The 72,089-nt window shown below is 42.2% G+C and overlaps 1 long non-coding RNA gene across 1 annotated transcript; it reads right to left on the bottom strand.

Annotated features, from left to right (window-relative positions):
- Nucleotides 1–35,783: 35,783 nt before the first annotated feature.
- On the bottom strand, nt 35,784–39,040 carry LOC132249898 (uncharacterized). Its single transcript, XR_009461370.1, has 3 exons — nt 38,787–39,040; nt 38,113–38,151; nt 35,784–36,463 (listed from the first exon to the last, which is right to left on the bottom strand). It is a non-coding gene; the product is annotated as an uncharacterized LOC132249898 (long non-coding RNA).
- Nucleotides 39,041–72,089: the final 33,049 nt, after the last annotated feature.

The following is a 72,089-nucleotide window of genomic DNA, read 5'->3' as shown; positions in this document are numbered from 1 at the left end:
TTTATAAGTTTTAATCTTAACTCTGAGCTTTACTATGTTTAGTGTGGACTATTTACAATGCTTCAGCATTTTACCAGACTTATTAACATTCACTCTCAAATTTCAGTCCATTTTGCTGCAACTTTTTGTTTAGGAATAGTTTATATGTGCATACAGATCAGAAAGTTTCCATGTGTGACAGCACAGATTTCCCTACATAATTCACTTTTACAAAGGTTCTTTTTGCCCTTTCCTTGTCTGTTCAGGCAGGCAGGCTGCTGGCAGCCTCAGCTGAACTGTTCTCTACCTGGCCACCTTCCTGTGTAAACTTCTCTCTTGTGTATACAATTTCCATTATTAGGAATTTATATTTTGTTTTACTTTTAAGCCAGCACAAAGTTGATTGGACACTGTGGTCATATTCTTCAGTTTTTCCACAACAATAAAACAGCTTTGTAGACCTTAGAGCCTTCCATATTATCCAAAGTTTGTTGTATTTTCTGGTGAAACATTCAGGTGTCAAACAAATCTGAGGAGATGGTATAGCCAAGGGTGGTGTTGAATATGCACAAATACATATGCCATCTTTTTTCTAAAGGTAGCTGCCAGAACATCAAATGCTGAAAAATGTTTATCATCATCTGTCTTTCCAAACTCCCACACCTTCTCCTTAGAGATACTTGAAATGTTCTTTTTTTACATACATATTTACTTCTTTAGTCCTCTACATAAGCAAAGGATTTTTTTCCACCTTACAATGAGTCTACTCACTCTGCTAGTTCTTCTACTCACTCTTTGATTCCTACAACCATAACTTAATGCAGCTTTTCTCTTAGCCTTAGAGGGGAATTTGCATTGGGGTTTGAATTTTGGGCTGCTGGACTTGTTTGGTTCTACTCTATACTCTGAGAGCTTCCCAATACCCAGAAAACAGTCTGCAAGAATTTCTCCATTGTTATGGTACCCTCCTCCTCCCAAGGAGTAGATCTTCTTAATAAGAACAAGGGCCTGACATGTTTTTAACCGAGTAACGGGTAATTTCACCCCACCCCCTGCCCCAGACACTATTACAAATTTTCTTTTCCAATGTGTTATTTACCCATACATTCAGTTCACATATTCCCTTAGGCGGGGATAAACTCACAGTGTAATCCCACTCATTTTTACTCATTTATTGTTTACTGCCTGTGGCTTTTCTTTCAGTGCTAATATTGCTGCTTCTGGTACCACATTGGCTGGTACACCTGTGTCCCACTTAAAATTGATAAATGTTCTGCTTGCTTTCAGGATGAAAGTCCATTCATCTTCTGCTACATTGTTGTTCCTGTGAAGAATTCCTTTAAGTTAATGGTGTTGTTGTCATCCTTTTTGCCCATGCTGTGCTCATTCAAGGAGTACCTGCAAGTGATGTAATCCATTGCATTTTTTGCATTTGTTTCCAATTACAAGGAATTGTCTTAGTTTGTTGTGTTTGCCATAAACTTTGCACTATGGTCTGGACTTGCTGATTTCTTTTGCCTGCCAATTGTAATTGGTTTTCAAATATTTGAAAGGCTGGCATAAAGAAGAGGAAGAATAACTATTCTCTCTTGCTGCAGATGGTAAGATACAAAGTTAAATTGCAACAACATATATTTAGATTAGATCTCATTAGAAATGTCCTTACTGCTAGAACAGTAAGGCAGTGGGATAGACTGCCTTGTAAATTTCCTTCTTCAGAGGCTCACAAGAGAGGCTCAATAAGAATTTAGCAGAGATGATTTGGGAAGAGCATTTCTTCATTCATGCACCACTTTCCACCATTGACCCTTGAGTTCCTTCTAGACCAATGATTCTGTGGCTGCCAAGGTCTGTCAGTTGGTTTCTCTGGGTCCCTAAGAGTTTCTCTTTGAATGTTTTGTTCAAAGCGGGAGTCATGATCTGGGATTCAGATTGCACTCCATGATTGCAAAATTAGTTCTTCAACCTGAGATAATGAAAAAATATGTCTGTTCTTGCCTTCTGTGTGCACTCTGTTTAAGAGCCCTACATATCATTTTTACTTCCAGGATCCAGACTTCCAGGAGAGGAAAATAACTTAGGCTAGGTATGTATATTGGAGTGGGTCCCTAGTTGGATTTAATGTGTATATGAAGCCATTGAGTAAGACTGTGCAGAGATTTGGAATGAAGTACCATCAGTATGGTGATGACAGCCAGCTTGATCTCTCCTTCTCTTCTGACCCAGGCCTTACCATCTCAATCCTTTCCTGGTGCCTGGATGCAGGAAAAACAACTGAAATGGAATCCAAATAAGACAGAATAATGATAGTGGAAAGACCACTTGACTTGAATTGGGATACATATAATTGATGGGATCAACCTCCTCTTGCCACTCAGGTTCACAACCTAAGAGTGCTCCTACATCCTCTGCTATACCTGGATCTTAAGGGGGAAGCAGCAGCTGGGAATGCCTTGCACCAGCTCCATCTGGTAAGAAGGCTGAGATGCTTTTTTCAGATTCAGATCTGACTACCATTGTCCATGCCTTTGTAACCTCAAAGCTAAATTAGTGCAATATGTTCTATGTTCAGCTATTCCTGAAGACTGCCTAGAAGTTGCACTTGATGCACAATGCAGCAACCTGTCTTCTGATAGGGGTTGGTTGGTAGGAGCACATAACTCCCATGTCCAAAGTCTGCACTGGCTTCCAGTGCATTTCAGAGCAAAATTCAAGGTACCCTAAACAGACTGGGCCCTACATACCTAAAGGCTACCTTCTCCCTTATCATGAACCCTAAGGACAGCTGAGAGCAACCTTATACCATTATGATCAATGAAGCAAGTCCACTTGGTGAAAACATGTTGAGCTGCCTGTACACAAGCCCAGAGGCTGCTCTGAAGCACTGTAATTATAGCCCATTGGAGCAGACTCAGTTAAGTCTGCTGGAGCATAGTAATTACCATGCTCCAGCCAGCCTCTGTTTCCCATGTATCAGTGCCCCTGCACTCCAAGATGGCAACAGGGGCACTTTATCTAAAGCTCCTTCATTATTTTGTTATCTTGTTCATTATCCCATTTTATAAGTTTTCCTGTTCTCTTATTGTAAATGAACCTGAGCCTTTGTTAGGAAGGGCAGAATATAAATTTAAAAAGTAAATAAAGCCCGAATAAAGTCTTCTCATCACAGGGGCTGCACTTGGAATCTGACCATTTCTAAATAGTTTAGATACATGGCTTCTCCCAAGATTTCCAGTCAGTGGCTCTATACTTAGTCCATTAACCATCTTGGAAGCCAGAACAATCAGTTTGACTACCTGTACACTCATACAGAACTCAGGCATCATCAGGCTGTTGCCTAAGGAGGCAAAACATTACTTATTTGATTATTAAATATAATTCTTAGTGAAGCATAAGATTTAGGTTAAATAAGGGTTAGGCTGCATCTAAAAATAAAAATAGAGGACAAAGGCAAGAATATTTTAATTATGCATAAATGCAAGCTAATGGGAATACAGAATTGATACAGGGAGTGCTTGATAAATAAGTAGAAGTCCAAAAGACTTCAGAACATAGAATTGATACAGAACATGGTGTCTTGAATATAACGTTTTCATAAAATGTAATTGGAAAATGTAACCATAGAGCATTTGTTGTTGTTGTTGTTAACATTAATTTAGGCTTTTAGGCTTCTAAGGAGAAGTGTGGTGTGTATTAGCAGGTTTAATATGAGATTCCAGGTAGCTTTATTATACTATTTGCATTATTTAAATGTGTTGTTTTGAAAATGAGGTCCTTGATCTAAGTGCATCCTAACACTCAGTTAACATCCATTCTTATCACCTCCTGAACTACCTGAATAGCCATAACCATAAGGTGATGTGTTGCTTTTATAGTCTGCTATGCTATGCTTTTCCCACACTGTATAAAAAATTAACATTATGTTTAGGTGATATAATAAAGATTTTATAAGAATTCTGTAGATGTCAACATCATTGCACTTAGATTCATCAATATTATTTTTATTTGATGCCAATTTGGACGTCAAATTTAGTAAAGTAACAATAGTACAAAGATTTTAATCTTAAAAGGTAAACTCATTTAACTGGTAACAAAAAAAGATCTTTGAGTCTGTGGGGCCAGCTCATAAGATTTCCTTTCGATCTCCCCCTATGCTAAACTTTTTTTATTTGATTAAACTAGTGAGGGCATGTCTCTTCCCTCCAGTTTCATTGCTGAAGAATGGCTATCTTCAGGTCAAATAGTCAAGAACCTATGGATGGTCCAAAGTCCCTAAAATGTCATTTGTTTGTCTCTCATCAGAAAGAAAGGCCCACAGACTTGGGTCTTAGTAGACACACAAAATGATTCTCTTTAAAAATATCCAAGAAAGCTTCAGAGTCTTCTTCTTGGATCATATGTGACCCTTCTGGAATCAGATTTAATCTCAGCTATTTCAAATAAAATTGTTCCAACTGTCAAACACTAAAATCTTCACTGAGTGTTGGGTGGTTTTCAAATCCAGGAACAGCTGTTTGGTGGTGGTTTGTGTTTCCTTTTGCCACTCCTGTTCTGCAGGTCATAATTTGGCCTGCTCCTTCTGTACCTGGAACAACTGAATCAGGTTGCCATCCCCTGTCACTGGCCCCTTTTGGCCCAGAGCAAATCTGCTGTACCTACCCCCACCCACCAGCACCCCAGATCCCTGCTCTACCACGCCTGCAGCTCCCACTATCCCAGGATAGCAGGCTGAGAAAAGAAATCTGCCTGCCCAATCACCTCTGCTGCCACTGCGGCCACACTCTGGGCTGGACTGGCTCCAGGCTGGTGGGAGACAGTAGCAGGAGACAGCAGCCTAATCCAGCGGAGTTGAACGGGAAGCATGCCCAATCTGGGCCAGTGAGGGATGGTGGCCTTATCCAGGGGAGTGGGGAAGGGTGGAATAGATTGGGCAGTACATTACTGTATAACCTAGAGTGGCCACATGTTAATGTAATACAAGCTGGGTAACACAGATCACAGATAAACCTTGCCTGAAGTAACATAACTTTAAGACACATAAAGAGTGCTTAAACTTGGTTTTAGATGTAAATGTGTGAACAATCCTAGGGTTAAGACCTCCTTAGACTACCTAAAATTAATGTGTAACAAAGTCCAAAGATGTGCCACAGCTAATTCAGATCCCACAACTAGCACCATGTGTTCCAAGGCTGCCTTCATCAACTGGTGTTATCTTGTGACTGTGAAGGATGGAGGTTGGGATACAGCCAGCTTCAGTTTCTTCTTTTCTCCACTCACTGTGTTCTCTATCTGGTGAACCATGTATGAGGCCAACCCTCTTCCTGGCTCACTAGTAGCTTCCCCTCTCAGGATAGCAAAAATCCTGGTACCATATCTAAGGGCCAACAGTCTCAAACTTTTTGGAGTTCAAATGCTGAGCTTTAGTAAATCATCCACTAGGCGATAAAGGAAACCTGGCCGACCTTCTGAATTCTACTGATGAAACTGGTTCCCCACAATGCCTTACTGCTTCCTCAGGCTGTGTATCACATCCCTTGTTGGAAAGTTTCTCTGTTTACATCCTGTTCTGTTCTTGCTGAGAGACTTGATTAACTTCCATGAAGTTTGCTGCTGAAGGGGAAATTCTTTCTCCTGCTCTGAGCCACTTCCTCTCTGACCAGAAGACTTTTAATCACACCAGTTGTTTCATGTCCTACAATCAGCCCCACCAGGCAGGGGATTAATCACTCTATAAATCTTTTAATGATTGCTATAAAGTAGGGTATATATGACTGGCTGAAATCAAGCACAAACAATTTCAACAAAAAGAAATGTGTGGAGAAAATGACATATGAATAAAGGCAGTCGAAAGAGAATTGTTTCTCAGTGTAACTATACCATAGTTTCTGTTAGAAGTACTCAACACCACTGCCACCAAAGTTAATGTCAACATTAGTGCTGCCAAGTCTCACAATTCTAATATTATAAAAGCCTTAGTCTGTCTGTGCGTCTGTCCATAACACTTTACTGCACTCTGTTCGGTTGTTTCCGAATGCTCCAAGAGTGTTCCAGGCAGCAGAGTGCTGCCATTATGTCTTGAACAGAGGGAACGGGGGGCTAGGCTGTGGAGAAGGCAGTAGTGGCATGGGGGGGGAGGGGTTGGGGATATTACAGCAGGGGTGGGGGAGTGGCCCGAGACCCAAACTGCCAGGGGGGATGGGGTCAGGCCTGAAGTAACATGGGGGAAAAGGGCTGGACCCAGATTGGTGGTGGGGTGGGGCAAACAGGCCTAGCCCCAGCCCAGCACTGCACTGGTGGGAGGAAGGATGTGGGGGAACAAGCCTGGCCCTGCTGTGGTGGTGGGGTAGAGGGGAGCTGGCCCAGGCCTGGCCCTGAAGCAGTGAGGGTGGGAAGACATGCAGGCTTGGCCCCAAAGCAGCAGTGAGGGCCAGACATGGGCCTTTGTCCCTGCCCTAGCAGGTAGAGGGGATGGGGGGCAGGCCACAGACCTGATGGAGCAGAGAGTGAGGCCAGCAGTCCTGGACCCAGCCCCCTGCTGCTCCCTGCCGGCCATGAATATGAAGCAGATGGAGGGGGGAGGGCAAAGCCAGTGCCACTTGCCATGCCCCCCGCCCCCCCGTTTGCACAGGCAGTGGCAATAGAGAGGACAGAGATGGGGGCATGTCGACCCCAGTCCCAGTCCAGAAGCAGTGGGGGGGGGGTGTGGAAAAGGGGAGCAGGCCCAGCCCGGAAGGCAGGGGGGGCAACGCAGGCCTCTGTCCTCAGCTGCTCCCCTCCCCGCCTGTCATTCCTGACAGACAATTGGCTAGTTTTATCATAAATCTCATGACATTTGATGCTGTTCTCAGGGTCCCGAGTCCTGAAATCCTGTGGATAAAAGATACTTTCCACTTGAATTTAAAAAAATATTTCCAGCCCTCATAGTTGCAGTAAAAAGCTTAAAAGTATGTAACAAGTTCAGAGATAAAAAAAAGGGCTGTCTTAAAAACCAGAAGGCAAATAAAATAACTCAAATGTATTCAGGTATCATGATTTTTAAATTACTCTCAGGTTGGAGTAGTATTGAACCTAGTTTGAAAGCTATAATAATTAGACATGAATGAAAATATGCACCACAAAATTAAAATCCCTTGAAATGTTCCTGCATTTTAATTTCAATGGGTTTCTGTCAATGTCATAAAATCTGTGCAAATATGTAATAAAAATGTCATCATACTCAATAAGTAGTGAAAATTTTAAAAGTATGTTTAAATGTGTCTATAATCTACCCACAAAAATAAAAAGAAATGTCTAGTATTGTCTATTTCACTTTTTAAAACTTTGCATCAAGGGTATATACTGACTTTGCTGAATTACTGAAGGTAGTTGCAAATGATGCATGAAATGAAAAATCTTTCTCCACCTATTGCACAGAGAAGCTACTGACAATGCTTTGCAATCACTGCTAAGGTGCACTGGTTTCTATGATATTAGGAATAACTATTTACAGACAAAAATGATAGGTTTAAGGGGCAGGCATAAGAGTTGCTAATTTTAGTATGTCTTTTATTCATCTACTTGTCCCCTTCAGCAAAACAAAAAAAGGGGAAAAAAAACCTAATTAAGGGCCAAATTTCATTACTTAACTTGCACCAGGATTCTATTGGTAGAACTTGGTCCTAAGCCAAAAAAGATATAGACACCACAAACATACTTCTAGAAATCAGTTTCTTTAGCTTCATTCAGATTTATGACTCTGTGTGTGCTTTTTAATATTTATTAAGGACAAGCTTATGACTATACAAGATTCACCCAGAAGCCACAACAAAGTACTATATACATATAAATGAGAAAAGGAGTAATGTACAATTAAACCCCCCCCACCAAGAATGAAAACACAATTAAAAAAGACAGTTAATAAATCATATATAGAAGAGGAGAACATTCTTCAAAATGTATTATGCAGATACAAAGCCTTTGCCCTTACACAAACAGAAGAAAGTTGGAAGGGGGAGGGAAAAGGAAACACAAAATGGTGAGGAGAACTTTAAGACAGTCTCTGAATAAAAGGTGGTTTGGAAGCTGCACCACTGTAATACTACCACCAGAGCTTGGGACAGAAATTACACATAAACTGGTATAAATTATCAGAAACCGGTTGAAAACTGTAACACAACAGAAGTTCAGTACACACAAACCACTGTCAAAATGGCCAAAATGTATTTAAGATAAATATAGATGGATGTAGTGTCAGACTTAACTGATTTAGGTGAAATCAGTATACTGAACTTCTGTCCAATATCCCCTCCAGATTCAAGTTAACTCACAGTACCCCAGCATCCTAAGAGGTTTTGCACCTCCCACACAAAGTCTTTCTCATAGGGTGGGCAGGTTAGCTTGGGCCAAGCTGTCTGCTCCAGCTGAGCAGGGACATGTGCGCTGGCAGCCCCCAGCTTATACTCTGAGCCAGAGTAGCCACGTGGCTGCATTTCTAGAATCAAAAATGAATGTCTGCTCACTTGCTTATTAGTCCAATCTACACAGCTTAGACTAACCTGTGGAGATTGAACTGATACAGGCTTGGGTTTTTTGACTGTCTGTATGTAGCCCAGGAGTCATTGTGTTTCTAGGGAACTCATTGCACAGGACACTTAGCATGCTTTTTATTTAGATTGTAGTAAGCATTACTATGAGTTAAGACATGTTCTGAGCAGTCACACAGTAATGCTTACTACACTCTGGACAGGGCTGGAGCTGGCTGTGCAGTCAACAAACAGTTCCAGCCCCTGCACCACACCAGAGCCAGTGAGGACAGCATGTATCATCTCTGTGGAGCAGTCCTCCAATATCTGAACATGTATTACTTAATACCATCTGGAGATACTCCTCCTGTGAAAAATACTAACTTTGCTACAATATGAAGGCACTTAGCAAGTTCTATTGCTCAAATGTGCAAACATGTAGGCATAATATGCATCTGTCTTCTTCCCAGGTAGTGGTCATTTATTACTGGTCTTTCTCAGCAATAAATTCCTGCCATCCTGAGTCTCCCAATGCTAATTGGGAGCAAGAAGAGGGCAACAGGCAATATAGGGCCCCTCTAAGACACAAACGATAATCTTGTGGCCATGTCAGACAAGAAAGCTGATATTTTTAACAGTTTCTTTGCCTCTATTTTCTTGAACAGGGACCGGGACATCCCACCTACCAGAGGTAGGGACAATCTTGGGGATAGCTCTTTCAAGCCTTCAGTCAGTGCAGATGTAGTTACGGATCTTCTGGAAGGGCTAGACATTTTTAAATCTGCAGGTCCAGATGCCCTCCACCCAAGAGTGTTGAGGAAGCTGGCAGGGGTCATTGCGAAGCCCTTGGCCCGGCTGTATGAGCATTTGTGGTCATCTGGCCAGGTGCTGAGGGATTGGAAACTGGCTAATGCGGTTCCAATTTTCAAGAAGGGGAGGAAGGAGGACCCAAGTAACTATAGGCCTGTAAGCCTCACCTCGGTGCTCGGGAAGATCTTGGAGAGAATCATCAAGGAGCACATCTGTGGGGGGCCTGCAAGGAAGATCATGCTCAGGTGCAATCAGCATGGGTTCATCAAAGGCAGGTCCTGCCTGACCAACCTGATTGCCTTTTATGACCAAGTAACTAAATCCTTGGATGATGGTGTCGCTGTGGATGTAGTCTTTCTAGACTTTAAGAAGGCCTTTGACACTGTCTTTCACCCCATCCTCATCAATAAATTAAGCAAGTGCAGCATTGATGCCTCCACAGTTGGATGGGTAAAAAATTGGCTGATGGGGTGCACCCAGAGAGTAGTGTTGGACGGGTTGTACTCAACCTGGTGAGATGTGAGCAGTGGGGTGCCCCAGGGCTCGGTCCTTGGGCCCGCACTGTTTAACATCTTCATCAGCGATTTGGATGAGGGGGTGGAAAGCACGCTGTCCAAATTTGCTGATGACACTAAGATGTGGAGCGAGGTGGACACAGTTGAAGGGAGAGAGAGGCTGCAACTAGATTTAGGCAGACTACAAAAGTGGGCAGATGAGAATAGGATGGGGTTCAAAGTAGACAAATGCAGGGTGCTGCTCCTTGGGAGAAGGAATCCACAGCATACATACAGGCTGGGGAGTTCCCTTCTTGAAAGCACAGAGGCAGAAAGGGATCTTGGAGTCATTTCTGACTCCAAGATGAACATGAGTCGCCAATGCCAGACCGCAGCCAGCAAGGCCAGCCATACCTTGTCATGCATCCAAAGGTGCATCTCAAGCCAGTCCAGAGAGGTGATATTCCCCCTCTATGCGACTTTGGTCAGGCCACAGTTGGAGTACTGCGTCCAGTACCGGGCGTTGCACTTCAACAGGGATGTGGCCAGCCTGGAGAGGGTTCAGAGGAAGGCCACCCATTTGGTGAGAGGGCAGCAGGACAGGCCCTACGAGGAGAGACTGAAGGACCTGAACCTGTTCAGCCTCAGCAAGAGGAGGTTGAGCAGGGACCTGGTGCCTGCCTACAAGCTCATCAGGGGGGATCAACAGCAAATAGGCAGAGCCCTTTTCTCCCCAGCACCACTTGGGGTGACAAGGAACAACGGTAATAAGCTGATGGAGAATAGGTTTAGGTTGGAGATCAGAAGGCAATATTTTATAGTTAGGGTGGCCAAAATCTGGAACCAACTTCCCAGGGAAGTGGTCTTCACCCCTACCTTGGGCAAATTCAAGAGGAGGTTGGATGATCACCTGTTTGGGGTCTTGTAAACCCAGCATACATTCCTGCTTGTGGCAGGGGGTCAGGCTATATGATCTGTCCAGGTCCCTCCTTACCCTAGCTACTATGAAACTAAACTACATTGGCAAGTGGTGGTGAATTGCTCAAGCCAAGTCTTTACCCATTCCTGGAGCTCTATTTGCCTTTCCTTCCTTGTCTAGGGAAGGAGATACTGGTTAACAAGTTCAGACCCATGTTCAGGTAGACTATACAAGGGAGTAAGATGCTACTTTATTATTTGCTTGTGTGACCATGTAGTCCGAGTAACATTCCATCCCATAATAAGCCAAAGGAATGGTGAATGAAAAAAAATATACAAAAAGAAGACATTTAGGTGAAGATGGGTTTCAGGGGAGACCTTCTCACCACAAACTCCAACCAGATATCCTCATATGCCACCTCAATTTCTTCAAAATGAGAAAGAACATAAAAGATGTCTGTGCCTATGGTGGTTGATCTCATCCCAGTCTCTCTTCAATCCCATTCCCAGTAAAGACCCACATATTTCATCAAATATGCACCCCACCCCCCCCCCCCGGCAAAAAAGTACATCCCTTTCTTAAGAACACTAGTACATTTTTTTTTCAAAATAAATATACAAGGGAAAAATATCCAAACTTCTGAATTTCATGTATTTCTGAATAATGGGTATGCCTCTGTTTTGAATAGATTAAATTTATTCTAGGAAAGTATCCCCCTCAGAGACCCCCTCACCCCCAAACATTACATTTGCTTGATGTAATTTGAAAATCTTCTGAAAAGATGTTTTCAGAGAATAAGCACTAATGTCAGGGTTTGGAGTTTAATTGTGGCTATGTTGCACAGCTGCACTGACAGATTAGTGCTAACACCAGTCTGTTCAGAATTTATACCCTCATCTAGGTTTTCAGGAAAATTAAATTTAAGGAAGTTGTGTTTATCAACTTCCTGGCTTACTGTCAACAGAGAATGCTGCTTTCTTTTTTAACTCTGAGGTGCCAATTATGGTTTTCTCAGACTTCAATATAAATGAAAAGTATTTGGCAGTTGCCAACAGCTTTGCAAAGTATGATAATGCTTTTATGCAGCTTTGAGGTTCTCTGAGCATGAGTCTGTGATTTTAGAGCTTATGACTATTTTATATAAGCCTTGTGTGGACTGGAAGATATGACCTGCAGTGGTCGCTGCCAAAGAAACCTATTTCATAGATGAGCATTTTGTTTGGAGAATATAGAACAAACAGTTTCTGAAATTTGCAATGGCAGTGTATATCTGAAATACCAACCATGTCTGAAAATGGAGCATGAAAAGGTTGATCCTTAATGCTTTTTTGACTATCATGTTAACAAAAAAAAGATGAACAATAAGCTGGGATGCACTTGTCAATTTCTTTCTTGTTTTGTAAACTTCGGAAGACTTTAATGTTGGTTAAATCATGCGAGTAGCATGGCTTTATCCCTGCATACTGACAATAATGATCAGTGGACTGGGGGTTCTACCAAGAAAATAAAAGACTCAGCTTTCAACAGAGACAAATCATAATTTTTGCCCTCTAGAATAGAATTAAAGAGCAGTATTTCATGGTTGATGTTTTATTTATTATTTTAAATTGCATAGGTGTGACTATGAACTGATATGAAATTGCGCACATCATTCACACAGTTGCACTTTGGCTCTAACCCCTGCTTCAGAAACCACACAAGAGCTGGAAACACACATAGAATAGAGATTCCAAAGGCTTACGTAACAGAAGGAAGGAAGGAACCCTGACAAAGGCCCCAGAAGTGTTATTTCACGGAGGAAAAAAGCTGGCCTCCTCATTTTGGTTTATGAATATGTATGTTGGCTCTCACTGAGGCCTGGCTGGGGCTAGCTTTGGCTCTCTGCAGGGTGCTGGACTGGGGCTGGGGCTGGGTAGGTTCTGTGCACCCTGCCTTGGTATAGTGGCTGGGTCACAGGCTCCCTGGAGGCTATCATTCAGAAGCCCCCACTAAATTACTGCCTGTGGCTGTTGCTCTCTTACCTGACCCTACTTATGCCACTGGACTGAGAGAAGTTTTAGGTTATCTTAAGTCTGCTACTGATGAATTAGAGCCCAACTGTTTGTTTCTTCCAACAGTAGGAACTGGGTTTATATTTTCATTTCATAGTCAATTTTAAATCTTTAGGGTTTGTCTTGAAAATCCATGAAATTCCCATCCACCTCTCAGTTCTGTGGAAATATATTATTACAAGGAAAGCTCTGAATTTTTTTTCTGTTTCTGTTGTACAAGTACCTTCTATTTTAAAATTAATCTTATTTGTAAATGCTCTGTCTCCTTCATGGCAGTCTCCCAAAATAATACAATGCTCACACTTCCAAGAGACACAGGCATATCTGGGTTCTACATGTGATGGTGATGGGATTACTTACGATGTTCATGTCCTCCTTCCTCTTGATTCTATTTTTTCAGTGCCTGCATTCAGTGGCTACCCTCCTGAGAGTACTCAAATGCTGCATACAGACATTTGGGAAGGTTAGGCAGAGGTTAGATGATATGAAAAATGGCACCCGATCTTAGTTTTCCCAGATGTAGACCTTACGCTAGTTAGGTAGACCTGTCTCTGAACTGTACAGAAGGTCAGGACACTTAGATCAGTTCAAAAATGGCCTACCCAATCTAAGTTAAGTGTACCACTGAGGTAATCGAAATTAGCTGAGGTCTGGTGAGACTGATCTGTTCCCAACACAGCTCTAGGGCTGGGAAAGTCCAGCCTCTGGCCCCAACCCCCAGGCAGAGCCTTTCCTATGGCCTCCCTGGCACCAGGCTATTTTTATCCCCCCAACCCCTCCCCTTCACCCCCAGATAGACAGCCTCAGGCAACCAAGTCCCCCATCCCTCAAGCCGCTCCCAGTGCTGGCTGTCTCAGAGTTCAACAATGCCGGGAACTGAAAAAGTAAGTCAGGGTTGGGGGAAGAGCAGGAGGGATGGGGGATAGGTTTGCCAGGGGTTGTTGTTTGTCTGGGGTGAGGACTCCCTGGTCCTAGTGTGGAAGAAGAAAACCCCAGGCCTTAATTTCTGTTTAAGAAGTGCATTGTGGGATTTTCCATAACGCTGAGTAGGCCTATGAGGTCAAAAGGTCAAACCACAGTCTATGCCCTCTTGCAGCTTTCTGGTTCAAACTAGTTCTCTGTTTGGCTTGTTATATCTTACGTCATGTGACCTGAATCGAAACATATAAAAACCTTGCTTTAACTGTCTGTACAGTTAGGCTTAGTGTCCCCCCCTGCAGCTGCTTGTATAATAAAGAGTCTCTGACAACTTCAAAACCAAACAATAAAGTGAAGCTTGTTTCTTCCACACTAGGGGGTAGAAGACCCATTCCCCCAAACTGCCACACAGACCACACAAGCCCCTCTGATCCCATCAAGCCCTCCCAGAGACCAGCAAGCCCCCCACAGACCCTGGCTGCTCCTCTGACCCTCCAGTCCCCCTGCAGACTCTGCTTGTTCCCCCAATCTCCCAGCGGATCTCCCTATCTCCTCCCAGAGCCTAATTTCTCTTCCGATCCCCCCAACTCCTCCCCACCCCACCCCCCACCGGCTACCCTCCTTATCCTGACTTACCTTAGATTGGGTGGATATTTTTTTCATGATCTAACCTCCCTGGATATCTGTATGCAGTCAAAGAAGAGTAGCCTCCAGAGATACCTAAAACACCTACTGTGTAACAAATACAGTGCTTAATTTCCCCCAAAACCTTAACCACACACAGAATATGAGGATGAACAATTATTTCTCACAAACAAGAGGAATGAGAGCTTATTTGGATTCCCAAAGATGGTTATGTAAAGCATTCTTGTTCCCCACCCAAACTGCGACATATATGCTTTTTCAAAATTGGTTCACTTCAATGAGATCATTTGCAAGCCAAGTTGTAGAAGTATCATCAGAACAGCTAAAAGAAATATGTTCCTTAGGCATCCATCAGAAGGAAAGGAAATTTGTCTATAACAGAGCTAACTACTGCTTGGGGTTTGACCCTGTATCTGTTAGTCATTACTGTCCATTTTTGATTTGATGGAAGCAGTCTGCTACAAAATGTGTCTCCATTTTGCTACATTTCTCCATTCTATCATAGTGTCACTATTATGTATTGTAGAACTTGGATCCCCTCTTGTTTTTGTACCTGACTCACTGGCGATGACAGGGTAGGTCCCTGTATGAGTGCCACCCACGTGTTCTGGTAGCTGTTCCTCTCACCTGCCACAACATGATTGTTCTTCTTGGGAGACAGTTCCTGGCAGGTGACTCTCTGATGACTCTCTGGATCTCACACCCTGATTTCTTCGTGGGGCTCCAACCTTCCCTATACCCCACCCTTACCACATCCAGGGCCTGAATGGATATTAGTATCTTGAGGTCTAGGCCACAGATTATACCTTCTCATCTTGCAGTCAAACAGTCTTTGGTACAAGTCCACACCAGTGGCCAACTCCTTGGAGGCCGTCTCATGCCTTGAATCAGAATCAATATTAACCATCTCAGTCTTGAGATAATAGCTCCAGCTCCTTGCTGCTTTCCCATAGTATTACTGGGGCACCCTCTGGCAGGTTGCCACCCCATGCTGCCTTGACCCCATGTGACCTGTCTGCGATTTTCCAGGCAGCTCCTGCCAACACTCCAGACATTCATCTCGGTGTCCTTGGCTTGATTCCCTTTGAGTGTGGCCCCTCTGCTGCCATCATTCTGTGCTGCCATGCCACAGCCACTCTTTTGTGCAGCTCACGTCCGGTCTTCTGCCCCACCTCTGGGATCCCTCCGCTTCGTGCCTCCACTATGGAACACTGCCCTCTCTCAAAGGCCTCTGCTCTGTGCACCACTCTCCCCCATGGCTTGGCGGTGTCCCACAGCCCCACCTCTGGGACCTCTCCACCAGGTGTCTCTGCTGTGGAACTCTGCCCTGCCTGAGGGGCTTTCCCATCACTTGTCACTGCCACAGTACTCTCTCCCTTCCCCAGGGTCTGTTTGCCACAGTTCTCTCTCCAGCATGGCCCTCTTCCCCCATTCTGCCTTGCCACCCAGGGTTCTCTACTTTCTGCCACTCCACAGCCCACCTTTTCATGGCCCTGCTCCCCCCAGCAGGCCCCGCCCCTTCTCCCTGCCAATCTGCAAGGTCACACTGCTCCAGAGCGGCATGCTGGAGCCTCCTGTGCCAGACCCAGCTCACCGCTGGTGTTCACCACCTCTCCTAAGGTGAATGATGGGGGGAACCATGGTGGACCGTCTCTTTCCCCTTCACATATAGTTATGGCCAATTTTCCTTTAGCATTTATGGAATAGAAGAACACTGCTGTACCTCAAACTTTCCCATCTGACTGGCTGCACAATTGTTCTTCTCTGGCCTTTGATTATGTTTTGTGCCTCCCACTTTTCATCTCTGGTTTCTTGTCATAGAATTGGTATTTACTGAGAGTTTATCTTCATTTTATATTTCAGTTATGTGTTATAATCTGCTAGTGTGATAGTACTATGCAAGGATCACTGGAGTCAAGCTGATTTCTGATAAAGCTTTGTTCTTCCAAGAGACTAATGTAGTAGTGGTGTTTTCAGTGCTGTTTTAGCATCTTGACTATTTTAGCATGTTTGTTTGCTCAACTGATAAGACCATTGCTGAGCCCAGAAAGGGATGATAATATGGTAGTGGATCAGATTCATGAGTCAGATAAATGCTTCAGGAAGGATCTGTTGTGCCTCAGATACAAAGCAAGGGATTACAAGATCTGTAAACATGTGCAAGTGAGTTTGTACCTCTATTCCCCAATTGAAAAATGAGGATATTACTTCACCAAGGTATTTATATTAATTCATGCTGAAAAAAGTTTGAATTTCATAGAAGGAAGGGACTCCATAAGCACACAGTATCATTAAAATTGATTTCAAGTGGATTTTTAAATCTCACAAACAGGTTGAAGAGCTAATTATATTAATGATAGCTGCTAGTGGGTAAGTGGTTAACTGAAGTTACTACTAGTAGCCATTGTTAGGAAAGAAGAAATTGTGCACTCCACACCTAATGACAATTAATTGATTGAATTATGCCTGGCAGCAATCCAAATATAGGATGATCTGCCCAAATATGGTACCAAGAACAAATTTAAATCCTTTGCACTATTTTAGCCATAACCCTCACTACATGTTTAACTGTAAATGTGTGACTAGTAGAGCTAGACAAAAAATGTGTTTTCAATTTGGTGGTTGAATCAAAGCAAAAAAAACCAAACTTGGTTCAGATTGAGCAGAAACAAATATAGAGGGATTTCAACACAATTAAAAAATCTATTTTGATCACTTTAAAATGTTTCTTTTCATTTATAAACAACAGACATTACAATTTTAAAGTATAAAACATTTTAGCATTTCTGAAATGAAATATTTCATATTGTTATGTCAAAATGAAAGTTTTTGACATTTCAAAAATCTTCCCTCCATATTTTTCAGTCCAAATTCATTTTTGTTAAAATTTGCTCTTCATTATTGTTATTCTGATAATTATCATCCATCCTTAACTAAAGGATTGGTGGCACAATAAACCAGATATTTCTGCAAATGACTGTTCAGCGTCAATCTTGTTGCATGATTGATCCCTAATTGCATTCTCTTATATCCTTAATTTCACTCTCTTCTTGATCTCCTCCTCCTTCTCCTTTCCATGCATCCTTAAACAATTGTCTTCTCTAGGCAGTCCTTTTTTTTCTAACCACATATCCAAAGAATTTAATTTCCTTCTACTAATTGTGTTGATAAGGTTTCTTGTCACACAAATCTTCTGCAATACACAGTCATTAGGTTTTTTATTTTGCCTTGTTTTGTTTTGTTGGTTTTTGATGCCCATAGAATTCTCAATATTTTTATATAACTGCATTTCAAATGCTTCTAGCATCTGAACTCTCTTTTTTCCTAAAGCACATATAATTGCTGACCCTTCTATTCCTCCAGATCGTTGATATATTTAACATGATTTTTTTTCTATGCCTAATTTCCTTTGAATGCAGGTTACCCTTACTTTATGTGGGTTCTGTATGTACAAATTCATTCTTATGAGATGACCCTTTTTATACCAAAAATTCATTATACGTGAGGTAAATTCACTCTTATGCAATCAGTATGGTGGAAGCCCGTAGTCACCTGCTTTGTGTGGTGCATTGTGGGAGTGAAACACACCAAAATATAGTCCCCTCTGTGGAGCTGTGCTCCTCACTCATAGTCTGTGAGACTTGTTTCTGTAGTTGCCATCCCCATTATGATAGTACCCTGTGCTTGCGTGTACTGTCTGCTGTTGATGAATAACAAACTTGCCTTGTAAAAGTGGTAGAAATTCGGGCTGTGCAAAGCTTTAGGTGCTGATTCAATTCAGAGGAAATTCAGCCTGATTCAACGGCTGAATCTCCAAATCCGAATCGAATCAGAATCAGAAGACCAATAAAAAGGTCTGAATCAATTCAAAGCTCTCCAAATCAATTCAGAAAAGATTTGGGGAGCTTTGGAGATTTGGGTAGTCCCTGCTCGCCGCCACAGGGAGCTGGACCTGGACTCCATGCCGGTAAGTACGGGCACGGGGGCTGGAGAAGGGGGCAGGGAACCCTGGGGGGACCCCCAACAGGCCCCATCCCCTGCCTCCTCCCCCAACCCCTCTGAGTACCCTCTGACCCCTGCCTACTCTCCCAGCCCTCCCCCGCAATGGCTGCCCCGCCTGGCCCCAGCTCCTGGTTCTTTAAAAAAACCCAAAAAATCCCCACTCACAAGCTGCTGCCAGGCGGGGGTGCAATTTCCACTGCCCCTACACTGTGTGTGGGGGCTCTTCCACAAGCCCCCATCCCCCACACACTCTGCCAGTGCCCCCCCCCATGCCTGCCCCACCTGGCCCCAGAATCCTGGCTCTTTAAAAAAATAAAAAAGCCCCACACTCACCAGCTGCTGCAGTGGCCTTAGGGCTTCTGGGGGCATGTGCAGGATTAAGTAAGGGAAACCTGTATTCTTACATTATCTCAGTGGGGGCCAAACTTTTGGGCATTAACCCCACACCCTCCCCAAGTGTCACTCTGTTCACTTTCCCCTGCCAAATCAGCAGCTCTGCTTTCTTCTCCCTGCCCTGTGCTCTCTGCCTTATCTTGGTGTTGTGGTTTCTTCTTCTTGCCCTGTGTTTCATGCCCAATCTACTTCTCTATTTTCTGGTCCCTGCTCTATCTGCTACTCTGCTGGTTGCCCCCTCTCCACTCTGCTATATGCCACATACAGAGGTTGCCTGTGCCACTTGTGGCACTCATACAGCAGGTTGGCCACCCCTGAATTATCTGATTTAATGACTGATCCATAATACAAAAACTCTTAGTGCTGCTTAACCTTTTCCATGACAACTCTTATGTTTTGTTCTTCTTTTTTATGTTTTTCATAAAGAATATATGGCTTTTTGCCTTTCAGATACTGAGAGTCTATACTCTATTTTCCTTCTGCATGAAACCTACTTCCTGAAGTTCCCAAGGCAATCAAAGCTATATTGTCAAATCATGTATTCACCTGCTGCCATGTTAAGACCTCCTCTAAAACCTTCCAAGTTTAAAGAAATTTATTGGAGGGACAAATAACAACAAGCATACAGTATAGATGTAGTTTTTTTTCACAGTGTTGTAGTATGTGTAATAAGAGTTCTACATGCCTTTTCTAGGTTTCCTCTATTGTGAGTCTGAATGACTACCTGGATAGGAAGGCTTGCCTATTGAAACATGTCTTCTCAAGACTTATGTTTCTCTTTTTAACTTCTTGCTCTTTGCTATCTGCTGTGAAAAAAGAAATAAGTTGTGTTTGTGATAAGTTAGTAAGCAGTCTCACTGGAGAAATCTGATTTCCTCTGGTGAGTTCAATAAGCATAACTACATAAGAAAAAGTAAGAATAGGGGTGCATGTTTCTCTTGGGGTTGATGGCATTTCAAAACAGGGAGGGAAAAGTGTGCTTTCAGGCAATATACAGCAGTAGGAAGATCATACTATATCTGATTCAAAACAGGGCAGACAGTGCTTTCTCTGCATATCCCATGAAACCTCAACTGACATATTTGCTAAGTGCCGAAGTAGAACATTTTCTGATTTCATCTTATGTGCAAACTTTTCCACAGCTGCACTCATCCTCTGCCAAAAATGTATTCTTCATTCACTTCTTTTGTTCTTTTCAATAGAAAATGCGATAATCAACATAATTTTATTTTGCATTCTATTCAAGCTTGAAATGCACTGATTTTTATGTAGGTACCTGGCCATATACTTTAAACAATCATCTTTCTCTGATGAGCAATTTACAGAATTAAAGTTGCTTTAGTTACCTTGGTTAAAAAGATAAATAAATAATATGATCACTTCAAAGATACAAATCTCAACATACCTAGATGTTGAGAAAGGAATATGGTAGATTTGACTCTTCTTGCTTTGGATGGATGACACTGGTTTCATCTACATACACGCTTTACTGCGGAGTTGACAAATTAGCTCCTGAGTAAAGCATCACAGTCTACCCATGTGCACATATTAAGATGCAGTAAATTAATTAAATCTGCTATAGGATAGTATTGCCCAGGACAAGTACTACCCTACAACAGAGTAATTATGTGCACTCAAATGTCCATGTATACTGTGACGGGGATTGGCTGAAGCACAAGGGTGCTACAGTACACAGCTGCCTGCCTCCTAATTGCACACTGTAGTACCCTTGTGCCCCAGTAAGCCCCTCTGCCTCCTAACGACACTACCCAGAGCCCAGGGCTCATCCCCCAGGCCACCTGCCAGGCCAGGGGTGCTCTGCCTCAGCTCAAATTGCTGCAGTCCCGAGCACATGTGAAGATGATGCACCCTGGAAGCAGCTGACTGCATGAACTGCACAGGAGTTTATTCAAATGCATTAATAGCATGTGTAGATATGCTCACAGAGTGTAAAATTAAACCTGCACCTTCCACTTCCTGTATTTGAAACCATTTGTCATTTCTTTGAAATCTATGCTCATAATTCACAAGAAACATGTGATTCATTCCAGCACTAGATCTCTTTTGGATCACTTTTTCAGAAACATACCGTTTTCTTTATGCACAATGAACTTTACATTTTTCATGAATCCACTATATAGAGATCACAATATCCATCAGTTATAAAAAACCAGAAGCGAGAGGAATGTGTGAGATTCACTCATTTTGGTGCACCCTGTGAATTTTACAAATATGACTTGTTCTGCCTTCACAGTATCATTGTTATTCATGACAAAATAAATATTAATAAATGAAATAAATAGACCACATTGTAAAACTTGTATTCAAATGATCAAAAATGCTATGGCTCAACTTCACATGTGGAAATAAAAAGAAAAGGATGTTGAATTTTTAATCAGAATTGTGTTTGGTCTGCATTTTGAAATGTGTTTTGTTATGCCTTTTATATACAAAGATTAAGTCATGTATCAGTCAGATGATTTTTGTATCAGATTAAGCAAAAAAAAAAAAAAGAGCCCCAAGAAAACAGAAACCAAAAGAAATGCTGGATTCTTCTTTTCATACCAGTGTAACCCCTTTAATTTTGATGGAGTTACTTCAAAGAATTCAGATTATCACCACTGTAAGTGAGAGCAGAATCAGGTACAAGGTCTTCATAGAGAGATAGAGGAAGGACTGTGTGATTCACTCAATTAAATTTTTCATCTTGAACTTAGTCCACAGAGGGAATTACCTCTCAGGTCCATGTTAATATAGTCAGAAGCTACCATGAAATTTGACTGTATATATTGTTCTATCTTGAAGATTAAGATGATACAAGTGCCGATAAAGTCAACAAATAAATGGAGTCTCTAGAAAGCTATTAAACAAATGCATAAAAAATGAAATGTGCATCAGAAAGTGATAGCGAATCCCATAGGGCAGGGATCGGCAACACATGGCCCATGGGCTGAATCTGGCCTGCAAAGTTACTGGATCCAACTCAGAGAGACATAGACTTTGCCTGTGCCCATGCCCAGGGCTGGGGAGCTGGAAGCTGTGTCCAGCTTCTCTGTACACCCCCTTCCTCCCCAAGCCTACAGCATGGGCACAGCTTCTAGCCAGTGGGGAGCCACCCCAGGGCCAGGCTAGCGTAGGACAAGGGCAGGGAAAAGCAGAAGCAACATGAAAGCAGGTTTCAGTTTCCTGGCTCTGGCTCAGCTTCCCTCCAGTTGGCAGCTGCACTGGCAACACAGCTGGGGAATGGGAGGCTGGGAGAAGCAGTGATGGAGCAGGCACAGCTCCCAGCTGCATGGCTCTGGTGTGGGTACAGAGAAAGCCCCTTTCCCCTGACACTGGTCCACCACCAAAGCCACCCAGGCTGTGTTGGACTGGAGCCAGGTTGTTCAGGCCTGTGGCTTGAAAAGTTTGCTGGCTCCTATCCTAGGAACACTTTGAGGTTTCCATAAAATTAAGATAAACTTTTCCTATCCAGCTTTTTGGACCCTTTAAGTACAAATTGGTTAATTCAGGAAATGTGCCTCTGTCCCAGTTGTTTGGATCAAAACTTCCCCAGAGGGGTGTTTGGACTGAGAATTTGGTTTAGATTCCTCTTTAAATAAAATTTCCAATAATTTATTCTGGCACTTCTTATAATTACTTTATTATGAATATTTAAATATTTAGAAGTATTTACTGAGATGCTTGTGTGTGGATGAACTGGTTCAATTATTGTGTAAGATTATTAAATAGAAGAAACTTTCTTATTAAGAGATAATTGTGATGTCCTTTTAAAAATGAATATTTGATCTTTGCAACAGGCTTTGCTCATAGAATATTCAAATTGTTTCTGGATTAGAGAGATGTGTCAAGTCAATTTACATTCCAAATACATATGGGTAGCTGCCTCAACTAATCTGATATCTGCACAGTAATTGCCCTTAATGATGTGAAGAAAAAATCTCAGGACTATAACTTGACCAGGATTTCTGTCAACCAATGCTTTAAGTGCTATAAATGTCCTTAAATTTAATCATTCGCTTTGCCAAAAAAAAAAAAAAGAAAAACACTCTAGTCACCCAACAAAGGTGAAGAACAACTACACATAAGAAAGAGAAGTGAACTAAACAAAATCCTCATCCAGTTATTCAGTTTCAAAAGAATAGCCTGAAAATACATAAACTGTTTCCATGGTGAACACACATTACAAAGAAAATTAAGAAATTTAAACCTCTAAATGTATTAGAAAAGAACCTCTACACGAAACTATTGCTAAATTGAATGATCTGTCTGAAGAATGTTTTCAGTGCATCCCCTTAGTGCAAAAGCTCATAGTGTTTGTGGAAACAAAGGGGAAGAACAGACATGTCAAGTGACTTAGAAATTTTTGGCAGCTGAGCCAGGCTGTTAAAAGAGGGAGGCCACATTACTGGAAGGGAAGGGAAAGGCTGGGTCTAGCTAGCCATATTCTGAGTAAAAAGGCAAAGAGATAATTTGTTTTGCAAAAGGCAAAGTTTTTAGTCTGCAAGCAAAGAAAAAAGAACCATAACTCTGGTGTACTTACAGCCAACAAAAAAAGGAAGCTGCAAGTAGGGTTCGTACCAAATTTAGATCTATTAACCACTCACTCCCCTAGGACAACAGATCACCTCAGATGCTTTGAGTCTACAGAAAATATCAGATATGTGACACAGCCTATAGCATATCATCAGACTGATTCTCGTTTGAAAACAAGAGATGCAATTATAAGATGTAAGGTCCTGTATTCACCATCTAGGAATATCATTGGTGTGCTCAATGGCCTTTATGCAAAAGTGAAAAAAGACTGTTTTTCATAGGCCTGCAAGAGCAGAGCCTGAAGAGATAGCAGGGAGCAAACAAAAGTAAATTAAAAGATTGCAGAAGGCATAGATGTTTTACAGAGTATGTGATGTGGACTGTTTAGGGGGGAAATGTGATTAAGACAAAATGGGATCCAGGAGCAATAACAACCAGCAGCAAAATGTTCAGGGAAAGTAAGGCTATTCCAACGAAACAGCTTGCAATAGGAAGGAGAAAACTGCATCAATACTTAGGACACTGGCTAATTCCAAATGTATGTAATACCAAGAGTCCTCTGGCAAAGTAGATCCTCATCCCACCCACTGCCAAGAATGCTTCCTCATCCTGACCCTTGCAGTTAGCTGGTTCAAAGCTAGGGCACGCAGGAGAAGTAGCCAGCCTGGAGCTGGTGGCTTTACATAGAAGGGGAGGCTATAATGCATTGGCACCCATCTGTTGTGCTTGAGTCCCACTAACTAGACATGGGATCACATCAGAGTCTAATCTTTCATATCAAGTTGTCAAGAAAACTTTGACAACTGTGACCTGAGCATAACCAATTCTTAACTCAGAAATGGGAGGTAGTATAACCAGGAAAGAAGCTGCCTGACCCCACATCCAACTAGAGAGAGTTTTGTCACTGCACAAGAGGTCTGGTGTGAAGTGCACTGTCTTAGAGAAGAGATATCTATCTAGGTAGGACTCTTAAGTATTTGTCCATGATTCTGCCCTGACAGAAGGCATAGATAAATAAATAGATAATGTCAAGTAAATTCAAAGGGGAAAAGGGAGTTGTAAAATAGAGGATTGAGTAACAATGCTGTATGAGTCTAAAATTCTACCAAAAATGAGAGAGAGGAGAAATGCTGATGGAAAGACAATCAGGTAAATAAAGTTTGACAATGGGCTCAGTTCAATGCTGAAATAGGGATTGCCCTCATTCTCTCCTCCCTAGTTTATCTCTTGGTAGCTCCTTAGCTTCTTAGGAAGTTTCTATCCCTTGAAAATCCTCCCCTCAAGTGCATTCCTAAGGAATTACTGTACTGGTGGCATCTGCTGGGCTATTAAAGAAATATTAGATTCTTAGTGTCCTTTCTATGTTTTAGTAGCACTGCTCCTTTTTCACTTTTATCCATTTTCTAAGTATTAGTTCCACTGGAACATGCACATTATCATCTCTCTTAAAACCTGATGTACTTTTCCATTCTGATACTTCAGACTGCACAACAGAAAATGGTCTCTAGAAGGAAACTATTGGAGCTGTGTCCATTGAAATATTCATTTGTTCTAAATAAATATTGTTTTAAAGCTGTTGTATGCATTCCCCTGAGTAGAAGAAGTCCTGGGTTCTGATCCAGGGACTGCTTATGCATTTTGCATTACAGAGACTTTGAGACTAAAGGAATAAATGTTATTAGGAAATGGCATCAACGTCTTGGACTCTTTCTTCCCAGAGAACTTTCTTCATCACTCTTCTACAGAATCTAGATCCCCCTTTCTTTCTGTGTCTGGTCCCATAAAACTAGTAGTTCAGCTTCAACATGATGAGTGAAGAATATATTCCTTTACACCTTAGCCTACAGTAGGAGTCGGCAACATTTTTGGGCAGAGTGCCAAAAAATACCCACAACTTCAATTTGTAAGACGTTGGCATAGTAGGGCTGGGTAGCAGGGGAGTCGCAAAGGGACCGATCCTTGTTGTGGCAGCGCAGCCCCAGCCCCTTCCCTGTTGTCCACCCCAAGGCATACATGCCAAGGAAAATGCCTTCACTTGCCACACTCTGGCACCTATGCCAGGGGTTGCCTACCCCTGGCCTACAGCCTGCTGGGTAGAGTATTTTCCTGGGAGATGGAAGATGTGTGTATGCATTCCCTGGAGGGTGCAGGGTAGGGAAAACCTAAAACTCAGGTTTCCCATTTCCTAAGTGGATGTTTTAACCATTGGGCTATTATATGACAATGTGCTCCATCACTCAGAGGTATAACTAGTATTTTTGAGACCCTGTGGGGATTTCTGTGGGGAGTGAGGGGGATTTCTAGTGTCACAGATCCAGGAAAAGAGATTCTGATGTCACAGCTACTGAGGCCATGGCACAGGCTCCCAAAGAAGGTAAGCTGATCACCTTCACCATCCGCCGAAAAGCTGGCAAGTCGGTCAGCAACACGGAAGTCCTTGACTTCAGGAAAGCTGACTTTGACAAGCTCAGGAGGCTTGTCAGTGAGGCCCTAAGGGACTGTGACCACAGGGAGAGGGGAGTTCAAGAAGAGTGGTTGCTCCTCAAGGGAGAGATCCTCAATGCACAAACTAAGTCTATTCCATCTCGGAGGAAAGGCAGCAAGAGGGCACAGCAGCCCCCCTGGCTCTCCAGGGACCTAGCAGACCTCCTGGGGCTAAAAAGAAAGGCCTACAAAGGATGGAGGATGGGAGTCACCTCCAAGGAGGATTATTCTGCACTGGTCCGGTCCTGTAGGGAGCTGACCAGGAAAGCCAAGGCTGCAACTGAACTCCAGCTAGCTTTGAGCATCAAGGACAATAAAAAGTCCTTTTTCAGATATGTGGGGAGCCGGAGGAAAAGCAGGGCAACATTGGACCCCTGCTGAACCAGATGGGGCAACTGACAACTGACGCCCAGGAAAAAGCCAATCTATTAAATAGGTACTTTGCGTCGGTCTTTCATCAGCCCCATGGGACGCCCATGCCTGCTACAGGGCTGGGAAGTCCAGGAGAGGATGATCCCTTGCCCTCCATTAATGCTGACTTCGTGAAGGAACATCTTGAGAAGCTGGATACCTTCAAGTCAGCCGGCCCTGACAATCTTCACCCCAGGGTACTCAAGGAGCTGGCGAGCATCATAGCCCAGCCTCTAGCGCGGATCTTTGAAAACTCTTGGTGCGCTGGTGTAGTGCCCGAAGACTGGAAGAAGGCCAATGTGGTGCCCATCTTCAAGAAAGGGAGGAAAGTGGATCCGGCTAACTATAGGACCATCAGCCTGACTTCTATCCCGGGGAAGATCTTAGAAAAGTTTATTAAAGAGACCATCCTTAATGGACTGGCTGACACCAACATCTTAAGGGATAGCCAGCATGGGTTTGTTGCGGGTAAGTCTTGCTTGACCAATCTCATTTCCTTCTATGACCAGGTGACCTATCACCTGGACAAGGGAGATGAGATTGAAGTCATATATCTTGACTTCAAAAAAGCCTTCGATCTGGTGTCCCATGATCGTCTCTTGGAGAAACTGGCCAATTGTCGCCTTGGGTCCTCCACAATCCACTGGCTGGAAAATTGGCTCCGGGGTCGGACCCAGAGGGTAGTAACTGATGGAAGTCACTCATCGTGGTGTCCTGTGACCAGTGGGGTCCCCCAGGACTCTGTCCTTGGACCCATACTGTTCAACATCTTCATTAATGATGTGGACACTGGAGTCAGAAGCGGACTGGCCAAGTTCGCAGATGACACCAAACTTTGGGGCAAAGCATCCACACCAGAAGACAGGCGGATGATCCAGGCTGACCTGGACAGGCTCAACAAGTGGGCGGACGAGAATCTGATGGTGTTCAACGCTGATAAATGCAAGGTTCTCCACCTTGGGAAAAAAAACCTGCAGCATCCTTATAGGCTCAGCAGTGCTACGCTGGCTAGCACTATGGAAGAAAGAGACTTGGGGGTCATCATTGACCACAAGATGAACATAAGCCTGCAATGCGATGCTGCGGCTAGTAAAGCGACCAAAACACTGGCTTGCATCCATAGATGCTTCTCAAGCAAATCCCAGGACGTCATTCTCCCCCTGTACTCAGCCTTGGTGAGGCCGCAGCTGGAGTACTGCGTCCAGTTTTGGGCTCCACAATTCAAAAAGGTTGTGGAGAAGCTTGAGAGAGTCCAGAGAAGAGCCACACACATGATCAGAGGTCAGGGAAGCAGACCCTACGATGACAGGCTGAGAGCCATGGGGCTCTTTAGCCTGGAAAAGCGCAGGCTCAGGGGTGATCTGATGGCCACCTACAAGTTTATCAGGGGTGACCACCAGTATCTGGGGGAACGTTTGTTCACCAGAGCACCCCAAGGGATGACGAGGTCGAATGGTCACAAACTACTACAAGATCGTTTCAGGCTGGACATAAGGAAGAATTTCTTTACTGTCCAAGCCCCCAAGGTCTGGAACAGCCTGCCACCAGAGGTTGTTCAAGCACCTTCATTGAACACCTTCAAGATGAAACTGGATGCTTATCTTGCTGGGATCCTATGACCCCAGCTGACTTCCTGCCCTTTGGGCAGAGGGCTGGACTCAATGATCTTCCAAGGTCCCTTCCAGCCCTAATGTCTATGAAATCTATGAAAACACGAGGTAGCCACTGCATGGGCTCTCCAAGGACTGCCATTCTAATTAGTGCCCCTTCTAATCAGTACTCAGACTTGCTGCCCTACTTGCTACCCCTAGTTGTTAGGGCTGTGTGAAGCTTCAGGTGCTGATTTGATTCGGAGGAGATTCGGCCCAATTTGGTGGCCAAATCGCCAAATCCAAATGAAATCAGGAGATCAATTAAAAGGTCTGAATTGATTCAAAGCTCTCTGAATCAATTCAGAAAAGATTCAGAGAGTTTTGGCAATTCAGGCACACCCTGCTTACTGCATGCTGGTAAATAGGGGGCAGGGAAGGGCAGGGGAGGGGGGGCTTGAGGAGGGGGGCCATGGGGGGCCCCCTGCCAGGCCCCATCCCCTGCCTGCTCTCCCAGCCTCCCTGAGTGCCCCCTGATCCCTGCCTGCTCTCCCAGCCTGCCCCCCATGGCTGTTCCATCTGGCCCCAGCTTCTGACTCTTTAAAAAAAAAAAAAGCCCCTGCTCAACAGCTGCTGCCAGGCAGGATGGGCAATCCCCACTGCCCCCCACTGCCCTGCATTGCATGGGGGGCTCTGCCATGAACCTCCCAACCCCCGCCCGTGCTCCTAGCCCTGTCAATGGGCACCTGGCTGCAGCTCCCAGCCCTTAAAAAAAAAAAAAAAAAAAAGCCCCCACTTACTGGTTGGTGCAGCAGCCTCAGGGCTTCTGTAGGCTCATGGAAGAGTCCCCTATGTGGCATGGTGCAGTGAAGAGCAGCAAGGATCGCCCCCTGCCTGGAAGGAGCCAGTGAGAGGGGGCTTTTTTTGTTGTTTTTTTTTTCAAGAGCCGGGAGCTGAGGCTGGGTGGGTGGGGCAGCCATGGGGAAAGGGGTCTAGGAGAACAGGGAGGTTGGTGGGCTTGTGGAAGAGCCCTCCGCATGCCAGGGGACAGCAGGGATCACCTTCCCTCCCTCCCCCCACTTGGCAGCAGCCAGTGAGTGTCAGGCTTTTTTTTTTTTAAGAGCCAGAAGCTGGGAAAGTGGGTGGGGCAGCCATTGAGAGTAGGTGGGGATGGGGCTGATTCAGACATTCAGCTGATTTGGCTGTGGCTGAATCTCCAAATCAGATTCAGCTGAATCGATTCAGGTCAGTGATTCAAATCACCAAATCGAATCACTCTGCCTCAAATCAGCTGAATCTGAATCCAAAGCAAATAGCAGCCACTTTGCACAGGCCTACTAGTTATGCTAATTCCAACACCACCTGAGTTTTTGAAGGAAAGTGTGTACCGCTTTTTGTGTTAAACACAGTTCTGTTTGCATATATTACACATGCTCTGAATGTGCCTATTGGATAAGGGCCTCTCAAGTCCTTAGGCATTCTTGTGAATCCTAAACTGCCTTAGGCCTAAGATAGGCACTGAGATATTCTGCTCGGCCAAGAGAGACATTGTTCTGCTCTTGAACGGTATCAGAAATTTAGGCAGCTAGGTAAGTTTTCCAGTAAAACTGTAGGCACCTATTGTATCTCAGGGTACATTTATCCTGCAGTGGCAAACTTCCCAGCCCATCCACTCAAACTCCATGGGCATCAACTCTAGAAAGGAAATGGTGAGGAACCTAAGGAACACGAACACCACAATGTAGACCTAGCTCTAATGAGAAAATATTACTTTAAGAAAGACAAAGATTCTTGTAAGAAATGAAGGGTTTTGGGGGGAACATCTGCCAGCATAAATTTCACTGTAAAACACCAAAGAAATTAACAATAATAACAATAATATTAAATGTGGTATTTGAACTTTTATAAGATTTTCTCTTGTATTAATATCCACCTATTTAACAAAGTTTATTTTCAACAGCATTAATAGTGGTGACTCATAAGCCTAAAAGCTTAATTTTGTTAGATAGATAAACTAAAACCAAAAATAAAATAGCCTATTATGTGTGAGAGGATTGTGCCATGTTAATTGAAAACAAGCTGGAACTAAGCTAAATTGTATGAATATTTAATCTTTCTTTCCTACACAAAGGTTGCTAGTGGATTCAAGTTTATACACTTTTTTTAAGCAGAAAAAACATGCTATTTACTGTCTTAGCTTTGGTGAATTCTAAGCAGCCCAGTGGCCTGAAATGCTTATAGAAATAAGAGTATTTAAAAGTCCTAGGCACTGTTTCTTTAACGCATTGTTGTTATAGATAAGGTTTAGTTATTTTGGGGAGAAAATCTAACAACATAGGCCATCTATACATGTGCTCCAAGGGGAAGGGGGGGGAAAAGGGTTAATTAGAGCAGTTCTCAGGAGCTGCTGTAATTAAAATGCCCATAGAATTTCATGTATTCAGAATCCCATATGTCAAAATGGTGGTGGGCTTGCTTTAACTAAAGTTTGTTTTTTAGTTAAGGCATACCTGCCATCATTTTGAAATGCAGGACACTTAATACACAAGACGCTGAAGCATTCTGATTGGAAAACTCCAGCAGACTCAATTAATCGAGTGTACTGGATAGGCAGTTATGCCTATCTGTATGACTAGGGATTCATTGAGTTTGCTTTGACACTTTCTAATCAGAATACATTGGAGCACATGTAAAAGTGCCCTATGTGGACAATAAAAACAATATTTTAAAAAATACCCTCCTTCCTTAGTTTTGAGGGAATTTCTATTGAGAAAATTGAGCCAGGTGGACAAGCAAAGAAAATGGATTTGGGATAAAGTGGCTAGGAGGCAGGAAACACCAAAGTTTGCCTCTTTCTGGCCAGAAACTCACTAGTCTCCCCAAATTATGGATAGGCCATATTATCTACCTCCCTGTTAAATTTGCCCTGCCTACAGAAGCAAGAAGCAGATCTAGAGGATAACTTATATGTGGATATTTTCTATGGCACACTAGAAATGTGGATAGGAGATGCTGCATATCCAAGGGATATGCACTGTCTGCCATAACCCACCAATACAAGAGGGGACATGGGAGATTGCCATCAGAGAAGATAGGATGAAACTGGCAAACTGGAGGCATCATAATGGGGTGCAGATCAGTATTAAGAAGAAGGTTGTAGTGCTTGCCTGGGAGTTAGAGAGAACCTAAAGCTATACATGAGCCTCTGTTCCTTAGCGTAAGTATCCACATTCTCAATGTCATGAGCGACTGGTGCCTCCTGAATCTGGGCGGGCATCCGCAGAAGCTGCTGACCCTGTCAGGGGAAGCATCAGCCCTACTGACAGCATCAGTGTCGACCACTGGGGGGGCACCAGCCCCATCAGAAGGGGCACGTGCACCCCTGTGCACCCCCTACCAGTCGCCTATGCTCAATATGCTGTGTTAATAAAAGTAATGGTAAAATAAAATGGAGAAAAACTGAAGTTAATTTTTTTTATTTAAAAATAATATTATTGCTAAGCCCCCTAAAGTACTCACTCTATTAATTACAAGGTTCACCAGGTCTCATGATACTTCTCAGTCCCTTGTTAAGGTCCTCTTTGGTCCATCCTTCAGGTTCAAATGCTGGTCAGCTCCACTGTTACAGTCTAAAAGTACAGATGCATTCAATACAAATGTGCTTTTTTTTTCCCCCCAAACTGGAATAGTGGATATCAAAAGCCTGAACGAGCACTGACAGACATCAGCGGAAGAGTCTTTCTACTAATCTTGGGAGGTTCTGTTTCAGCCCTGACTAGAAGTAAAGATGAGAGAAGAGAGTTTGGCCACTACATTCTCCTTTTTTTTGCAATTCCTTTTAAGGACCAAACTTCTTTCATAATACCTCTTGTCCTGATATACTGTGAGAAGTGCCATTTCTCTGTACAGCTGCTTATGAAATTAGAAGAGAGTCTGAGAAGGGTACTTCACAACTTGACTGTCTTGGTTATGTATAAGGTTGTGCAATTAATTCAATGTGTGCACATCTACACGAGACACTAACTGTTCAGTAGCCTAATTATACTGTGCAGTAGCGCATCACAACACAGACAGTTAATATGCTACTGCCCAGTAGCATCACTTAAAAAATGTTTGCCAGCACTACTGCGCAGTAAGTGTGGTTACTGCACATTTATTTAGTGATTGATTATACAAACACTAAATGCCAAGTAATCACTGCATGTTAATAAATGTGTAGATGTGCCAACAGAAAGTGAACCAAAAAACAGATAACAAACATATATAGTTGGCTTGGATCAAGCCAAATATAACCTTTTTACCTTGATAAAATCAAAAGCCATTTTTCTTTCTTTTGTGTTAAGTTTAATGTTTCATTTGAACTAAAATGAAATACTTTTTTTTCAAGCATGTGGAAGGAAATTAAAGGCTAAATTCACAACACTGCTGGAGAATAATAAGGTGTTATTCTCTTTCTTTTAATCTAATAATTGGAAAGTGTACTAAACTTCATTTCCCAAAGGAGTGCTTAGCATGGACTGTGTGTGTCCACACAGGGAGTTAGTGCAGAGTAGGAGATGGTCTCTAAATTCACTCCCTAGTGTGCACTATTGTAACTTCCCCATGGGGACAAGCCAGTATTTGCTTAGCTAAGAATAACAGCTTAGGTAGCAGGGAGGCAGCTAACATGCTGGCACATGTAATTAGTGTGCCCATGTGCCCTGGCCTATATCAAAAGAGGCTTGTGTGGGCCTGTAGCAACAGTGTGGAGGGGGGGTGGGAGGTATAGTGAAAAGAAAAATAGCTGGAGTCACAGTTGAGCAGATCTCTCTAGAAGAGCTTATTTTGTTACTATGGAGACTAAACAGCATCCCTGAAGGGAAATTAGTTCTTCAGTGGCCAAGAAGGATGAAAAAAAATCTGTGGCAGCAGAACTGGTGTGGCTGAGAGCTCATTGTGAGGCTGAAAGTGGCTGACACCCTGGCAAAGCCCCCTCTCTCATCTTCACAGAACTGTGCACGTGGGAGGAGATAGATAGTGGGACAGAGCTGGCCCATTTCCTATAAGCTGAATTTGCTGTCTCCAATGGTGCCAAATGGATATGTTTCCAGTAATACTGAAGAAATAGAAAGGAATTTCTGTAGGTGGCTAGCTGACTGAGCTCCTATGCAAGGATTGCATTTATATTGCAAGGATTTTATTGCATTATATGATGCTAGACCCATTTGTTTCATATTTTTCAATCTAAATGAAGACTAGGGTTTTCCCTTAGGAAAAGGGAAGGGTCTCTTCAGGTTTCCTTAGTTTCTCCATGAGCAAATGAGTGCTGGGTGCAGGTGCCACCACCCATGCTAAGATCAGGTTGTGTATTATCCCATTCCAATTGCCGAGGGTTTGAAGGACAGGAGAAAAAAAAAAACCTTTGTTGGAATCTAGGCAGAGTCTAAGGTGCCTATGTTCAGTTGCAAGGTTGAGATAAGCACAGGACCAGTAGGAGAAGAATGAGATTGACCACCTCCCCAAGTGAGCTCAAGTTATTCTGGATATTGCCAAAGCTCACTTGACAAGATAAAGGATAGTTGTTGTAAAGGAGTTCAATTGGGATCAGGTTATGCTATAAAGGGACAGATTCAATAGGATTACTTTGAAGATTCTAGAAGGTTTAAATCCCAGAGAAAAATGATAGATTCTGTGGGACAAAGGAGGAAAAACACCCTCACTAAAAGTTTCAGGGCCTTCCAAGATAGTAGATTCACTACTACAGGTTTCCCTTGATTTATACAGGTTCCATATCTGCTAATTTGCTCTCATTCGATCAACCTTTTTCTACCGAAAATTCCTTATATGCAAGGTAAATTCACTCTTATGCAATTGTGGCTCCACTTCTCCCCACTCACCCCAGCTCCTGGGCAGCCCATGGCACAGTGCAGACAGGTGGTGTTGGCTGCTCCCAGGTCTGCTGCAGTAGTTGGGGTGAGTGGGGAGAAATGGAGCCCCGGGAGGTTTGGGGCACAGTGCAGCTGAGTGGCTACAGGCAGCTGGCATCGGCTGTTCCTACAGCCACTGGAGCAGGGACTGGGGTGAGCAGGGAGAAGCAGAGACCCTGGACTGCAGCAGGCAGCAAGGCAGCAGGAACTGAGTGGGCATGGGGCAGAAGGGAGTGGGGCAGCAGGGCATGGCTCTTGCTGCTCTGCACCCCCCAGGAGGGCTGAGGGCTGGAGAGCTATGCTGGGCTTTCCTGGGGAGGGGTGCAGGACCCCAGATCTCAGCACAAGACAACAGCAGGCTGATGCTACAGGCTGGGGCCAGCAGAGCCACTGGGCTCTCCCTGGTGCTCAGCAGGCAGGTTGGGGGCTACAGTGAATTTTGGGGTGGCCACAGCCCCCCTCACAGCACTGCCACCCACCTGGAGTGCCAGGAAGAGCCTGATGCCACTGGCAGTCCCAGCCTTGCTTGCAGGAATGAGGTGGCACTGATGGGAGTTCCCTTTATGCAAATTCCCTTTATGCAAATTCAATGTATGCACCGTTCTCCAGGAACACATGTACCGCATAAATTGGGGGAAACCTGTGTTTTCTTTAGGACATGTGAAAAAAGGGCATTTAGAAGTAGCTCACAAGCTACTTCCTTGCATGCAATGAAATATAGTGAATAAGCAAAAAGACCAAGAAAAATTATTTACCTATTATTCTTCCTTTAACCTGCTATGAGCAGGGCAAGTTGCAACACAGGTGAAAGGCTCCTATTAAGTCAAATTTCTAGCTATTCCCAATGCCAGCCCAGACTTTAATCTTTGGATTTGTATTTTGAATGTCAATTTTATTTTGACAAGGCCAAGCCCCTGGGACTCTTAAGATCATGCTCAGCCTCTGAAGGTTCAGTGCATGGTCAGAGTGGTATGTGGATAAGGTTTCTGACTGACAGCTAGTAGGCCATCTGGAAACATTTTTATCTGCATCAAGGATGGAATCAAGAAAAGATTTTAACCTGTTCCTTTCATTTCAGGTTGGCTGGTGGTTTGGAAGCACTGTTAGCCAGCATTAAAATAGAGCAGAGGTTCCCAACTTTTTTATGCTAAGGACAAACAAACCATGGACTGGAAGTGACCATGGACTGGCAAACTGTGGGCACGTAGCCAACACTTTTTTTATACTCAGTATAAAAAAGGGTTGGCTGCCGGTCTGCACTATGCTGATTACTTCCAGTCCACAGTTTGCCGGTCCATGGTTTCCCAGTCTGTGGTCACTTCCGGTCTGGCAGCCAGCTCTCCTGTGGATCAGCAGCCAATCCTTCATGGCCTGGCACCAGGCCATGGCCTAGGGGTTGGGAACCCCTGAAATACAGATTCCTCTTCTTCCACCAACTAAACTAGTCTGTTTAGAAGTTGAACAGAAGTTGAGCAGAAGTGTTTCTGTTCACCAGCTAAATTGATAGAATTATTGAAATTGGTTATGATGGCTGAGGTGTTGCCCTGTGGGGTCAGGCCGACTCTCGGGATCTCAATATTTCACTGTTAGACAGGAGGGTGTGACACAATTGCACATATACAAACACACAAATCAATTAGGTGCATACACACACACACTACCAGCTCAGGCATATACACATCCAAACCAGCCTAGGCACATGCATACCTATCACCATTCAAGCACATACACTATACACCCCAAAAGTTAGACACAGATCACTAATTCATATATCATGCACACAATGCCATATATATATATATGTATATATATATACACACACACACACTCACCAGTTCACACACATACAACCCACCTACACATACACACAGGTAAGTTCCTAACTTGGATGGTACAGTGTGTATGTGTGTGCTTGGGATACTTGGGGGAAGGTTAAGGTGAGAGAGAGAGTTAAAGTGTAGGGAGTGAAAGTTGCCAGAACCAGGATTAGAACTGGTGGACTAGAGAGAAGCTGGATGAGGAAATGAGGCTTGGGGTTACTTAAGGTAGATTGGGGCTGGAAACTGAGGCAGACAGCTGAGATATTGGGGGGGCAGATAAGTGGTGGCAAGGAGGAAAAAGTCAGGAAACAGACAAAAAACCAACTCAAAATTTCAAAATAATAGGTTTATTATACAGCCAACACACTACACAGCCCCATGAAGTTATTGGTGCGCGCGCGCGCGCACACACACACACACACACACACTGGCAGCAGAAGAAAGAGACTCGGTGGAAGGGCTGGAGTCCAGGTGAGGAAGAGAAGCAGAGTCCAAGTCCTTGATTGAAGAGGGGGTGAGGGGTGATAGCTACCTATCCAGGCTGGAACGGGATCCTTGTCCAATACGTGTTGTCTAGTCGGGGGTTGCCGGCAGGGCCTCTGGGTGGATAGGTGGTGTGACATGGTGCTGGTCCAGATAGAGAGGGTGTCCCAAGGAGTCAGTCTCCACTACCCCTTTTATGGGGCAGACTACCTCTAATCTCTTATGGGGAGGGCCTGTCCAGGCAATGTCAGTCCTGTACCAGAGGGTTCCAGGTGTTCTTACTGAGCATGTGCAGCCTGGCACAATGGTGGGTTACCTCATCTTTTGTTTTTTGAATGCTGAGGGTGGTTCCAATGGCTGGATCATTGGTCCAGGTATTGGTGTTGATGGTTCGGTCATTCAGAGGGAGCTATTTTTAGACCTACTGCCATTGTCTCTCAAGCACCCTCATTCATCCCCATTCATTCAGGAACCAAGTTACGTAGGTGGGGTAGGTGTGAGTCATGGGTTACACAACCAGGCCTGGGGACAGAATGGAGACTTGACAAACAAAATGGAAACTTGACATGACTTATGCTGACTTACATATGTAGGCCTAAATCATATAGTACCAGTAAAACAGTAATATAGAACAGTAGAAATCAATATAAACATAATAATTATACAATATAAGGAAGGAGAAAAAACAAAACAAATACAACTTGCTACCAAAATAAAATACTGAACACTGAATACTGAATACTGAAAATACTGAACACTGAAAATACTGAAGCTTATCCTATGTCTTAGCTCACTTATACTTATCTATAGGGAATAGAGAGGGAAAGAAAAAGTCAGAAATGGTTGGGGAAGGGGAGGGAATGCATTTTAAAAGAAAAAAAAAGAAAAAACTGGGGGTTTTGCTACAGAGGCATATAAGGAGGTATCTCATTTTTGTACCCACAGTGGTAAACATCATTCAGATGTTTTGTTTCCGGTATCAACCAGCCTCTTAGGGACAGCTAGATCCAACTCTTTTATAAAAGTAAATAAAGAAATAGAACATTAATTATATGGGTCAGTTTCTAAATCACTTCCCAAATTTTTCATTATGAAAAAAGGATCATTTCCCAAAGAAAACTAATTAGGGTGCATGAGGGAAATGGGAATACTTGGGGCTCGCTGTTTCTACAAAGGCAAGGTGTGATTGGATATAAAAAGGGATAGCAAAAAAACCTATTCTCTTGGAGTTCTTTTACATCTTAAAGACAGTAGCAAACTACAAAAAAAGTTCAGGAACAGAAAAGGAAATTCTGAAATAAAAATGGATAAAAAAAATAAGCTAGCTGTTGTAAGGAGTGACCTAGAAACCGCTACTCAGAGACGAAGCAAACAAAATGTTATGTGACGAATGCCCATCTGCAATGATAAGGAGGAGACAGTCTGAGATAAAGGGGGCTTGAAAACAAAATGGAAAAAACAGGGAACTGGGTTAAAAGGGCTCATTAAAATACTAAAAATCACGCCCCTAGGTGGGGAAAAAGTATGCTAATGAACCCATATGTATGTAAATGAGATACATGGCTAAAACACAGGTATAGAGACATGCTCAGTAAAGAACTCCTTGCGTCACTCCTTTATAACCAATTAGCAAACAAGGATGCTTATGAAGGTTCAAAAACTCCTGTATAAAAGATGCTTAGAAATAGTGATCTGGGTGCTTGTTATGTGAAATTATTCCGCTAGCACCTTTCATTGCTAGCAATAAACCTTCTTTATACTTTCACCCCTGGTATCTTTATTGGCCTTTGCATACCGGGCACGATCCCAGACTTGAGCTAGGGCTCAACATTGTCACTCTTTCAAGCATTCAGAGAAGGGGTAGACAGATGTCAATATTTGCTGCTGAGGACCAGTTCAGATGCAACTAGATGAGTTCTTGCACTACTATCAGATTGGTCAAATCATCTAGAACAGCATGATTTGCATCATTTATATTGAGAGGGTTAAAAAAATTATTCAAATTTTAATGGGCTCAAACTTGACCTATTTTCAAATGAAGTACTTCACTCCATGGTGACAGGGGTTGATTGGAGACTTCATTGAATGCTCAAATACATCTACTGACCAGATGAGTTATAAAATTATGTTACAAGTTTTATGAGGATGATTACCAGATTTCTAATACTGACCTGCCATTTCTTTTCATTTGATCAAAGAAGGTTCTGTGCCTGAAACACATGGAAAGTATACATTTGTTTCTACCTACTTTTTCAGTTCAGATTTACCTGAATATTTTTGGTTCTCAAATTAACAGAGACGCAACATTAACTAATTATTCAGTGAATCAACTCATCCATGAATAATTCTGAAAGTAACATGACAACCCATACTTAAGGGATCTAATGAAATGAAATTCTATGTCTTATGCTAGTAATCAGGAAACTGGGAATAAACTAACTGTAGTTTTTATCAAATGCACATGGCAATGCAAACTTGTACATGTACTGTCAGCAAGGGAATAAACTTGAAGAAGATGAGAGTCTGATCCAACACCCATTTAAGTCAATGAAAAACTCTGCTGACTTTTTTGAAATTTGGGTTAGGTCACAAGTTATGACAGGAGAAGGTAAATCTCCAGGAAACTAACAGAAATAAAAAGATAAAAATAGCACAGTTACTCCACATAGAAATATTGGAATTGTCATGTAACATCAGAGCAATAATCTAATTTAAAAGTGTAACAGTGGATACTTGCTAGCCACTGAGTGGTTCTTTGTTCTGGCTTCCTCCACTCCCCTGCTCACTGATTTATTGCCCACCACACTATGATGTTACTACAGGTACTCCTCACTTAACGACTTACCTGTTTAACGACCGCGCGGACTTACGACCAGCTCTCCGAGCAGTCGGTATTTTGGAAACGGCTCGCCGCAGGTTCAGCACGGCGGGGAGGACAGCTCCCGCGCTCGTGGCCCGGGCGGGGCGGGGCGGGGCGCACGGAGCGAGCTTTCCTCACCGGGGCCGGGGCAGCTCCGCCGGCTCCCACCTGCCTGCAGGCGCGAGGGCGGCAGGGCGGAGGTCCTGGAGCGGCCCCGGGGCCAGGAGCGCTGGGGCCGGGATGCGTGCACGCCCACCCACTGGAAGGCGCCGGCCCGGAGCATGAGAGCAGGGCGGGCTCTTGCTCCGCCGATGCCGTTAGGACCCGCCCGCCCCAGCCCGGGGCCTCGCGGGGGCCAGGGCAGCAGCAGCGCCGGGCGCCCCGCTCCAGAGGAGGCAGCCCCCTCCCCGGCCATGCCAGTGCGGCCACGGGGTAAAATGCCTTCGTGCCCCAACTATGGCATGGGTCTGACCCCGAGCCAGAGGTGCCAGAGCCTCCAGCCAAGCCACTCCCCACCGGAGCACTGGCACAGCCCAGCCCAGCCAGTACCCAGTGCCCCCGTGGAAGGCTTGACACCCCCAGCCCAGGTCACAGCAGCTGGGGGAGCAGTGCCCCCAGCCCCACACGACAACAGCCGGCAGGGCGCAGAGCAGCCCCGCGCGCGGGTCTGGAGGGTCCATCTCTCGCCCAATTGCTGTTCCTCTAGACTGTGGGTCTCCTCCACAGAACTTCCCTTATGTCTTCTACACCTTCCCAGGATCTGATCCTGGTTTGTGATTGATTGAAAAGGTCCTATGTTTAGCTAAATTAAATTAGTCATCAACCAGACCCATCATCAGCCTCAGTCTATCACAGGGCTATATCCCTGATTCCTTTTCCTGGAATGATTTGAGCCCTTCCTCACAGAAATAGGCCTTTTTGGTTAATCATATTCTTCCTGGTTAGTCTGAAATGGGCAACCTCATCTCCACTGATGCAGCTCACTCAGATCACTCAACCTCCCTTCATAACCTAGCTTCAATTAACTCTAATTTGCAGCTAGGGTGGTCTATACTCTAACTGATCAGTGCTCCTTCTCAGTTTGTATTCAGTCACCTTCAGATTCTCACATAATTATGGCCCACTTTCTGCATAATTAACTTTCCTATCTCCTGGGCTTTGACAGATACCAGAGCCTCTTATAGCACTGTCTGGGTCCGGATTAATCATTTTCTATTCCTTGATCAGGCCTTATTCCCTTTCAGAATGCTTCATAACACAGTCTCTGTCCTAATCGATCAATCCCTCTCCCTATCTATTTTTTAGGTTATGTCATAGCCACATATAACACAGTCCATGCTCTGCTCAATCAATCCCCTCCTTTATCTAGTCTCAATTTGTTTCAGCAGTCAGTCTCATATAATTTAGGCATGGGTATAGCCCTTCAACAATCCATCTCTCTGCATTTTCTTTCATGTTACCTCCGGCCTCCACGTACTTTCACCTGGGAAGAAGATCAGAGTTCTCCTCATGCCCTTAACTGGGGAGATGATCTCCCTACCAGGATGCAGCAGCAACCTCAGGATCTATCTCCTACCCTCTCTGGAGATCAGAGCTCTTCTCTTCCCTTTGTGGTTGCTCATCCATGCTTCTACACAGAATCCAAGATCAGTCCCCTTTTTTTCCCCATTCCAGGAGCAAATGAGCTGGCCTGGAGCCCCTAGCTGACTTCCTTCTGAAAGAGAACCAGAATTCCTGGGGGTCTTATGGGAGTCAGCTGCACCACACTGCAGCATGCCAGCTTTAACTCCTTCACCACTGGCCCAGTTTCCATGGCCAGGTCTTCCAATCAGGCTTGCCCAGGCTCCCTGCTACACAAAGTAATACATCTTGTGATTATTATTTTTTTTCCTTTTTACCCCACATATTTTTCTTTCACATAAAAATCAGCATACTGTAGCTCTACAGCCATAGGAATTTAAGATGTCATACCATAATATCTTAGAAATGCAGGGTTTGATGGCACAATTCTGAAGCCCACACTTCTGTTGAGTTGCACTTACTTAAGTAGTCCTACTGAAGTTGCATAAGTGCAACTTGATTAAATGACTGTAGATTTGAGACTGTCAGAATTTGCTAAATTTGATTGGTTTTATAGTGTAATCAAACAAATGATTCTGTCTCCCTGCCAATTGAACCATGAAAACCAGGAGTTGAATAAAATGGACCAGAAAGATAAGTCCATAAAAGAAACATTGATTTATTACACCTTCTCTCTTGTACTTCACCATTAACCTTGCTAGCTTGCTAGCTGAGTTACATAGGCTTAACATTATATTTAACAGGATGATGTTTTTACCTTTTGGATGAACACTTAAAACACTTTTTCCAGAATCTGTTGCAGTATCCCAGTGCCTGGAAGAGTATCAATGTAAAATTGCAAACCCCTATTGCCTGGAAGTACTCTGTTATCCAAATTACAGTAACAGGGGTATTTTGGCTTGTATTCCAAAACTCATTATCACGTAGGATTCAATTTCTGATCTGCTTAAGCTAATGGTATTTCAATTTAGCATGCAGGTTGTTACTAAAACAAAATATCTGTTCCGTGAACCTTTGGAATATGGGCATGATAGGAGGCAGATGTATCATTACTTGCTAAATGTGAATATCATTTACAGCTGGTGTCATGTCTGATTTTGATAAACTGCAAAATACATACGAAAGATGTAACATTGTGTATATGGTGCTGCAAGCTGTGTTTTGAGAGGTAGTGTTATTGATATTCTGCTAGGCTTGCAAATCTAAGATTTATTAGAAAATATGATATATGACCCAAGCATTATCATGTCTAGAAAAATAATGAAATGCTATCTGATATATGAGATTGTGTCCTATATAAAAAAGCTCTGTGAAGAGAAGCTAGATCAATATAACTGCTTTTCTTACCCTAACATTGCACAGTGGTGGGGTTCCTCTATTTGTTTTTCAAGAGCAGAGCCTATCCTTTCTTTTTTATAAAAATATTTATAATTAAGTTTAGTATTATATTGTTTTTTAAAGAAATACTTAGCATGCATACAACTCTTTTAATCTTTTAGGGATATTCAAAATGCAAGATAATTAATTCTTATAGCAGCCTTAAATAGGAATAAATATTATCTTCATTTTGAAAAGCCTAGAGAAGTTAAGTGACGTGTTCCACTTGTACAGTCCTAAACTAAAACTTGGAAGTGTGAAGATTTTGAGTTGTTGCAGATACCTCTCCTGTTGTAAACAGTGTAATTCTAGCTGCACAAAATCTGTTACTGTTATCTACAAATACCTTGTAATCCAGTGGTTCTCAGCCTCCTTATACTTGAGGCACCTCTTGGTAGACCCTTGGAAATTGACAGCTCTTAATTTTCACTCTTTTTTGACTATGAAAAAATAACAGAGTAATTATTCTGTTCCAAAGAACTTGGAAAAACTAAAACAGGTCAGAATGTTTTTAATAGCCTGTTCAAACCCAGACATAGTAGGGCTCACAGAAACCTGGTGGGATTCATCCCACAACTGGGCGGTTAACATTAGGGGCTATGGGCTTTACAGGTGAGATAGAACAGGAAGGAAAGGCGGGGGTGTGGCGCTCTACATCAAAGGGCAATACACATCCTCCACCAGCAGGATGGGGTCAGAGGAAGGACAGGCTGAAGTGCGCTGGGTCAGGATACAGGGGGGTCATGGGGAAAGGGACTTAATGGTGGGGGTCTACTACAGACCTCCCAACCAAGGGGAAGAGCTGGATCGTGAATTCTCAGGTCAGCTTGTGGAGGCACTTAAGGTAAGGGATGTAGTTGTCATGGGTGATCCAAATTACCTGGACATCTGCTGGGAGGAGCAGTCAGCCAGGTCAGACTGCTCACGGAGGTTCCTGGCTGAGACACAGGACTTCCACTTAACCCAGGAGGTGCACAGTCCTACCAGGGGGAATGCCCTGCTGGATCTGGTCTTGGCCACAGGTGACAACCTGGTAAGAGGGCTCCAGGTCCTTGACCACCTGGGTGATAGCAATCATCACTTGCTGGAATTCACCATCCAGCACAGGGTGCCAAGGGCCTGCAGCAAGGCAGTAGCCCTAGACTTCAAGAAGGCCAACTTCAACAATTTGAGATTAGTGGGAGAGGCACAGGAGTCCTTGAGAGTAGGGGAACTCAGTGCCCAAGGTGAGTGGTCGTTCCTTAAGGAGACAATACCCAGAGCCCAAGGGGTGACAATCCCAACAAGAAACAAGGGGGGCAAGAGTGCCCAAAAGCCCCCCTGGCTCACCAAGGGCATTCATGAATGCCTGATTGCCAAAAAGGAGGCGTACACCTAGTGGAAGGGAGGGACTATCACCAAAGAAGAGTATACCTCCACTGCTCAGGTCTGTAGGGGGGCTGTTAGAAAAGCTAAGGCAGATACGGAGCTAGGGCTAGCATCATGGTTCAAACATAATAAAAAGTCCTTTGTTAAATATATAGGGAGAATGAAGAAGGCACCGGGTAATGTGAGGCCCCTGCAGGATATGCTGGGCAATCTGGTGGTTGCACCAGAGGAAAAAGCAGACCTCTTTAACAAATTCTTCACCTTCATTTTCCTGTGCAGGGACCAGGACTCCCTGACCAGGATTCCGGATGGACTTGGGAGAAATGCTGCCAGGCCTAAGGTTGGCGAGGACCAGGTTAGAGAGCTTCTGGAGGGGACGGACATGTTCAAATCAGCAGGTCCACATGCTCTCCACCCCAGGGTGTTGAGGGAATTGGCAGGGGTTATTGCAGGGCCCCTGGCATGGCTTTACAAGTATTCATGGTGCTCTGGCCAGGTGCCAGATGACTAGAAGAAACCCAACATGGTCCCCATTTTCAAAAAAGGGAAGAGGGAGGACCCGGGCAACTATAGGCCCAATAGTCTTACTTCAATCCTGGGGAACCTCCTTGAGAAGATCATCAAGGAGCACATCTGTGATGGGCCAGCAGCACAGATAATGCTCAAGGGCAACCAGCACGGTTTCATTAGGGGCAGGTCCTGTCAGACCAACCTGATTGCCTTCTACAATCAGGTCACAAAAGCATTGGATGCCGGTGTCGCAGTGGATGTAGTCTTTCTGGACTTCAGCAAGGCCTTTGACACTGTCTCCCACCCCATTCTCATCAGAAAACTAGGTAACTGTGGCACTGATGCCTACACAGTCAGATGGATTGCAAATTGGCTGAAGGGTTGTACTCAGAGGGTAGTGGTGGCCAGGTCTTTTTCAACCTGCAGGGAAGAGGCCGGTGGAGTCCCCCAGGCCTTGGTCCTTGGGCCCGCACTGTTCAATTTCTTTATTAGTGACTTGGACGATGGGGTGAAAAGCAGCCTGTTTAAATTTGCTGATGATACCAAGATTTGGGGTGAGGTGGGCACACTAGTAGGGAAGGACAGATTACAGCAGGACCTGGACAGGTTACAGGGGTGGGCTAATGAAAATAGGATGGGTTTCAATACTGACAAGTGCAAGGTGCTGCACTTGGGCAGTAGGAACCAGTAGCACACTTATAAGCTTGGAAACTCCCTTCTTGAGAGCATAGTGGCAGAAAGAGATCTTGGAGTCATTATTGACTCCAAGATGAACATGGGCTGACAACGCAAGGTCACGGTCAGTAGGGCTAACCGTACCTTGTCATGCATAAACAGATGCATCTCAAGCAGGGCCAAGGAGGGTGGCCATCTATAAACTCACCAGAGGGGACCAGCAGGGCTTGGGAGAGAACCTGTTCCCCCTAGCACACCCTGGGGTAACAAGGAATAATGGCCACAAATTGTTAGAGAGTGGGTTCAGACTAGATATGAGGAGGCACTACTTCACAGTCAGGGTGGCTAGGATCTGGAACCAACTTCCAAGGGAAGTGGTGATGGCTCCTACCCTGGGGGTCTTTAAGAGGAGGCTTGATGTCTACCTGGCTGGGGTCATTTGAGCCTGGTTTTCTCTCCTGCCCAGGGCAGGGGGTTGGAATTGATGATCTGCAAGGTCCCTCCTGACCCTACTTCTATGAATCTATGAATACTATGGATTCTCATGTGAAAACTCTGGGTCTATCTTTGAATGATGTCTGCATACCTAACAGTGCTAACTCTATGATACCCTTGAAAAGATCGCAAGGCACCCCAGGGTGCCATTGCACCCTAGTTGAGAATCATTGCTATAATCATAAAATTAAGTATTTGAATGACATGAAGAAGGTGCAATAAAATTGTTGGAAATCCTTGACTGCTGAAAGAACATAATTTTGATTAATATACTTCAGTCTTTCTTGCTGTAACTGTATCTTAGATGGACTCCTGTTCTCCTAATCCTTTCTCTCTTCCATCTTTTCCTTCCCTCCTCTTTTCTTCTTCCCTGTTCAATTTCCTCACAAACTGGACATCCATCTCATAATTCAATTATGCACAAAACTATGAAGAGTTTCCCACATATAAATTAACGTTGATTTGATGCATTGAAAGTGTAATTCTGTCCCTTTTATTTTCTGGGCATACAAATGAAGATATTGTTGAAGACATTTTCTTATTTTGACCTAGTCTTCAGTGCTTAGCCAGAGAAATGTTTTATAACTCAGAATTAGGACTCTTGAGTAAAAGGATTCATAACAAAGGGCTAACTACTGACACAAGCTTAACTTTTATGGCATGAGTAGCATTACCATAATTTCAATCTGTTGTAATACAGAACCATATGCAATGAAATAAAACACAACACAGACATACCAATGCATCTGCTGTCCCAGATTTTCTGCCTTTTAAATGTTGTGGATGACACCTAAGGGTCTGATGCTTAGCATATCCCATTGTGTTTACAGTATTTTTCTTGTAATTTGGCCAGATTAGCAAAGCCAAATGACAGATTGTGCTGGAGAGGAATGTTCTTTTCTTTTTTCATTTAACACTGAAAAGCTGTTGCCACCCACCCAACCAAAGGCCTATCCAAAATACCATTAAAGTCAATGGGATTCTTTCCCAAAGAGCTATCAGCTAAATACAAAATCCAGCATGCAGTGATATATCCTTAACTCTAAATTACTGCCATGTAATATGTGACTTGACTGAAAATCATATATCACGATTCAGTATGATAATATGATTCAGTATATATGTTATTATACATAATAGATTTCCCATATAGTTAGAGAAATGTATTTAGTCTACGTAGAAGAAAAGTAAAAGCTAGGCAAAACCTGTATCAAAAGCATCAAGCTGAACAGTCAGACTAAGGGCTACTAAATACTGGATCATTCAGCATGAGTGACTCAGATCTGATAGCCCTGCCAGTCACCTGGGATTTTCAAAGGAACCTCTGCAATCCAGGCCCCTAAATCTCACTGAAAATTAAATGAAGTTGTAGGGACCAGATTACAAAGAATTTAGGTGTCTAAACATGCAGCTAGCAGTCAAGTGGGTTCTAGGACAGCATTACTGCTTTGAAAAATGCAAAAATGAAATGCTTTCATAGTTAAAAAAATCCCTGCCCAATATTTTTTTATATTTTTCTGGATTTGTTCTTGCAGAATTGAACCAATTTTGTAAATACAGTCAGTTCCCCCCTGAACTCCATCTTTGGCAAAATTATTAGTGTTCAAAAAATTGTACACAGCTTCACTCCTAAAGAAAATATTTGGAAAGCTGCCACTGATACTAGGAAAGGGCCTAGTGACCCTAGATTGCTGAAGACCCAGATATTTTCTCCATGAAACAGGTACTACCTAGTGTTGGTGTGAAAAATCAAAAAATCCGGTTCCAATGAACAACCAGACATGAAGGAATGGTTGGACTACACAAAACAACTGTATCAGTTTCCTATTGATCAAACTAGTTGGATTTTTATTACTTTCGAGTATCCATATCTGAAGGCTCTGTATTTTCAAATTTATCATGATCTTTTCCCTATTCTTCTTGGGAATTCTTCAATGTAAGATGAATTTAACCTTACACACACAGACTTTTTAAATGGGTAAATGGATAAGAGAGAGTCCTTTCTTTTTAATAGCAACGTACTAAATTTGAGTGAAATACTCTCATCAAAGCTCAAACCCATTGAAATATCACTTGAAGTTCAGTCCTTGTGTAAAGCTTTGTGTTGTATATGTCGTCTTGTACTTGCAGAAAGCTGGGCAAAAATGGGCCAAGCATGTTTAGGTAGAAAACTTCCTACAAGCTACAGATTGCAATTGGTAGTGGAGGGATGCATTGCCCTCCATGGTCTCCCAGGACAGGCCCTGCCTATATCAGGTATCTTGGGGTGACCTAGTGTTAATTGATAAAAGACAAAAATGAGGTCTAGCAAGGTGAATGAAGAAAACAGTTGTGGGTTTTCAGAAAAGTTGTGTGTGCTGAGCTGTTCTGCATCAAATTGCAGAATTGGGTTATTCTGCAACCATTATGAACCAAATTGTTCATGTAGTTTATCACCTGGCCCCCTACTATGTTTCAGAGCCCTATTGTTTACTCCAAAATTAATAAAAAATGAACACTTATCAAATTCATTTAAGAAATGCAATAAGAAATCAATACAATGCAGATGGTATTTAAAAGTTAGATCCATGTGACTAATTCTACTCAGAGGTTTATAAATTGCTGAAGTGTTGCTCTCAGTTTATGATGTCAGTTGAATCCCTTGAGTAGATATTTTCCTCTTAAATGATGTTTAAATGTCTATAATTCCATGCTGAATGCAATTTAACATCAATTGTAATGCTTTATGGCATACAGTAAACTCCCTTGTTGCACTATCAGCCAACTCGGTACTTTAGATAATGTGTTAACTGTAGCAAAATATATATAAACAATGTAATTTTCTCTTAAACAATTGTAGTATAAGACAAGAGAAATATAACTGATAACATATTGTCTTAGCATAGAGAATACAATTTAAAGGGACACTGCATGATTGTGAATGCATGAAATAAAAGGAAAGCAATTGTTTTGCAGTTTGAGTTGCTTTATTCAGCTAGGGAAAATAAAATATAGTGAAACATTTATTCTGAAATCTTTTGAGAGCAAAATACTCTACCTAAGAATGTAAAGATGGAATGACAGAACAGGTCAGGAGACTTGTGATACAATACTGAACCCTTTGGGCCATTTGGTATACTCAGTTGGTATAAATCCAGCATAGCTCTGTAAAAATCAGTATAGCTATACTAGTTTACAGCAGCTTTAGGATCTGTTTATAAAACTTTACACTTAAGTAAATGTGAATAAAAAGCCAGTAAATGTGATCTACTTGATAGGTTCTTTCTATTTCTATCTAAGCACTTATATGCTCCATGTTAACATAATATTTGAATGACTCCCAAACGTGTATGGCTTTTTCTTCAACTTACTCCTCTTTTACCAATTGATAATTGAGATATAGATTAATCATATGATGTTTTCAAGGTCACCTAGGAAATCTGTAACAGAATAAAAAAAATAATCCCAGTTTAGTTCAATTTAGAATCCCTGGTGTAGTTCAGTGACTTTACCAAGAAGACTCTCCAGTAGGCTAACTCTACTGTGCATGGCAGGGCAGTCCAGAGCACTATATCTGTTCTTTCCCACTAAGACCTCTTCAAAGCCCTCTTTGGGTATGTCAGGGTCTTTTCTGGAGGAGGTAGTAGGGACAGAGGTGACTATGGGAAGCAGAGGGCAGGTCCAAAGCAAGAAAGATGTTCTTCACTCAGAAAAGGCAATACAGCTCATGGAGCTGCTCTAAGTGAAGTGAGGGAATCTCACTTAGCCCAAGTGGAGAGTGCCAGAGAGTGGAAATCAGAGCCATAGGTTAGAGGCCATTAGAACTATGTGATCATATAGAAGTTAGAAATATTTCCAAAAGTTGTTTTGCCATTAAAGCATTATTTGAAATTGTGTGAAGTTGTACATTTACACATGTTAAAATCTCACATCAGACCCTTTGTTGTGTTGTATTACTAGCTGGTGCCACATGTACCATGCTTTCAGTTCAAAACCTCTATTTGGAGATTTTCAAACCTCTGACCAAGTTGTCTCCAAATTCAAAGAAGCTGTCAGTTATCCAACAGATGTGCACTGGAGCCTACAATATAAAATCTCTTATATGCCACCATCTTAAACATCTACATAAGACTCACGATAAAAGATACAACTGAAAGACAGCTTATGCTACTGCAGATTTGATGAGCCAGAAATACGTATTTTGCTTGGTTCAATCTGTTTGAGGTTTGTTTTTTAATAGAAAAAATCTCCCACTTCACATAATCAAATGTAATGCTTTTGAGCATGAAGATAACTACTAAAAGTCACCATAATGAATGCTATCTACAGAAGCTGTAGTTTAATTAGTAGGCAAATAAAAGATAAATTGTTAGGTAAAATAAATAAGCCATAAAATTAGTGAAAAAGCACTCCACTTTGAATATTTGCAGCTTGCTTTTCAGATTTCTAACCATGTGTTTCTGCCTTTAAAACTGCTATCAAGAGGAAGCAACATAAAAATCTTTAAAAATATTTAATACTTCTGTCAAATGAGTATACCAAAATAAGGTACATTCATTAATTTGCCCCAGTCTTTAACATTTGGTAAATTCTGATTTGTAAATACACTTTCTGAGAAAATGGGTGGGGGAATTATTTCTAGATGCACAGTCTTCTAACTGTGTCCTTCATAGGAACTCTGAAACTATTAATTTACCTCTTCCATTCACTTTGCTTCCTTGCAGGGCTTTCTTTTGTGAAATGTTTCTCTTTGCTGTGTCTAGGCCTTTTCTGGCAGATAACTAGACTACCACAACCTTTTCCCATTTACTTTGGTCTCCTATTATTATAGCAGCTATCTTTTGTGGAATACTATTGTCCTCTTTACTTCTATTCTGAACCAAAATCAAATGCACCATTTCTTCCAACACATAATGCTGGAATATGCTTTTTCGCAGAAAGATCTTTATCTGTAGTTCTCTTAGTTATTTTTCTCAATATAAAACTTTTTATTCCTTGCCTCTATTATGTATTCTACTTCTAGCTAAATTGTACTTAGAAAATATTTAAAAGTATGTGACACAATTGCAAATATATCATTTTTATTTAAAGAAATATGAGGGGGGATAATCAGATGTTATATATTGTGCATGCACAGTCACTGTTGCTAGGAGTAGCAGTACTTTTGCAACATCTTCCTTAGCTGCTGTTTCATCTTAGCACTTGTCAACTCACTAAGTGAGAATAAAGCAAAGAATTTTTTAAAAAATCCTAGCATCCCCTGAAGCTTTCTACAGATTCAAGGTTAAGATCACCAAGGAGTGTATTCTCCTGTCAGTTATTGGTTTTTTTGTGCATATTCAGTTTTGGCCTGATCTAAATGAAATCTCTGTCATTCAAATTATGCACAGTACTACATTTGACTCTAAAATTATGCTTTATTACAGGAAGTGAGATATGCATTCAGCAATGAGAAGTGAATAGTATAACATCAGTGACTTGATGCCCAAAGGGATAAAGGTTCTTAGTTTTTCTTCTTCTGTATTGAAAATCCAAGTTCTTTAGTTAAAACTGTCCAGGAGCTCCATACGACATGGATCTTTCAAACACTCATACAGCGAAGCATTTAAGCATGTGTTTACCTTTAACTGTGTCATAAGCCTCTGCTTAGATGTGTTCATTTCTCAGTGTTGAGTAGAAAGAAGCATTCTAATTTAAATTCTGAATAATCTTATTTTCCAAATCACTAAAGTGCATAGTTTAAAGCGGCAGGAAATGGAAGAACATATCTTGACACTTGTTTCTCTTTTTACTAGCTCAGGGAAGTGACTCCCCCCTCTTACCATCATATATTATTCATAGATTCATAGATGCTAGGGTCAGAAGGGACCTCAATAGATCATTGAGTCCGACCCCCTGCATAGGCAGGAAAGAGTGCTGGGTTCAGATGACCCCAGCTAGATGCTTATCTAACCTCCTCTTGAAGACCCCCAGGGTAGGGAAGAGCACCACCTCCCTTGGGAGCCCGTTCCAGACCTTGGCCACTCGAACTGTGAAGTTCTTCCTAATGTCCAATCTAAATCTGCTCTCTGCTAGCTTGTGGCCATTATTTCTTGTAACCCCCGGGGGCACCTTGGTGAATAAAACCTCACCAATTCCCTTCTGTGCCCCCGTGATGAACTTATAGGCAGCCACAAGGTCGCCTCTCAACCTTCTCTTGCGGAGGCTGAAAAGGTCCAGGTTCTCTAGTCTCTCCTCGTAGGGCTTGGTCTGCAAGCCCTTAACCATACGAGTGGCCCTTCTCTGGACCCTCTCCAGGTTATCCACATCCCTCTTGAAGTGCGGCGCCCAAAACTGCATGCAGTATTCCAACTGCGGTCTGACCAGCGCCCGATAGAGGAGAAGTATCACCTCCTTGAATCTGTTTGTCATGCATCTGCTGATGCACGATAAAGTACCATTAGGTTTTCTGATGGCTTCGTCACACTGCTGACTCATGTTCATCTTGGAGTCCACTAGGACTCCAAGATCCCTTTCCGCTTCCGTGCCTCCAAGCAGGTCATTCCCTAGGCCGTAGGTATGCTGGACATATTTCCTCCCTAGGTGCAGCACTTTGCATTTCTCCTTGTTGAACTGCATTCTGTTGTTTTCTGCCCATATGTCCAACCTGTCCAGGTCTGCTTGCAGCTGTTCCCTGCCCTCCGGCGTGTCCACTTTTCCCCACAGTTTTGTGTCATCCGCAAACTTGGACAGAGTACCCTTCACTCCCTCGTCCAAGTTGCTGATGAAGATATTGAAGAATATCGGTCCAAGGACCAAGCCCTGCAGGACCCCACTGCCCACACCCTTCCAGGTCGATACCGACCCATCCACTACGACTCTCTGGGTGCGACCCTCTAGCCAATTCGCCACCCACTGGACTGTGTAGTCATCCAAGTCACAGCCTCTTAACTTGTTTACCATTATGGTGTGGGATACCGTAACGAAGGCCTTCCTGAAGTCTAAGTATACGACATCAACCCCTACTCCTGCATCCAGGCATTTTGTAACCTGGTCATGAAAAGAGATTAGATGAGTCAGGCATGATCTACCTGCTACAAACCCATGCTGGTTTCCCCTCAGCATAATTTTTCCTGCCGGGCTCTTGCAAATGTGAGCCTTGATAATTTTTTTGAAGACTTTGCCAAGGATGGAGGTGAGACTGACTCGCCTCTAGTTGCCCAGGTCCTCCTTCCTCCCCTTCTTGAAAATGGGGACCACATTGGCCCTTTTCCAGTCCTCCAGGACCTGGCCCGTGAACCACGAGCGTTCAAATATTCCTGCCAGTGGCTCTGCAATGACGTCAGCCAGTGCCTTCAGTACCCTCGGATGAAGCTCATCTGGGCCTGCCGACTTAAAGGCATCCAGTTCCTCCAAGTGACTCTGCACCATCTCAGGGTCTATGCATGGCAGTCTGGTGCCTTGCTCCTGCCTCGCTACAATCCCAGTGAGAGCCTTGTCCTGCCCCTCACTTAGGAACACTGAGGCAAAGAACTCATTGAGGAGTTCAGCCTTGTACCCCCTGTCCGTCACCAATTGCTTCTGCCCATTTAGTAGGGGTCCTATTCTGCCCTGGGCCTTCTTTTTACTCCCTATATATCTAAAAAACAATTTTTTGTTATCCTTTACTTGGGATACCATCCTCAGCTCCATGGTAGCTTTGGCCCGTCTAACTGCGTCCCTACAAGTGCGAGCAGAGGAGGTATATTTGTCTTTGGTAATCTCTCCCCATTTCCACTTTTTATATGCTCCCCTTTTAGTCTGCAGGCTGCCCTGGATTTCTCTGGTCAGCCAAGGAAGCCTCCTGGCCCCTTTCCCTCTTTTTCCTCACATCGGGATCATCTCCCTCTGTGCCCGAAGGATCATTTCCTTAAGGCACAGCCACCCTTCCTGGGCTCCCATCTCTTCAAAACTCCTACTCTGCAGTGCGTCCTTCACTAGTCGCCTGAGTTCATTGAAATCAGCTTTCCTAAAGTCTAGCACTTTCACCCTACTAGTTACCTTACCCACTCGACGTCTTATGGTGAATTCTATTATTTGGTGATCGCTGTCCCTCAGGTGACTACCAATCTGTAGGTCTCCTACCATATCATCTCCCATTGCCAATACCAGGTCCAGTAAGGCATTCCCATCAGCGGGACCGTGTACCTCCTGCGTCAGATGGAGGTCCTGTATGCAGGATAGGAACGTGCATGAACGGTGGGACTTTGCTGTTTGTGTCTCCCAGCAGATGTCTGGGTAGTTTAGGTCCCCCATGACTACCGCCTCCTTAGTTTTTATGGTCTCTGAGAGCTGCCTCAGGATCCCTGAGACTAGTTCTTCCCCTTGGTGTGGGGGTCTGTAGCAGATCCCTACCACCAAATCCCTTTCTCCTTGCCCCCCATGTAACCTAACCCACAATCCTTCTACTTTCTCCTCCTTCGATTCTGTCTTGATTATAGTTTGTTAATGCTTAAGCGCTGCAAGTAAATTAATCACATTGATTAATTATGAGTATTTTTTTATTAAAAATCAAAACATAATACAAATATGGTTGCTGTATTTGGTCTTTTTATATATATAGGTCTTTCTGGACAGCATTGGAAGTGGGTCCATCTTTGCCAAAGGTCTTCTCTAGAGAGTCAAATGAAAATATGTTGTTTTAAAAATGATTAGTGGGTCCTGCTTTAGTGTGCTACAGAACAATAAAACAATTTATACCTGGACAAGGGATTTTAAGGATGCGAGAACAGTACTGGGTTTATCATGGATTTACCATGGGTTTACCACTTACTAATGAACAAAGGTGGCTGGACCTTAACAAAGTGATATGAAATGACAAAAAGTAATTACATTTTATTTCTTAAAAGAAGCAATTCAAGTATTCAAGAGACAGGGAAATGAATTAAATTCAGATTAAATCAACTAACTCTATCAAGGTTAGTATGTCTTGCCTCTCCAGGAACATATACTATATTCTCACATACAAGACACTTCAGCATAAGATATACACTTTGTTTTTGAAAGGCAGAATGAATGAAGAAAGATCTTTCTTTGTGGTACGTGACTGTGTAGCAGTATCTAGGGAGTCATTGTTCTGCTCCCCATGAATTGTGTACACTTTACTTTTGCTTTCACCTGGCTGAAGCTTAGGTGGAAGAAACTGCTGTTAGTATATAATATACACTCCAATTTCCCTTGCTGTTGGGGGTGGGGGGGGGTGAAGTATGTATTGAATGTGGGAAAATACAGTAGTATAGACTGTTTTGATTTTAACAAGAGAGATTTTTAGCATCTTAAATTACAATAGCATATCAGTATCCAATTGAAATCACTAAGGGTGTCTGTAGAGGCACCAGGAGGCTGCTTTAGCACTCTGCAATTACAACACATTGGCACAGACTCGATTAAATGTGTCTGCTGGAGCGTGCTAATTAGAGCACACCAGCCAGCCTCCATGTCGCATGTAGTAGTAACCCCACACTTCAAAATGACAATGGGGCCGCTTTAACTAAGCTCATTCATCAAGTTATGCACAAGATGCCACAGTGCTTTAAGTAGAGCAGGAATCAGAGCTGCCTTAATTAAAGTGCCTTCCCCCTCCATCCCCCTGGAGTACATATAAAAACAGCCTAGAAGTCCAATTTTTATTTAGCTTTTTTTGAGATTGATCCAGCAAACTTCACTAGAAGTCTTATTAATTTTGTAATGTTGCAGAAGCAATGCTGCAGTGGGAAGTTGTTTCCATGTGTTTCCAAGCTATTCTTCTTTCTGTGCCTTCATTCTTGAAAGAGATAAAAGTATTGAGATATGAGTGCTATGCAAGTTCAGTGAAGTGAGAGGTGTATGGGCTGCTGCTTTAATTCAGAGAGATTTGAATACTACTCTTATAGTTTCCCTGAAGGGGTGAGGCCATATCTCTCAGGGTTTGGCTAGATTATATATTAACTGCTGGAACTTTTCAATTGGCACAATAATTCCAAGTGATGATCTTAGTGGCCTCTTTAGCCAGAGGCATAGCCATCTCTTTCAGTGCCTAGGGCAGAGGTGGTGGGGAAGGGGACATTATGCTGATCAGGGGAGAGTAGGGGGAAGAGGGGAGGGGGAGAGGAATCTTATCTGCCCAGCTTTTCTCACTTCAGCAGCAGCTGATCATGCTGCAGCTGCTGTTGTAGCAGCATAGGCTTGGGATGTTGAGGGACAAGCAATGGTGTGGGCACCTTGGGCTGCTCCTGGTGCCCCGTTCCCTCCCTACAAAAACAGAGCTGTTCCTTCCATGGCTCCCACCCTGGGAGGAAGCATGTAATAGGCAGCTAGCTGTGGGACTGTGTCTTCCTAGCTCCTACAACCAAGCAGCACAGGGCAAGACTCCTGGAGGGAGGCAATTGTACTGTCTCCCCTTTTAAGTCAGTATCAGAGGCTAGTGCCTAGTTTCCCTTCCCTCCTCCCATTTCACTACAGTCTTTAGGTCATGAATATCAGGGTGTCAATACACATTACAGAGAATAGTAAACTGGGTTTGTTCTTATGAAGGGACTTCTCAAACCATTTAAAGTTTAGATGTTTAGCTTTGTTTTTCTTACATTTAGTCCATTTTCTAAAATTTTCCATTCATTTAACAAGAATGTAATAAGAATTTAAAAAAAAATCTGTTTGAAATGTGTCCAAATATCCTTGCTTGATATTAAAAAAAAAAAATCTTATAAAAGTAATCTTTTAAACTGACATGATTATTAAAGACCGTCTTCAGCTTAAATAGTTTTCAAAGAAGATACTGATTCTTCTTCCAAATTCTTTGAAAGATTATTCCTTTTTTTTTTTGGATTTTGTAGGGAAAGTACTTAAGCGCTGTCAAATAGCTAGTTATTTTTTTTCCAGTAGTACACAATATTTCTATACTTAATTATATATAAGTAAGCAGAGATAACACAAAATGACCTTGCTATAATTGTGCATGCAACATTATTTTATACAATAAAGTCATTTAGCAGTTTTGTTTATATAACACTAACAATAATATTAGCCATTCTGATATATTTTAAATATGAAACAATTTCAAATAAGCATCTTAAAGAAATCTACCGTATTTACTTGAATATAAGGAGAGAGGTTTTTTTCCCCTGATAAGCATTTGAAAATAGCTCCTCATTTCACAGTCTCATACAAGGAAAGCTCATTAAATACATTGCCTATCATTAAATTGGTGCCAAAAGCAGGGATGGAAACCAACTATGAAGTTGCTTGAATACAGCCAATACTCAGCATGACTATAAATCCCCTTACTATAAATGCCCAGCATGCCCTTACTGGGCAAACATACTAATAGGAACCTACCACAAGGATAGTGTTACAGGATCTGTCTCCAGAGGACGGCTGTGGCATCCCTTAGCGAACACTCTGATTTTTGTCCTGCCTGGCTGATCTCTCAGGCCACCACCCTATCTCTACCTGCCATGCCTTGATGTCTAGGTAAGATATGGGAGGCTCATATCAGAGATCATAGTAAGCCCTTCATTCTGCTTCATTCTGTCTTGCTCATCCCTGAGCAGCCTCCTTCTGGCCCTGATCCCCACTTGAACAAAACATTATATTTCTGGCCTTTCCCTTGCAAGGGGCCCCTGGCTGTGCCTCCCTTCTCTTCCTGTCTGTGGGCTTCCAGCCCTGCATCTGAATCACATGTCCCAGAGCCACTGCTCTGCTGACTCCAAATTTCCTGTTGGGCTATATACAACTCACTTCAACAATACTTATCCCAAAGAAGAATCCCACAGCTCCTTCCTCCTTCAGAGCCAAGGCCATCCTGAGCCTCTGGCCCTGGGTCCTTCCTCCTCCCCCTTCTTGTCACTGGACCCCTTGTCTTCAGGGCCAAGCTCAGGGGTTTCCTCTTCCACCCTGATTAATAGGCTTATTTCTCTAGCCTGCCACTTTACATCCTCACAGCTGCTGCTTATCTCCCCAGGAAACCAGCTGCCCCATAGCTAGCCTTTCTGTGATGCTGCACTTTCTCACTTTTAATGGCAGGGGTCCCCTGCTACAGATAGGTTAGTGAAGCCCATCTGAATAATATCTGTGATAGCACCTTTTGTGCTCAGTGCTAACTCTTTTTTAAGTCACAGTGAGCCACTACGTTGAACATATTTCAACTTCCTCTTCACTCCCACAGCTGAGCTGCACCTTTCTGTACCATTTCCAATTATTCCTGTTTCTTCACCAGCCCTAAATGACTGGCAAACATCACCAAACAGGACCCCAAATGGTTCATCCACAATCCATCTGACAGCCCCTCTCACTGCCTGTTAAAATGCTCCCCACCCTCCATGAGGTGGAGCCAGAGTGGATGGTCCTGCATTTCATCTGCATATAAGGTTTTGGAGGATCCCAGGACTCATGACAAGAATGGCCGATTCCATTCATGAGTGTGGGACTAAATAGCACAGAGATTCTTTTGCTGGGTATCTGGAGTATACACCCATAGTGAGCAGTGCTGAGGTATGGGGTCACCATGGATTGAAACACGTGTCTCTGCTGAGGCATGAGTTTTTGGATTTGAACTAGTATCATGCATATTTTGACCTGGCAGGGGAAATACCATAAACAAGGTAATGCATTTAAAATGGCACTGTGTAGTGGAGGGTGCACCCTTGTCTGCTTGCAGACAGGACTCCCTATGAAAGCCTCATAGTTAGCTTCCCACTGGCCAACTTCCAGTGGGAGGTTCTCGGCTACACAATAACTTTAAAAATGGGAGATTCCTCCCTAGCTTGCTACAATGGCCATATGACTGAGGGCAAGTGAAACTGAGGGATATCCGAACCCCAAGCCCCAGACAGTGTCTTAAACCCCAGACTGAAAACTTTGGGATGAAGGATACATGATGGTAGTAGGGTCACGTATGGTTCTTGAATGATTCATAGGATTCAGAACTGATTTGTCTGATTTGTCTTATTTTATCTGGGAAACAAAATATTTTCCTTAAAAAAATACTTTTCCTATATATAAGTACGTACAAAAATGCTGCTAAAAAGTGTGTTTATGCATTATTTGTGCTAAAACTTACAGAAGCTTCAGAAAAGGAATAATGCATTAATTCTAGAGGAGCTAAATCTGTGGGTAGCACTAGCAATTTGCCTAGATGCAAATTACTACAGGCGTGTTTAGTTCAGAATCACTGTTTTCATATATGCTCTTCACTTCCATGTGCTCAGTGAGAGCAGGATCTGACAAAAAAGAAGAGAAGGGGCTGCAAGAGAAAGAAGTTGTGGGGGGTAGAGGACAAGGGGGGACCTGACCCCCCCAGATTTATTTACCCTGCTGCAGCACTGGGAGGGAGACAAATTCAAGGAAAACTTCCAATAAATAGATTCTGGACTTATAAAATGATAACACACTTATACATTTTCTATATATAGAATATAATTATTGGGGGATCATCTTGTATTTGAGTGAATCCAGTATATCATTTCAAGGCATTTAGGAATAAAGGAAGATTTGCTAAAATATTTTCAGCTATAGATGGTTTCCTTAAAGTTATCTGAAGACACTAGAATATTTTTTAAGGGAGTTAGTTCTTAATAACGATTTTTTTTGTGAGTTTAAAGCTCAAGTTTTTTTATACATATAAAGATAGAAGGGGGAGGAAAGAAAGAGAAAAAGCTCCTGTCTCAGCTTTTTGTAGCTTTGACCAACCAGATGTTATATGTAAGAGATTTTGCTATACACAAGAGAATAAGGCTATTTTCTTTTTCCTTATCAAACAGGATATGTTCAGCTCTTTCAGCTGGTGTTCATCTTTTTAACTAAATAGTTTCACCTACTATTCACAATTAAAAACACTTAGCAAAAACTATATAAAGAATCAAAATTCATTACTAATACTCAGTGTCACATTTTAACTCAAAATATCACTATAAAATATTTATTATGACATAAGTGAAGTTATAAAACTGCATTGCAGAGATAAGTACACATTTTTGGGTAAGTTGGAGATATTCTCCTTCTTGCTTCTGTTATAACTTATAAGGAGTGTGTTCATCCTGAACACTTACATTAATATAGTAGTAGTAGTAGTAGTAGTAGTTTATTTACAACTTTTGTAAAAACAATACACTAAAAATGACAATAAAATAAATTATATATTGTATGGCAACTGGTAAAAGCATACAACAAGATTATGCATTTCTACCAATTTAAACAAAATTCAAATAGAACATAATATACAATGATACAAAAAAGGTGAAATGAAAAAAATACAATAGTAGAATAAAAGAATTAAAAAGGAGGCACTTCATTTGATTCTGGCTTTCATTCTTTGTGCAAGTACTGAAAAAACACCCAGGAAATATAGACAGGCTCTAAGTTATTAGTGAGCCTTTTTTTTTTTCTATGTAGCCCTCTATTTAAAATTTTCCACCAATAAAGACATCCATTTTCCTCTAATTTCTCTAACGAATGAACAAGACCACAAATAGGTACTTAAGCCATCTATCTCATTCTTCTCTCAAGAACAAATCTTGGCTGTAGATGGGGTCAGACACTACCTTCCTATAATGACTGCACATTTCATTTGAGTGAATCATAGTGTAGTAATGGCCTCTCATTGTTTGCAGTTTTGTACTGCAGACAGGTAGGATTCTAGGCCAAAAGCATGCTTTATTGATCTCAATAAAGGACAAGTTTGAGAAGCTCTCACTGCTTACATATCTATGTGCATGCTGGTATACTTAATTCTTGAATTCATGTCTTGTTTTAAATTTAAGGGTAATATTGACTGTCAGCTAATTTCCCATGCCATATGTCCAGAAGAGAATATAAATGTTATTTTACCATCCAAATAAGGAAGAGGAAGGGTTTCTTAAATGCAGTTTTAGGGTAACAGATAGGGGTACAATCTCTAATATTTATCTAATCATTTAGACTTCTTAATTAAGCTAAAGCGCTTGCATTAAGCTCCATTTCAGGTTGTATCAGTTGCTCCTCCTGTGTCATAGAATTTGATACAGGTAAAAGTTTCCTTAAAAAGTAATTATAATTTTTCTATTTTTGAATGAACCATGGGGTCAGCATTCCCATAATTCTTTACAACACTAGGATATATACCTTCCAAATCAATTTTTTTTTTTGGGTCAATATTGGCACCACCAATCAATGAATTCCTTGAAGATTTCTGGAAAAAGAAAATCAAGACCAGGGGCCTTTTCATTACTCAGTAGGGGTACATATATATGCTCTTGCTTGAGATTCAAAGATACTTATCTGCTTGTGACTTAACAGATAAAATTTCCTTCAGCAGAAAGCCATCATTTCCCCACTGCAAGTGTGTTATTAAACTTATTTTTAAAAAACAAAGTTCATGTTTCTTCAGGAATACATGCATCAGGAATTAGGCTAAAATATTTTTTCCCTTTAGCTATAATCTGCCAAAAACATCAATTATTTTTATTTTTTTCCTTGACTCCAGCAGTTCCTCCCCTATGCTGTTTCTTCTTTCTATTCCTTTTTTATAATTTATTTTAATCTACTCAATCTGTTGGAAACTAACACTATCATTTTGGGACTTGTATTTCTCTAAGCTTTCAATAAAAGAGTCTTTAGCTTTAGAGCAGTCCTCATCAAACCATATTTTATGCCACTGATACTTATTTCCTACAAAGGCACTGTCTTTTGTGAGAACATTTTCCAAGTGTTGGATGACTGCTTTATAATGAGTACCTGGGGTTTCTTTTTCTTTGAGAATTTGGGATGAGTGGCCTGAGAGACCATTTTTTAATAGACCAACACATTTCTCTCTCTTAACACATCATTCTATTTAATTATTTTCTTATTAATATTTTCTAATCTAGGGGCTAGTTCTCATATCCATTAAATATATTGTAGGAAGACTCCTACAATAAAATGTAAATATACAATAAATAACTAATATATAAATGTACATGATATATGTAATGATTATTCTCCAAATACCATATATAAAAGTATTTATATTTATTCACATTTACTAGAGATTCTGGGACGTGTAAAAAAAATTATAAGAATGAACTTAAAATTATATTAATCACCAATTTTGCATCAACATTGCTTGAGTTTTTTTTATATCCACCAACTACATTTTAATTTGTTCTAATTTAACCTGCATTGTTGGACCATTGTTAGAAACTCTGTGTCTTGCAGGGTCAAACATTGGTTTAGTTAGCCCAATCCTACACCTAAGTCAGTCATCATCCATGCAACTTTTTTCAGGTTAAGAGATGATTTTTCCTGTCCAAGGTATTGCATAAAGCAGCTTATCCAGCTCAACAGCAGGCAAAAAGATTCATCAGCATTAGAAGAATAATTAATGACTGAAGTCATTTGTGAACTCAGTTGCACTCTGTACAACGATGCTTGAAACCAGTAATTCACGTTAGTCTGCTTAAAACAACATGGGCTGAGAGACTTTCCAATCAACAGCACTATATCCTGTTGTATTAACCCATGCCTGCAATGCCTGTTGACTTTTTAAAATCAACAGACAATTTCTTGGCTGATGGAAGTGTTTCTATTGGAAACAGCTCCCAGTTAGATCCCATCTCATAAGTGCTGTAATTTTTTTCAGCCAACAATCCTTCATTTCTCATTAGATTAACTAATTGCTTCCTAAATGGATCAATGGATTTAGTTGTGGCTGACAGAAACTTGCCAGCAAAGGACAGCTTCCAAACTCCATGACTACTTAAATCCATTAACTGAGCCTTTAAATCCTTCATCACCATAGAATTCACAGTTAAGATTGGTTGACTATCATAGTAAAATTAATAGGTAAATTCATGACTTTAAGTACTTTGTACAAAGTCATAGTACTTTATATTAAGATATTTTCAGGGAAATTATATGGGCTAAGTAATCTTTATTTTTACATAATAAAAATAATGCAATTAGCATTTAAAATATGTTAACATTTACACCCTAGGGCTAGGTACAGACATTCTCAAAGCCTAAGGTGGAAAATTACACTTTCTATAAGCAGCGTAGTCTAGATCAATAGCGAACAGAACACACATTCATCCTTGGGGAGGAGGGGGAGAATCTTAGACTGGATTCTGCCATTTATAAACCAGTTTGTGTGTGCTAAACTTCTGTTCTGTTACAGGTATAGGCAGGCTTCTAATCACTTATACTGGTAGAAATGTAATTTCTACTTGGCCAAAAGGCACAAGTAGACAATTGGAGTTTGGGTAATATAGATGCTGGATATACCAGGGAGCTCTCACTGCACCCAGGAATGGTAAAACTTGCAGGCTTTAATACCACTTTTCTTCCTGATTCTAGAAGTTGGTCTACACAACTCAGACTAGCTTCAGAGCTGCTATGACTTGTACTAATGATCCACATCCCTAAAGGGACCAATCATCTTACTCTTGTAGTATATTATTCTCCAGCTTCACATATTCCATTCATCCTCCTCATTTCTAGTCTATCCCCATAGTCATAGAACCAGAAAGGTCCTGCTGCCCGGAGGTCTGGACAACAGTAAGGGAACTTGTGATCATATATGCCCAACGAGTTAATAAAATAAAGAAAAACAGGAATACTGGACAACACATTATAGAAACCACAGGACCAAATCCCCTTCCAACTCCACCCAAGCTCAGGTTCTCAGATTTTCTGGAAGGCCTTTTTTACAGTCCACCCTGATGACCATGAAATTAAAACTAGTTTGGACCAAGTTGGTAGAAATGCCAGAATCCTGTTTGCCACTTCTTAAGGATAACCTAATAAGAAGGGCTTTAGATTAGGTTTCTGGGGGATGATGAGCAAAACCCTCCAGCAAAATATAAAACACAACAAACTAAGCCAAAGCTTTTACTTAAGAAAATATTTAAAAATTAATGTCTTTGCTATTTGTCCAATTATGTAATGATGTTACTTAAATATTTAGAATCTTGTTCCTAAACTAAGTAAAAAAAAATAAAAGCAGGATTTCAGAGGATTAGTGTCAATTAACCTCTAGAATAGTTGATCTATAAGGTAGGAGGGGTAGGCATTTTAGGCGATTAATGGTGCAAACAGATAATGCCATTTCTTTCCTGTGAACACTGCACTGTTCTTTACATGTGGCCTTTCTATTGCAATCTTTTTATTATGTTATTAGGCTCCCATATTTACATGTTTTAAAATATTGTTTGATTATTCTTAATTTTAAAATAAGAAACTCTTAGCAAATCCCTTTCAATATAATTCAACTTCTGCTTAAATGGAAATACATTCAGTTTGCTATTTAGTCATTATTTTCCCAGTTCTATTTTATTTTCTGTGGGATAAATCCTCTTTCTCATTTGTTTCAATGGAGCTTGAATAAAGGTCATTTAAATTGATTCACCTTTCTTATCTCCCTTGTGTTTGTTCTATAATCCTACCTTCCATTGTGCCACGGAGAAGAGCTTTCTTTTCAGTACCTCTTTAGAGTCAGAGGAAAAATAGCAACCTTTTATTAAGTAAATCCAAAAAAAAAGTATTTCAAAACCGTATTATCACATTAATGTTTTTCATAAACTTTGAACCATTTTATTAGAGTTCTCATAGTATGTTACTAGCTTCACTGAACTTCCTGATTCACAAAGTTCCTGATTCATGAACTTCCCAGAATACAAGGCAAAGAGAGGACACTGTGATATAGTTTACAAACTTAAGTGTAGATACAAGAGCATATTTGGGCATTGTCTGGTCAACATAGTAAGAGGGCTTTAGATTAAGTTCCTGGGGGATGATGAATAAAATCTTCCAACAAGAGATGAAACAGTTCAGGGTGGAAAGGACAAGAAGAAGCAGTTCAACTCTGAAATAAGACTAGAGAGCTACAGGACAGCAGCAAGTGATGTAAAAGGAGTCAAAATATGTAGCTCAAGTGGAAAATATGTCCAATGTATGTATACAAATGAGAGAGGTATGGGCAATAAACAAAACAAGCTGGAAGTTGTAGCCTGTGGGAAAAAATCTATGACCTGGTATCACAGAGATGTGGTAGGACAGCTCTTATGACTAGGACATCAACACTCTGTTTTGGAAGGCTAGGGCTGGGAGAAAAAGTGGTGGTGGAGTCTTGCATGTCAGAAACATGCACACTTGTTCCCTGGTTCAAAAGGAGGAAGATAGCAGATTAGAATGCATTTTGGTGAAGATGAAAGGCAACAGATACAGGACGGATATGGTTAGGGATGGTATGGATTTATTAAAAATCACCAAATGAGGAAAAAGAGGTGGATGAGGCACTCTTAAAGGAGGGGACAAAATTATCCAAAAGCTGTAAGCTGATCCTGAAGGGATGCTTCAGTTTTCTAAACATCTGCTGAAAGAACAATGCAGCCAAACATAACATGTTGAGCCAGGTCCTAACTTGTGTGGAGGACAATTTTCTGTTCCAGAAGGTTGAAGATACAACTAAGGGATCCTCTGTCTTGGATCTTGTCCTGAACAATGGGGAAGAATTGATAGAGGATCTGAAGGTGATGAGAAACTTGTGAGGAAGCAATCGTAATATGATTGAATTCCAATCTTGAGATGGGGAAAGCATGAGGTTGTCAGAATTGGGATGCTAGATTTCAGAAAGGTGGATTTCACTCAGCCCAAGGACTTAATAGGCATGGTGCCATGGGAAGACAGACTGAAGGATAAAGGAGAGCTGGAAACTAAAGGACACAGTATTAAAGCCCCAAAATAAACTGATTCATCACAATGAAAGTGCAAGAATAATGGGAAAAGACCAATGTGACTATACAAGAAGATTTTAGGAAGCCTCAAATGCAAAAGAAAAGTAATGTAAAAATAGTCAGGTCACCAAAGAAAAATACCAGGACATACTAAGAACCTGCAGGGACAAAATTGAAAAGGCTAAAGTAAAGAATGAGCTCCACCTGGTGAGGTAGGTTGAAGCCAACAAGTAATGGTTCTATATGCATATTGGCCAGAAAAGAAAGGTCAATGAAGCTGTGGGTCTGCTGTTAAATAGCCAGGGTGATCTCTTAATGGAAGAAACAAGGAAGGTGAAGATACTCGATAATGACTTTGCCTCAGTCTTCAGAAAAAAATTAGGCTGCAGCCAGGCTACTAGCAAGGATTATTTGGATAAGAAAAGGGACAAGCTGAGGATTAAATAACAAAAGAGACAGTCAGAAAGCTTTGGATGGGTCTGAATGAATTCCAGTCAGCGGGGCCTGATGAACTTCATCCCAGAGTAATGAAGGAACTGACAGGGATCATCTCTAAGCCCTTGGCAATAACATCTGTGAAGTTGTAAGAGACTGGTGAGGTACCAGAGGACTGGGAAAGGGCCAATACAGTTCCCCTCTTTAAAAAAGCCAGAAAGGAAGACCCATGGAACTACAGACCAGTTAGCCACAACTAAATACTCAGGACATTACTGGTACAGATCCTAAGAAAGTTCATTTGTAAGCATCTGGAGAAGGAAAGGCTGATCACAAGCACCCGGAGTGATTTGGAGAAATTTGGGTTAGACAAAACTACTGTCATGTGGATACATAACTGGCTCAATAGCCACAAGCAAAGGGTAATTATTAATGGATCTGTGTCAGTGTGGCAGGAGGTTTTGAGTGGAGTCCCACAGGCATCTGTCATGGACCTAGTGCTGTTCCCCGTGTTTATTGCTCAAGGTGCTCAACCCCAGGAAAAAGTGATCCAAAATACAAATACAAAATGACATCTGGCTGGATGGCAGCACTACAGAAAAAGATCTGGGAGTCTGAGAGGATGTAAATCAACTCAACATGTGTGTGCAGTGTGATGTAGCTGCCCAAAAAGTGAATGCAGTTTTGGGCTGCATCAATAGAAGAATTAGTGGCCAGAAATAGGATGTGCCTCTCAGCACTGGTTAGGCCTCATCTAGAGTATTGTGTGCAATTTGGGGCTCCACATTATAATGAGAAGACATGAAAGCAGTTTTCATGCCATAAAGAGGAGGAAAATCACTTTTTCTTTCTTGCTGCAGAGAGTAGGACACAAACCAATGGCTTGAAGTTGCAGCAAAGTAGGTTTAGATTGGGTATCGGGAAAAACTCCACAGTAAGACACTGGAATAGACTACTGAGGGAATTTGTACAATCTCCATCCTTGGATGTGTTCAAGAAGAGGTTGGACAGGCATTGTCTGGGATGATTTGGGAGTAGCTATGCCAGGGGCGGGCAATTATTTCGGGTGGAGGGCCACTTCCTGAGTTTTGGCAAGCCATCGAGGGCTGCATGACAGGTAGCCAGGGGAAGATAAATATTAATTTTCTAAATTTTTTTTGGGCCCCGCAGGCCAGATAGAATGGCCTGGCAGGCTGCATCTGGCCTGCGGGCTGCATTTTGCCCACCCCTGAGCTATGTCTATGGGGAGTAGCTATACCTATGCTCTACTATGAGTATTTTGCATGCTTCTGGGCTTTGCTAGTTGTCATGTGAGGCCAAGAGGAAATTATTTTCCCCCTCCTGCTGCTACATGTGTTAGAAGCATTGTGCACTGGCTGCAGCTAAGGCCAGGAATTGTGACTGGGCTGTGCCAGTGCTCCTTCTGGGGCTTAAACCTGGAGGTTTCTGGCTAGAGAGTCTTACTCATCTGCTCAGGGTCATATTGATGGCCATATTTGGGGCCAGGAAGGAATTTAACCCCATGGTCAGATTGGTACAGACAGTGTCAGGTTTTGCCTTCCTTTTCCTTGGATCTCCTCAGCATATTTTAACAACCTTGGAGCAGCAGGATGTTGGCTGTCATGGTCCTCCTGCTTTACCTGTAGCAGGTTACGGTGTAGTGTCTTGTGGCTTTGTCATTCTTGACTCTGTAGTTTTGCTAATAGGTCAGACAATGGATTTGTATAGGATAGTTTGGATAGGGATGATCCTGCCTTAGGCAGGTAGTTGCACTAGATTAGCTCTGGAGGTCCTGTCCAACCCTACTTCTCTATGATTTTTTTTATTCTAATCCAAAAATGATTTTGGTTAATAATTGTTTCAGGGGTGATTTTTAAACTTCTTTCCTTTGTATAATGTAGCAGTATAATATGGAAGAGATCCCTTTGTGATTCTGTTTCCTTTTCCCATATTTTGTGCATTTAGATTGTAAACTCTGCAAAGCAGGAACTTCCATATTATGCCTGAGTATTTTGTATAAAAGATCCCCCTTAACTGGGATCAAGGTACTACTGGAATAAAAATGGGGATAATCCCAAAGAAAAGTTCTGTGACCAAAATACTATAAAGATGCAAATATTCTAGTCACAAACAAAATAAAGATAACCCAGGTGATAGAGTTTTCAATTGAAAGTAGATCTCCAAGTTATGCTTTGAGACATTATGAATACATGTAACACTAATCACTATAATAAATAGAATAATGTATGGTTTTTGTATTTTCATATTTTGCTTTTAATATTTTAAGTGGTGTTAATTTCTGTTTTCATCAAGCTCAAAAGGTTCCACTAAGCTTTGTGGAAGTGGATAGATGGCCGGTCCTGGATGGCTCTACTGTAAAGGTGGCTGGACATGGTGCGCTATATTTTAGTAGCAACAATTTAATGTGATAGAGTGGCTAATAATTGCTATTAGGGTTCAAAAAGGTTGATAGAATCAGAAAAGGTCAACTTTAGGTTCTTCTAGGAGAATAAATTAATTGGTAACAGGGTAGTAGTGGTGAAAATTATATCCATCTGACAAACTGGACGTTGTTACCACATTTAATTAGTCTTAATTAGTTCCCAAAGAGAAGACAATTTAAATAGGAAATAAGCAAAAGTTACCATCCTTAGTGATGCCTTCCATAATTACTAGTAGTCAGAAGGGAAAAATCATCAACACAGAGACTACAGAAACAGAGACTGGAAACCCATTTTGCTATGTTCCATATATGTATAGAGTTATGGACTGCCCCTGCCCTAAACAGTTTATAATCTAAACTCTAGACAAAACAGAGAAAGGGCTGATCGCTACTGGGAGAGTGGCAGGGACTGACACACAAAGGTTAGATGATTTGTCCATTGTCACAGGCAATTTGCAACAAATTTGAGAATTGAATGCCAATGGCTTAAACTGTAATTTTGTGCTTTAACCAGAACATCATTCTTTTCCCCAGTGGGCTGACTTATACCACAAAGATGCAGAAAACAAACCCTGGTCTCCCAAGTCCCAGTGCCAGGTCTCCCAAATCCCAGAAGTAATTTCTTCATAACCTACCTTTCCTTTCTATTAGTTCCAAATATTTCCAAGTTCAGAAGCACCATCTAAATTTTGGGCATAGCTCATCTTCTGAAGCTATGCTAGATTTCAGCCCTAAAGGAAATGTTTCTGTTCTTATTGCCTAAGGTTCTTAACCTAAAATACATTTTATTTTCCTCTCCATGCAGATTTCTTTCTGTCATGGTCTTTTAAATGCAAAACTATACTTCTGAAAAGCACTGACTGGAACAGAGCAAGTTTATGAAAATAATCATGGGTGATTGCTCAGTTTGCCTTGAAAATTTACCATATTTTCTATATATTATTGGCTTCAAAGAGTCTCTGAAACAAATATAGGTGCCCACACCACTTTCTGGGTATGTTTGCACATCTGGGTGTGTGAGAGAAAAAAATCTTTCCTCTTTGTCAGTGGCTCTGCAATGCTGGGCAAAGTGATGAATGCTATTCTCTAACACTTGAATGATTTATAAAGAAACAGAGAAAGAGAGAGAGGAAAATTAGTTAGAGCCATATTACCAGAAGAAAAAAATCAAGCCAATCTGTTAACTGTATGCTAAATAAGTAAGAGTTGGTGTTGCTCACTTTAAACAACTTTAGCTGTGTTATTATTATTTATTTCTTTTTTCTCTGAGCCCTGCATTTTTAAAAGTCTCCAATGGAATGTTTTATTTATAAATGACATTGTATAATAGCAGATTTGATCAGAAAAAAAATTAAATATTAGAGCTGTGTCATACAGATGTTGCCCAAAAAGAGCCTGTGAAAAAACAGTGTCATTTCAACAGCACTGGAAAGCTGATACCACTCTTTACCTAAAAAATAGAAATGGCATGAGCAATATTTCCCATGCACCCATATTTCTGTACCCTTTGTGAACCCTGCTGACCATAACACATAAAGAGCCCAAGAAAACAGTTAGGAACCATGATGCTCAGTAGAGACTAGTCCTCATGGCTGGCAGAGAAAATAATGTATGTTCAAGGCTGGCCATGTCTGCTTCTAGCTGGGCAGGGGGCCCTCTTGCCCATTCAGGTTTAATTTTATCTTTTTCTTTTCTGTTTTTTTAAATTTTTGGGTAGCCACAATTCCTCAGGTTACACAACATAAGGAGTCTGAGAGAGAAGTCTGGGTTTTTGGTTGTAGCCGTGTTGGTCTAAGAACATAGGTAGGCCAGGTTTTTTGGGCAGATGTGATATCTTTTATTAGACCAACTGAGCAGTTGGAAAAATGTTCTTTTCAAGCTTTCAGGCACAATCATCCTTCTTCAGGCATTGAGAGTCTCCAGTCTTCTGTGATCTCCAAGGAATGAAATAAGGTAAAAGTCTGAGAAAGAAGGGCCTTCAGTCTGTATGCTCCATAGCTGGGGACCTGCGCTTTGGACCAGGGAGGGGGCAGTGTGTGAGTTCAATGTTTCCTGCATCCACTTCTTGTTGGGATACCTGCTCTGCTCTTCACCTACTGAGGGTTTTTTTCTTTCATCCCTCAAAGTATATTATAGCTCAGATGGACTCCTGAGGATACAGCTTCAGGGTGAAAAGTTATAGAATTGGTTCTCCATCCAGAAACCCCAAAGAGAGCGGGGATTCCAGGCCTTGCTTCAGTCCAGGGGGTTACCCCCTCTTTGACAGCTGCTCCTTTAACATAGATTTCAAGTATGATCATAGAGTGAAAGCGGAAATAAAGACTTGCTGTATAAAGAACAGTCAAGTTGAGGAAAGGATTTTTTTCTGAACTTTATTTAGAAAGCTGCATATATGCACCAGATGCTGGGGAGGAACCAGAATGCTCTTGGAGTGTTGTGCCAAAGGCAGGCAGGTTCCCACAGGGCCCCTCGTTTAATGCTGCTGCTGCTTGTTTAAATTTGATTTTAATACCCAAGAGCTCTCTTCCATGTTCTGTTGATTATGGCCTGGAAACTGTGTCTAAATTAAAGTAGTTGAGTAGTTAAAAGAAGTAAAGACTCAACCAGCACCACAGCAGTCTGAGGAGGTTACTGTGTCTATTCCTAGGCAGGTGGGCTTTGCCCCTTTAAGACTCCATCAGGTAGTCCAGATAATAGCCCATATGCAGGCTTGAGTGGCAGCAGCCTTGCTGTCTGGCTTTGCTCCCTTGGGAGCTGCTCAGTCTTCATAACAAAAAATAATAATCCTTGGTCCAAAAAACCGAATAAAGCAAATCTTTAGCCTTTCTCCAGACAACAAGAGAGGGCCCTTTAGCTCTGGCCCTTCCTAGAAGTAAACTCATCTTTGTTTTAGACTGTTCCTTTCCTTGTTCAAGCTCCTTGCTTGCTCTCCACTTGGTCTTTTAACTACAAGCTACTCACTTACAGATGGGCTTCTACCCCAGGGGTGGCTGCCCCAATTAAAGGGCCAGCCCACCCTGCTACAGGAGACTTCTGTAATTCTAAAATGAGATCAATTGATTTCAAATAAATCTGGCCCTTTTGCCTTTAAATGTCCAATGAAATGCTGGAAGAGGAGCAAAGGGAGAGAAACAGTCTAAAATTCTGAGATGTGCCAGGAACACTTACCACATAGTACTGAAATGAGGTGCTAGGAAGCTCATTATCACTACCAAAATGTATAAAAAAAGATAGGAAGTTTCTTGAGCTGGCCTAAAGATTGGGGAGCAATTTTGGGAGAAATTAAATGCGAGATTCTCGGTAATTGTGAATAGGTATAGTGACATTGACATCATTGGAGCTAGAAGTCTTATGACCTTGTTACACATTCATTTTAGATAGCTCCTGGAGCTTTTAACTGCTGGATTGTCCACACATTGACACCTGAAATTAGTTTTAAGCACACATTAGGTAATTTAAAGTTATGTCACTCCAGGTTTATCTCTGATCTGCTTTACCCAACTTGTGTTTCATTCATGTATGGTCACTGCCTACAAATGAGCCACACAGTCCTTCAACATCCCAGATGCAGTATCCCTCCCTCACCCTAATATTCTGTGTGGACAAAGTTTCCAACTCCTGAACTCTACTGTCCAGGGGGTGGTTCTGGCACTCCCCCTCCTGCCCCCAGGTGTGTGACCTTCCCATCCCTAGCGGTGTGACCCCATGAAAATAGCCTGCAGAGCACATGTCAGCTAGCCAGGTCACAGGGCAAGATGGACAGTCCAGGAGGGAGGTCTAGGGAGCATTGGGGGAGGGGGGAAGACACAAGGTAAGGGGCTGGATCGGGTCCCCATGAGCTGGGGCTTCCTTCCCTGGGCAAGTCTAGTAGTTCCTAAAAACCCCTTCCCTTATTTCTGCCACTTCCTAGCCACTCCAGGAAGCATGACCACACCCCAATCCAAAATCCTGATTTATGAAAACATGAGACCTTTTTAAAATTTACTTCCTCTTTGTTTCTTTTTATTTTTTTTAACTTTTTATTTGATCTTTCAGTGGCTGACCTCATTTCACCACCCATCCCCCACCCCTATTTCCTTTCCACTTTCCCATTCCATTACCCATCCACATCCCATTAACTTTCCACCTTCCAGCTTCATGTTCCTGCCCCACCACTTGACCCGTCTCTCCTGTTCTCACCCCACACCTAAAGCAGGGATACAAGCCTGCCCTGGCTCACCAGCCCTGTAGTGGCAACTCATAGTAGCTCCTGTAGCTCCTAGTTAAGACCCTGTTTGCCAGCCCTCTAATGGCAAGACACAGCTGTGCCTGTAGGGGGACAGTCAGAGAAGGTTTTTTAGCCTTAAAGTATGACTGCTCCAAACTTGAGTTAGCACTACCACCAATCAACATTTGGTCAGCTCAAAATCCAATGTGTAACAAGGCCCTTATACTAGGTGAAGATCCCAGGTCGCATATTTCTCAACCAAAACCAGCTCTAGATTTCATGAAGCCCTTTGTTAAGTAAAATGTGGTTGTTAGGCACCCATCTACAAAAGATGCGAGGGTTCGGTGGGATGTGGATGCACTTATGTATTTGTTCACTACAATGCATCAACTATTTGCACCAAAAGTTATGTGCACTTGACAAAAGGGTAGTGTTTGGTCAGCTGAACAAAGAGTGTTAGAGGCTGAAATTAATTTTCTGTGCATTTAATTTTTGTTGCCTGGTAGCAATTATACAGAACTGATAGTAGGACCTCCAAA

This window comes from Alligator mississippiensis, chromosome 4 (assembly GCF_030867095.1).
Source record: "Alligator mississippiensis isolate rAllMis1 chromosome 4, rAllMis1, whole genome shotgun sequence".
NCBI classification, from domain to species: domain Eukaryota; kingdom Metazoa; phylum Chordata; order Crocodylia; family Alligatoridae; genus Alligator; species Alligator mississippiensis.
This window is presented reverse-complemented; position numbering and strand designations above follow the sequence as displayed.